Source organism: Schistocerca gregaria, chromosome 4 (genome assembly GCF_023897955.1).
Source record: "Schistocerca gregaria isolate iqSchGreg1 chromosome 4, iqSchGreg1.2, whole genome shotgun sequence".
NCBI lineage: Eukaryota > Metazoa > Arthropoda > Insecta > Orthoptera > Acrididae > Schistocerca > Schistocerca gregaria.
Window position 1 is genome coordinate 757,047 of NC_064923.1, and position 72,089 is coordinate 829,135.

Here is a 72,089-nt window from a genome sequence, read left to right on the forward strand (position 1 = left end):
TGATTACAACAGTCATCATGCGCACTTTCCTCCATTTGAGTAATGTCTCAAACGGTCTATGCTTTGATCGTTCCCTGGAAGACCAGTAGTAGTTTCCGATGCACATCTGGTGGCATTCTGTAATCTGTGGACTATCAGAGTGTTGATGAAACACAGAAATTGTGTCGGGATTGAATACAACAGTCACCATGCGCACTCTCCTCCATGGGAGTAATGTCTCTAACCGTCTACGGTTTGATCATTACCTGGAAGACCAGTAGTAGTTACCGATGCACATCTGGAGGCATTCTGTAATCTGTGGACTATCAGAGTGTTGATGAAACACAGAAATTGCATCGGGATTGAATACAACAATCACCATGCGCACATTCCTCCATAAAAGTAATGTCTCAAACAGTCTACGCTTTGATCGTTTCCTGGAAGAGCAGTAGTAGTTTCCGATGAACATCTGGAGGCATTCTCTTATCTGTGGACTATCAGAGTGTTGATCAAACACAGAAATTGCATCGGGATTGAATACAACAATCACCATGCGCACATTCCTCCATAAAAGTAATGTCTCAAACAGTCTACGCTTTGATCGTTCCCTGGAAGACCAGTAGTAGGTTCCGATGCACATCTGGTGGTATTCTGTAATCTGTGGACTATCAAAGTGTTGATGAAACACAGAAATTGCCTCGGGATTGAATACAACAGTCACCATGCGCACTTTCCTCCTTGGGAATAATGTCTTAAACAGTCTACGCTATGATCGTTCCCAGGAAGACCAGCAGTAGGTTCCGATGCACATCTGGAAGCATTCTGTAACCTGTGGACTATCAGAGTGTTGATGAAAGACAGAAAATGCATCGGGATTGAATACAACAGTCACGATGCGCAATTTCCTCCATGGGAGTAATGTCTCAAACTGTCTACCCTTTGATCGTTCCCTAGAAGACCAGTAGTAAAACCCGATGCACATCTGGAGGCATTCTGTAATCTGTGGACTATCAGAGTGTTGATGTAACACAGAAACTTGCTTCGGGATTGAATACAACAGTCACCATGCGCACTTTCCTCCATGGGAGTAATGTCTCAAACAGTCTACGCTTTATCCGTTCATTGGAAGACCAGTAGTAGATTCCGATGCACATCTGGAGGCATTCTGTAATCTGTGGACTATTAGAATGTTGATGAAACACAGAAATTGCATCGGGATTGAATACAACAGTCACCATGCGCACTTTCCTCCATGGGAATAATGTCTCAAAGAGTTTACGTTTTGATCGTTCCCTGGAAGACCAGTAGTAGTTTCTGATGCACATCTGGAGGCATTCTGTTATTTGTGGACTATCAGAGTGTTGATGAAACACAGATATTGCATCGGGATTGAATACAACAGTCACCATGCGCACTTTCCTCCACGTGAGTAATGTCTCAAACCATCTACGCTGTGATCGTTCCCTGGAAGACCAGTAGTAGTTTCCGATGCACATCTGGTCGCATTCTGTAATGTGTAGACTATCAGAGTGTTGATGAAACACAGAAATTGCATCGGGATTGAATACAACAGTCACCATGAGCACTTTCCTTCACGGTAGTTATGTCTGAAACAATCTACGATTGGTCGTTCGCTGGAAGACCAGTAGTAGTTTCCGATGCACATCTGGTGGCATTTTGTAATGTGTAGACTATCAAAGTGTTGATGAAACACAGTAATTGCATCGGGATTGAATACAACAGTCACCATGCGCACTTTACTCCATGGGTGTAATGTCTGTAACAGTCTACGCTTTGATCGTTCCCTGAAAGACCAGTAGTAGTTTCCGATGCACATCTGGAGGCATTCTGTAATCTGTGGAGTATCGGAGTGTTCATGAAACACAGAAATTGCATATGGATTGAATACAACAGTCACCATGCGCACTTTCCTCCATGGGAGTAATGTCTCAAACAGTCTATGCTTTGATCATAACCTGGAAGACCAGCAGTAGTTACCGATCCACATCTGGAGGCATTCTGTAATCTGTGGACAATCAGAGTGTTGATGAAACACAGAAATTGCATCGGGATTGAATACAACAGTCACCATGCTCACTTTCCTCCATGGGAGCAATGTCTCAAACAGTCTAAGCTTTGATCGTTCTTTAGAAGACCAGTAGTAGTTTCCGATGCACGTCTGGTGGTATTCTGATATCTGTGGACTATCAAAGTGTTGATGAAACACAGAAATTGCATCGGGATTGAATGCAACAGTCACCATGGGCACTTTCCTCGATGGGAATAATGTCTCAAACAGTCTACGCTTTGATCGTTCCCTGGAAGACAAGTAGTACTTTCCGATGCACATCTGGAGGCATTCTGTAATCTGTGGAGTATCAGAGTGTTGATTAAACACTGAAATTACATTGGGATTGAATACAACAGTCACCATGCGCACTTTCCTCCATGGGAGTAATTCTCAAACAGTCTACTCCGCGATCGTTCCCTGGAAGACCAGTAGTAGTTTCCGATGCACATTTGGAGGCATTCTGTAATCTGTGGAGTATCAGAGTGTTGATGAAACACAGAAATTGCATCGGGATTGATTACAACAGTCACCATGCGCACTTTCCTCCATGGGAGTAATGTCTCAAACAGTCTATGCTTTGATCATAACCTGGAAGACCAGTAGTGGTTACCGATCCACATCTGGAGGCATTCTGTAATCTGTGGACAATCAGAGTGTTGATGAAACACAGAAATTGCATCGGGATTGAATACAACAGTCACCATTCGCACTTTCCTCCATGGGTGTAATTTCTCAAACAGTGTACGCTTTGATCGTTCCCTGGAAGACCAGTAGTAATTTCCGATGCACATCTGGAGGCATTCTGTAATCTGTGTACTATCAGAATGTTGACGAAAGACAGAAATTGCATCGGGATTGAATACAACAGTCACCATGCGCACTTTCCTCCATGGGAGTAATGTCTCAAAGAGTTTACGTTTTGATCTTTCCCTGGATGACAAGTAGTAGTTTCCGATGCACATCTCGAGGCATTCTGTTATCTGTGGACTATCAGAGTGTTGATGAAACACAGAAATTGCATCGGGATTGAATACAACAATCACCATGCGCACATTCCTCCATAAAAGTAATGTCTCAAACAGTCTACGCTTTGATCGTTCCCTGGAAGAAAAGTAGTAGTTTCCGATGCACTTCTGGAGGCATTCTGTAATCTGTGGACTATCAAAATGTTGATGAAACACAGAAATTGCATCGGGATTGAATACAACAGTCACCATAGCACTTTCCTCCATGGGAGTAATGTCTCAATGAGTTTACGCTTTGATAGTTCCCTGGAAGACCAGTAGTAGTTTCCGATGCACATCTGGAGGCATTCTGTTATCTGTGGACTATCAGAGTGTTGATGAAACACAGAAATTGCATCGGGATTGAATACAACAGTCACCATGCTCACTCGCCTTCATTAAAGTAATGTCTCAAACACTCTACGCTTTGATCGTTCCCTGGAAGACCAGTAGTAGTTTCCGATGCACATCTGGAGGAATTCTGTAATCTGTGGACTATCGGAGTGTTGATGAAACCCGGAAATTGCATCCGGATTGAATACAACAGTCACCATGCGCACTTTCTTCCATGGGAGTAATGTCTCAAAGAGTCTACGATTTGATCGTTCCAGGAAGACCAGTAGTAGTTTCCGATGCACATCTGGAGGCATTCTGTTATCTGTGGACTATCAGAGTGTTGATGAAACACAGAAATAGCATCGGGATTGAATACAACAGTCACCATGCGCACTTTCCTCCACGGGAGTAATGTCTCAAACCATCTATGCTTTGATCGTTCCCTGGAAGACCAGTAGTAGTTTCTGATAAACACCTCGTGGCATTCTGTAATCTGTGGACTGTCAGAGTGTTGATGAAACACAGAAAATACATCGGGATTGAATACAACAGTCACCATGCGCACTTTAATCCATGGGAGTAATGTCTCAAAGAGTTTACGCTCTGATCGTCCCTTGGAAGACTAGTTGTAGTTTTCGATGCACATCTGGAGGCATTCTGTAATCTGTGGACCATCAGAGTGTTGATGAAACACAGAAAATGCATCGGGAATAAATACAACAGTCACCATGCGCACTTTCCTCCATGGGAGTAATGTCTCAAACAGTCTACGCTTTATCCGTTCCCTGGAAATCCAGTAGTAGTTTCCGATGCACATCTGGAGGCATTCTGTAATCTGTGGACTATCAGAATGTTGATGAAACACAGAAATTGCATCGGGATTGAATACAACAGTCACCATGCGCACTTCCTTCCATGGGAGTAATGTCTCAAAGAGTTTACGCTTTGATCGTTCCCTGGAAGACTAGTAGTAGTTTCCGATGCACATCTGGAGGCATTCTGTAATCTGTGGACTATCAGAATGTTGATGAAACACAGAAATTGCATCGGGATTGAATACAACAGTCACCATGCTCACTTTCCTTCATGAAAGTAATGTCTCAAACACTCTACGGTTTGATCGTTCCCTGGAAGACCAGTAGTAGTTTCCGATGCACATCTGGAGGCATTCTGTAATCTGTGGACTATCAGAGTGTTAATGAAACACTGAAATTGCATACGGATTGAATACAAAAGTCACCATGCGCACTTTCTTCCATGGGAGTAATGTCTCAAACAGTCTACGATTTGATCGTTCCCAGGAAGACCAGTAGTAGTTTCCGATGCACATTTGGAGGCATTCTGTAATCTGTGGAGTATCAGAGTGTTGATGAAACACAGAAAATGCATCGGGATTGATTACAACAGTCACCATGCGCACTTTCCTCCATTTGAGTAATGTCTCAAACGGTCTATGCTTTGATCGTTCTCTGGAAGACCAGTAGTAGTTTCCGATGCACATCTGGTGGCATTCTGTAATCTGTGGACTATCAGAGTGTTGATGAAACACAGAAATTGTGTCGGGATTGAATACAACAGTCACCATGCGCACTCTCCTCCATGGGAGTAATGTCTCTAACCGTCTACGGTTTGATCATTACCTGGAAGACCAGTAGTAGTTACCGGTGCACATCTGGAGGCATTCTGTAATCTGTGGACTATCAGAGTGTTGATGAAACACAGAAATTGCATCGGGATTGAATACAACAATCACCATGCGCACATTCCTCCATAAAAGTAATGTCTCAAACAGTCTACGCTTTGATCGTTTCCTGGAAGAGCAGTAGTAGTTTCCGATGAACATCTGGAGGCATTCTCTTATCTGTGGACTATCAGAGTGTTGATCAAACACAGAAATTGCATCGGGATTGAATACAACAATCACCATGCGCACATTCCTCCATAAAAGTAATGTCTCAAACAGTCTACGCTTTGATCGTTCATTGGAAGACCAGTAGTAGGTTCCGATGCACATCTGGTGGTATTCTGTAATCTGTGGACTATCAAAGTGTTGATGAAACACAGAAATTGCCTCGGGATTGAATACAACAGTCACCATGCGCACTTTCCTCCTTGCTAATAATGTCTTAAACAGTCTACGCTATGATCGTTCCCAGGAAGACCAGCAGTAGGTTCCGATGCACATCTGGAAGCATTCTGTAACCTGTGGACTATCAGAGTGTTGATGAAAGACAGAAAATGCATCGGGATTGAATACAACAGTCACGATGCGCAATTTCCTCCATGGGAGTAATGTCTCAAACTGTCTACCCTTTGATCGTTCCCTAGAAGACCAGTAGTAAAACCCGATGCACATCTGGAGGCATTCTGTAATCTGTGGACTATCAGAGTGTTGATGTAACACAGAAACTTGCTTCGGGATTGAATACAACAGTCACCATGCGCACTTTCCTCCATGGGAGTAATGTCTCAAACAGTCTGCGCTTTATCCGTTCATTGGAAGACCAGTAGTAGATTCCGATGCACATCTGGAGGCATTCTGTAATCTGTGGACTATTAGAATGTTGATGAAACACAGAAATTGCATCGGGATTGAATACAACAGTCACCATGCGCACTTTCCTCCATGGGAATAATGTCTCAAAGAGTTTACGTTTTGATCGTTCCCTGGAAGACCAGTAGTAGTTTCTGATGCACATCTGGAGGCATTCTGTTATTTGTGGACTATCAGAGTGTTGATGAAACACAGATATTGCATCGGGATTGAATACAACAGTCACCATGCGCACTTTCCTCCACGTGAGTAATGTCTCAAACCATCTACGCTGTGATCGTTCCCTGGAAGACCAGTAGTAGTTTCCGATGCACATCTGGTCGCATTCTGTAATGTGTAGACTATCAGAGTGTTGATGAAACACAGAAATTGCATCGGGATTGAATACAACAGTCACCATGAGCACTTTCCTTCACGGTAGTTATGTCTGAAACAATCTACGATTGGTCGTTCGCTGGAAGACCAGTAGTAGTTTCCGATGCACATCTGGTGGCATTTTGTAATGTGTAGACTATCAAAGTGTTGATGAAACACAGTAATTGCATCGGGATTGAATACAACAGTCACCATGCGCACTTTACTCCATGGGTGTAATGTCTGTAACAGTCTACGCTTTGATCGTTCCCTGAAAGACCAGTAGTAGTTTCCGATGCACATCTGGAGGCATTCTGTAATCTGTGGAGTATCGGAGTGTTCATGAAACACAGAAATTGCATATGGATTGAATACAACAGTCACCATGCGCACTTTCCTCCATGGGAGTAATGTCTCAAACAGTCTATGCTTTGATCATAACCTGGAAGACCAGCAGTAGTTACCGATCCACATCTGGAGGCATTCTGTAATCTGTGGACAATCAGAGTGTTGATGAAACACAGAAATTGCATCGGGATTGAATACAACAGTCACCATGCTCACTTTCCTCCATGGGAGTAATGTCTCAAACAGTCTAAGCTTTGATCGTTCTTTAGAAGACCAGTAGTAGTTTCCGATGCACGTCTGGTGGTATTCTGATATCTGTGGACTATCAAAGTGTTGATGAAACACAGAAATTGCATCGGGATTGAATGCAACAGTCACCATGCGCACTTTCCTCGATGGGAATAATGTCTCAAACAGTCTACGCTTTGATCGTTCCCACGAAGACCAGTAGTAGGTTCCGACGCTCATCTGGAGTCATTCTGTAACTTGTGGACTATCAGAGTGTTGATGAAAGACAGAAAATGCATCGGGATTGAATACAACAGTCACGATGCGCAATTTCCTCCATGGGAGTAATGTCTCAAAGAGTTTACGTTTTGATCGTTCCCTGGAAGACCAGTAGTAGTTTCCGATGCACATCTGGAGGCATTCTGTAATCTGTGGAATATCAGAGTGTTGATGACACACAGAAATTGCATCAGGATTGAATACAACGATCACCATGCGCACTTTCCTCCATAGGAGTAGGGTCCCAAACAGTCTACGCTTTGATCGTTCCCTGGAAGACCAGTAGTAGTTTCCGATGCACATCTGGAGGCATTCTGTAATCTGTGGACTATCAGAGTGTTGATGAAACACAGAAATTGCATCGGGATTGAATACAACAATCACCATGCGCACTTTTCTCCATGGGAGTAATGTCTCAAACAGTCTACGCTTTGATCGTTCCCTGGAAGACAAGTAGTACTTTCCGATGCAGATCTGGAGGCATTCTGTAATCTGTGGAGTATCAGAGTGTTGATTAAACACTGAAATTACATCGGGATTGAATACAACAGTCACCATGCGCACTTTCCTCCATGGGAGTAATTCTCAAACAGTCTACGCCGCGATCGTTCATTGGAAGACCAGTAGTAGTTTCCGATGCACATCTGATGGCATTCTGTAAACTGTGGACTATCAGAGTGTTGATGAAACACAGAAATTGCATCCGGATTGAATACAACAGTCACCATGCGCACTTTCTTCCACGGGAGGTTTGTCTCAGTCTACGCTTAGATCGTTCCCTGGAAGACCAGTAGTAGTTTCCGATGCACATCTGATGGCATTCTGTAATCTGTGGACTATCAGAGTGTGGATGAAACATAGAAATTGCATCGGGATTGAATACAACAGTCACCACGCGCACTTTCCTCCATGGGGGTAATGTCTCAAAGAGTCTACGCTTCATCCGTTCACTGGAAGACCAGTAGTAGTTTCCGATGCACATTTGGAGGCATTCTGTAATCTGTGGAGTATCAGAGTGTTGATGAAACACAGAAATTGCATCGGGATTGATTACAACAGTCACCATGCGCACTTTCCTCCATGGGAGTAATGTCTCAAACAGTCTATGCTTTGATCATAACCTGGAAGACCAGTAGTGGTTACCGATCCACATCTGGAGGCATTCTGTAATCTGTGGACAATCAGAGTGTTGATGAAACACAGAAATTGCATCGGGATTGAATACAACAGTCACCATTCGCACTTTCCTCCATGGGTGTAATTTCTCAAACAGTGTACGCTTTGATCGTTCCCTAGAAGACCAGTAGTAATTTCCGATGCACATCTGGAGGCATTCTGTAATCTGTGTACTATCAGAATGTTGACGAAAGACAGAAATTGCATCGGGATTGAATACAACAGTCACCATGCGCACTTTCCTCCATGGGAGTAATGTCTCAAAGAGTTTACGTTTTGATCTTTCCCTGGATGACAAGTAGTAGTTTCCGATGCACATCTCGAGGCATTCTGTTATCTGTGGACTATCAGAGTGTTGATGAAACACAGAAATTGCATCGGGATTGAATACAACAATCACCATGCGCACATTCCTCCATAAAAGTAATGTCTCAAACAGTCTACGCTTTGATCGTTCCCTGGAAGAAAAGTAGTAGTTTCCGATGCACTTCTGGAGGCATTCTGTAATCTGTGGACTATCAAAATGTTGATGAAACACAGAAATTGCATCGGGATTGAATACAACAGTCACCATAGCACTTTCCTCCATGGGAGTAATGTCTCAATGAGTTTACGCTTTGATAGTTCCCTGGAAGACCAGTAGTAGTTTCCGATGCACATCTGGAGGCATTCTGTTATCTGTGGACTATCAGAGTGTTGATGAAACACAGAAATTGCATCGGGATTGAATACAACAGTCACCATGCTCACTCGCCTTCATTAAAGTAATGTCTCAAACACTCTACGCTTTGATCGTTCCCTGGAAGACCAGTAGTAGTTTCCGATGCACATCTGGAGGAATTCTGTAATCTGTGGACTATCGGAGTGTTGATGAAACACGGAAATTGCATCCGGATTGAATACAACAGTCACCATGCGCACTTTCTTCCATGGGAGTAATGTCTCAAAGAGTCTACGATTTGATCGTTCCCAGGAAGACCAGTAGTAGTTTCCGATGCACATCTGGAGGCATTCTGTTATCTGTGGACTATCAGAGTGTTGATGAAACACAGAAATAGCATCGGGATTGAATACAACAGTCACCATGCGCACTTTCCTCCACGGGAGTAATGTCTCAAACCATCTATGCTTTGATCGTTCCCTGGAAGACCAGTAGTAGTTTCTGATAAACACCTCGTGGCATTCTGTAATCTGTGGACTGTCAGAGTGTTGATGAAACACAGAAAATACATCGGGATTGAATACAACAGTCACCATGCGCACTTTAATCCATGGGAGTAATGTCTCAAAGAGTTTACGCTCTGATCGTCCCTTGGAAGACCAGTTGTAGTTTTCGATGCACATCTGGAGGCATTCTGTAATCTGTGGACCATCAGAGTGTTGATGAAACACAGAAAATGCATCGGGAATAAATACAACAGTCACCATGCGCACTTTCCTCCATGGGAGTAATGTCTCAAACAGTCTACGCTTTATCCGTTCCCTGGAAATCCAGTAGTAGTTTCCGATGCACATCTGGAGGCATTCTGTAATCTGTGGACTATCAGAATGTTGATGAAACACAGAAATTGCATCGGGATTGAATACAACAGTCACCATGCGCACTTCCTTCCATGGGAGTAATGTCTCAAAGAGTTTACGCTTTGATCGTTCCCTGGAAGACTAGTAGTAGTTTCCGATGCACATCTGGAGGCATTCTGTAATCTGTGGACTATCAGAATGTTGATGAAACACAGAAATTGCATCGGGATTGAATACAACAGTCACCATGCTCACTTTCCTTCATGAAAGTAATGTCTCAAACACTCTACGGTTTGATCGTTCCCTGGAAGACCAGTAGTAGTTTCCGATGCACATCTGGAGGCATTCTGTAATCTGTGGACTATCAGAGTGTTAATGAAACACTGAAATTGCATACGGATTGAATACAAAAGTCACCATGCGCACTTTCTTCCATGGGAGTAATGTCTCAAACAGTCTACGATTTGATCGTTCCCAGGAAGACCAGTAGTAGTTTCCGATGCACATTTGGAGGCATTCTGTAATCTGTGGAGTATCAGAGTGTTGATGAATCACAGAAAATGCATCGGGATTGATTATAACAGTCACCATGCGCACTTTCCTCCATTTGAGTAATGTCTCAAACGGTCTATGCTTTGATCGTTCCCTGGAAGACCAGTAGTAGTTTCCGATGCACATCTGGTGGCATTCTGTAATCTGTGGACTATCAGAGTGTTGATGAAACACAGAAATTGTGTCGGGATTGAATACAACAGTCACCATGCGCACTCTCCTCCATGGGAGTAATGTCTCTAACCGTCTACGGTTTGATCATTACCTGGAAGACCAGTAGTAGTTACCGATGCACATCTGGAGGCATTCTGTAATCTGTGGACTATCAGAGTGTTGATGAAACACAGAAATTGCATCGGGATTGAATACAACAATCACCATGCGCACATTCCTCCATAAAAGTAATGTCTCAAACAGTCTACGCTTTGATCGTTTCCTGGAAGAGCAGTAGTAGTTTCCGATGAACATCTGGAGGCATTCTCTTATCTGTGGACTATCAGAGTGTTGATCAAACACAGAAATTGCATCGGGATTGAATACAACAATCACCATGCGCACATTCCTCCATAAAAGTAATGTCTCAAACAGTCTACGCTTTGATCGTTCCCTGGAAGACCAGTAGTAGGTTCCGATGCACATCTGGTGGTATTCTGTAATCTGTGGACTATCAAAGTGTTGATGAAACACAGAAATTGCCTCGGGATTGAATACAACAGTCACCATGCGCACTTTCCTCCTTGGGAATAATGTCTTAAACAGTCTACGCTATGATCGTTCCCAGGAAGACCAGTAGTAGGTTCCGATGCACATCTGGAGGCATTCTGTAATCTGTGGACTATCAGAGTGTTGATGTAACACAGAAACTTGCTTCGGGATTGAATACAACAGTCACCATGCGCACTTTCCTCCATGGGAGTAATGTCTCAAACAGTCTACGCTTTATCCGTTCATTGGAAGACCAGTAGTAGATTCCGATGCACATCTGGAGGCATTCTGTAATCTGTGGACTATTAGAATGTTGATGAAACACAGAAATTGCATCGGGATTGAATACAACAGTCACCATGCGCACTTTCCTCCATGGGAATAATGTCTCAAAGAGTTTACGTTTTGATCGTTCCCTGGAAGACCAGTAGTAGTTTCTGATGCACATCTGGAGGCATTCTGTTATTTGTGGACTATCAGAGTGTTGATGAAACACAGATATTGCATCGGGATTGAATACAACAGTCACCATGCGCACTTTCCTCCACGTGAGTAATGTCTCAAACCATCTACGCTGTGATCGTTCCCTGGAAGACCAGTAGTAGTTTCCGATGCACATCTGGTCGCATTCTGTAATGTGTAGACTATCAGAGTGTTGATGAAACACAGAAATTGCATCGGGATTGAATACAACAGTCACCATGAGCACTTTCCTTCACGGTAGTTATGTCTGAAACAATCTACGATTGGTCGTTCGCTGGAAGACCAGTAGTAGTTTCCGATGCACATCTGGTGGCATTTTGTTATGTGTAGACTATCAAAGTGTTGATGAAACACAGTAATTGCATCGGGATTGAATACAACAGTCACCATGCGCACTTTACTCCATGGGTGTAATGTCTGTAACAGTCTACGCTTTGATCGTTCCCTGAAAGACCAGTAGTAGTTTCCGATGCACATCTGGAGGCATTCTGTAATCTGTGGAGTATCGGAGTGTTCATGAAACACAGAAATTGCATATGGATTGAATACAACAGTCACCATGCGCACTTTCCTCCATGGGAGTAATGTCTCAAACAGTCTATGCTTTGATCATAACCTGGAAGACCAGCAGTAGTTACCGATCCACATCTGGAGGCATTCTGTAATCTGTGGACAATCAGAGTGTTGATGAAACACAGAAATTGCATCGGGATTGAATACAACAGTCACCATGCTCACTTTCCTCCATGGGAGCAATGTCTCAAACAGTCTAAGCTTTGATCGTTCTTTAGAAGACCAGTAGTAGTTTCCGATGCACGTCTGGTGGTATTCTGATATCTGTGGACTATCAAAGTGTTGATGAAACACAGAAATTGCATCGGGATTGAATGCAACAGTCACCATGCGCACTTTCCTCGATGGGAATAATGTCTCAAACAGTCTACGCTTTGATCGTTCCCACGAAGACCAGTAGTAGGTTCCGACGCTCATCTGGAGTCATTCTGTAACTTGTGGACTATCAGAGTGTTGATGAAAGACAGAAAATGCATCGGGATTGAATACAACAGTCACGATGCGCAATTTCCTCCATGGGAGTAATGTCTCAAAGAGTTTACGTTTTGATCGTTCCCTGGAAGACCAGTAGTAGTTTCCGATGCACATCTGGAGGCATTCTGTAATCTGTGGAATATCAGAGTGTTGATGACACACAGAAATTGCATCAGGATTGAATACAACGATCACCATGCGCACTTTCCTCCATAGGAGTAGTGTCCCAAACAGTCTACGCTTTGATCATTCCCTGGAAGACCAGTAGTAGTTTCCGATGCACATCTGGAGGCATTCTGTAATCTGTGGACTATCAGAGTGTTGATGAAACACAGAAATTGCATCGGGATTGAATACAACAATCACCATGCGCACTTTTCTCCATGGGAGTAATGTCTCAAACAGTCTACGCTTTGATCGTTCCCTGGAAGACAAGTAGTACTTTCCGATGCAGATCTGGAGGCATTCTGTAATCTGTGGAGTATCAGAGTGTTGATTAAACACTGAAATTACATCGGGATTGAATACAACAGTCACCATGCGCACTTTCCTCCATGGGAGTAATTCTCAAACAGTCTACGCCGCGATCGTTCATTGGAAGACCAGTAGTAGTTTCCGATGCACATCTGGAGGCATTCTGTAATCTGTGGAGTATCTGAGTGTTGATGAAACACAGAAATTGCATCTGGATTGATTACAACAGTCACCATGCGCACTTTCCTCCATGGGAGTAATGTCTCAAACAGTCTACGCTTTGATCGTTCCCTGGTTGACCAGTAGTAGTTTCCGATGCACATCTGAATGCATTCTGTTATCTGTGGACTATCAGAGTGTTGATGAAACACAGAAATTGCATCGGGATTGAATACAACAATCACCATGTGCACTTTCCTCCATGGGAATAATGTCTCAAACAGTCTACGCTTTGATCGTTCCCAGGAAGACCAGTAGTAGGTTCCGATGCACATCTGGAGGCATTCTGTAACCTGTGGACTATGAAAGTGTTGATGAAAGACAGAAAATGCACCGGGATTGAATACAAAAGTCACGATGCGCAATTTCCTCCATGGGAGTAATGTCTCAAACAGTCTATGCTTTGATCATAACCTGGAAGACCAGTAGTAGTTACCGATCCACATCTGGAGGCATTCTGTAATCTGTGGACAATCAGAGTGTTGATGAAACACAGAAATTGCATCGGGATTGAATACAACAGTCACCATGCTCACTTTCCTCCATGGGAGTAATGTCTCAAACAGTCTAAGCTTTGATCGTTCTTTAGAAGACCAGTAGTAGTTTCCGATGCACGTCTGGTGGTATTCTGATATCTGTGGACTATCGAAGTGTTGATGAAACACAGAAATTGCATCGGGATTGAATACAACAGTCACCATGCGCACTTTCCTCGATGGGAATAATGTCTCAAACAGTCTACGCTTTGATCGTTCCCACGAAGACCAGTAGTAGGTTCCGATGCTCATCTGGAGTCATTCTGTAACTTGTGGACTATCAGAGTGTTGATGAAAGACAGAAAATGCATCGGGATTGAATACAACAGTCACGATGCGCAATTTCCTCCATGGGAGTAATGTCTCAAAGAGTTTACGTTTTGATCGTTCCCTGGAAGACCAGTAGTAGTTTCCGATGCACATCTGGAGGCATTCTGTAATCTGTGGAATATCAGAGTGTTGATGACACACAGAAATTGCATCAGGATTGAATACAACGATCACTATGCGCACTTTCCTCCATAGGAGTAGTGTCCCAAACAGTCTACGCTTTGATCGTTCCCTGGAAGACCAGTAGTAGTTTCCGATGCACATCTGGAGGCATTCTGTAATCTGTGGACTATCAGAGTGTTGATGAAACACAGAAATTGCATCGGGATTGAATACAACAATCACCATGCGCACTTTTCTCCATGGGTGTAATGTCTCAAACAGTCTACGCTTTGATCGTTCCCTGGAAGACAAGTAGTACTTTCCGATGCACATCTGGAGGCATTCTGTAATCTGTGGAGTATCTGAGTGTTGATGAAACACAGAAATTGCATCTGGATTGAATACAACAGTCACCATGCGCACTTTCCTCCATGGGAGTAATGTCTCAAACGGTCTACGCTTTGATCGTTCCCTGGTTGACCAGTAGTAGTTTCCGATGCACATCTGAATGCATTCTGTTATCTGTGGACTATCAGAGTGTTGATGAAACACAGAAATTGCATCTGGATTGAATACAACAGTCACCATGCGCACTTTCCTCCATGGGAGTAATGTTTAAAACAGTCTACGCTTTGATCGTTCCCTGGAAGACCAGTAGTAGATTTCGATGCACATCTGGAGGCATTCTGTTATCTGTGGACTATCAGAATGTTGATGAAAGACAGAAATTGCATCGGGATTGAATACAACAGTCACCATGCGCACTTTCCTCCATGGGAGTAATTCTCAAACAGTCTACGGTTTGATCGTTCCCTGGAAGACCAGTAGTAGTTTCCGATGCACATCTCGAGGCATTTTGTAATCTGTGGATTATCAGAGTGTTGATGAAAAACAGAAATTGCATCGGGATTGAATACAACAATCACCATGCGCAGTTTCCTCCATGGGAGTAATGTCTCAAGCAGTCTAAACGTTGATCGTTCTTTGGAAGACCAGTAGTAGTTTCCGATGCACGTCTGGTGGTATTCTGTAATCTGTGGACTATCAAAGTGTTGATGAAACACAGAAATTGCATCGGGATTGAATACAACAGTCACCATGCGCACTTCCCCCATGGGAATAATGTCTCAAACAGTCTACGTTTTGATCGTTCCCAGGGAGACCAGTAGTAGGTTCCGATGCACATCTGGAGGCCATCTGTAACCTGTGGACTATCAGAGTGTTGATGAAAGACAGAAAATGCATCGGGATTGAATACAACAGTCACCATGCGCAATTTCCTCCGTGGGAGTAATGTCTCAAGGAGTTTACGTTTTGATTGTTCCCTGGAAGACCAGTAGTAGTTTCCGATGCATATCTGGAGACATTCTGTAATCTGTGGACTATCAGAGTGTTGATGACACACAGAAATTGCATCAGGATTGAATACAACAATCACCATGCGCACTTTCCTCCATAGGAGTAATGTCCCAAACAGTCTACGCGTTGATCATTCCCTGGAAGACCAGTAGTAGTTTCCGATGCACATCTGGAGGCATCCTGCAATCTGTGGAGTATCATAGTGTTGATGAAACATAGAAATTGCATCGGGATTGAATACAACAGTCACCATGCGCACTTTCCTCCTAGGGAGTAATGTCTCAAACAGTCTAAGCTTTGATCGTTCTTTGGAAGACCAGTAGTAGTTTCCGATGCACGTCTGGTGGTATTCTGATATCTGTGGACTATCAAAGTGTTGATGAAACACATAAATTGCATCGGGATTGAATACAACAGTTACCATGCGCACTTTCCTCGATGGGAATAATGTCTCAAACAGTCTACGCTTTGATCGTTCCCACGAAGACCAGTAGTAGGTTCCGATGCACATCTGGAGTCATTCTGTAACTTGTGGACTATCAGAGTGTTGATGAAAGACAGAAAATGCATCGGGATAGAATACAACAGTCACGATGCGCAATTTCCTCCATGGGAGTAATGTCTCAAAGAGTTTATGTTTTGATCGTTCCCTGGAAGACCCGTAGTAGTTTCCGATGAACATCTGGTGGCATTCTGTAATCTGTGGAATACCAGAGTGTTGATGACACACAGAAATTGCATCAGGATTGAATACAACAATCACCATGCGCACTTTCCTCCATAGGAGTAGTGTCCCAAACAGTCTACGCTTTGATCGTTCCCTGGAAGACCAGTAGTAGTTTCCGATGCACATCTGGAGGCATTCTGTAATCTGTGGACTATCAGAGTGTTGATGAACACAGAAATTGCATCGGGATTGAATACAACAATCACCATGCGCACTTTCCTACATGGGAGTAATGTCTCAAACAGTCTACGCTTTGATCGTTCCCTGGAAGACAAGTAGTACTTTCCGATGCACATCTGGAGGCATTCTGTAATCTGCGGAGTATCAGAGTGTTGATTAAACACTGAAATTACATCGGGATTGAATACAACAGTCACAATGCGCACTTTCCTCCATGGGAGTAATTCTCAAACAGTCTACGCCGCGATCGTTCCCTGGAAGACCAGTAGTAGTTTCCGATGCACATCTGATGGCATTCTGTAAACTGTGGACTATCAGAGTGTTGATGAAACACAGAAATTGCATCGGGATTGAATACAACAGTCACCATGCGCACTTTCTTCCACAGGAGGTATGTCTCAAACAGTCTACGCTTTGATCGTTCCCTGGAAGACCAGTAGTAGTTTCCGATGCACATCTGGTGGCATTCTGTAATCTGTGGACTATCAGAGTGTTGATGAAACACAGAAATTGCATCGGTATTGAATACAACAGTCACCTTCCGCACTTTCCTCCATGGAGGTAATGTCTGAAAGAGTCTACGCTTTGATCGTTCCCTGGAAGACCAGTAGTAGTTTCCGATACACATCTCGTGGCATTCTGTAATCTGTGGACTTTCAGAGTGTTGATGAAAGACAGAAATTGCATCGGGATTGAATACAACAGTCACCATGCGCACTTTCCTCCATGGGAGTAATGTCTCAAAGAGTCTACGATTCATCCGTTCACTGGAAGACCAGTAGTAGTTTCCGATGCACATCTGGAGGCATTCTGTAACCTGTGGACTATGAAAGTGTTGATGACAGACAGAAAATGCATCGGGATTGATTACAACAGTCACGATGCGCAATTTCCTCCATGGGAGTAATGTCTCAAAGAGTTTACGTTTTGATCGTTCCCTGGAAGACCAGTAGTAGTTTCCGATGCCCATCTGGAGGCATTCTGTAATCTGTGGTCTATCAGAGTGTTGATGAAACACAGAAATTGCATCGGGACTGAATACAACAATCACCATGCGCACTTTCCTCCATGGGAGTAATGTCTCAAACTGTCTACGCTTTGATCTTTCCCTGGAAGACAAGTAGTAGTTTCCGATGCACATCTGGAGGCATTCTGTAATCTGTGGAGTATCAGAGTGTTGATGAAACACTGAAATTACATCGGGATTGAATACAACAGTCACCATGCGCACTTTCCTCCATGGGAGTAATTCTTAAACAGTCTACGCTTTAATCGTTCCCTGGAAGACCAGTAGTAGTTTCCGATGCACATCTGATTTCATTCTGAAATCTGTGGACTGTCAGAGTGTTGATGAAACACAGAAATTGCATCGGGATTGAATACAACAGTCACCATGCGCACTTTCCACCATGTGAGTAATGTCTCAAAGAGTTTACGATTTGATCGTACCCTGGAAGACCAGTAGTAGTTTCCGATGCACATCTGGAGGCATTCTGTTATCTGTGGACTATCAGAGTGTTGATGAAATACAGAAATTGCATCGGGAATGAATACAACAATCACCATGCGCACATTCCTCCATAAGTAATGTCTCAAACAGTCTACGGTTTGATCGTTCCCTGGAAGACCACCAGTAGTTTCCGATGCACATCTCGAGGCATTTTGTAATCTGTGGATTATCAGAGTGTTGATGAAAAACAGAAATTGCATCGGGATTGAATACAACAATCACCATGCGCAGTTTCCTCCATGGGAGTAATGTCTCAAGCAGTCTAAACGTTGATCGTTCTTTGGAAGACCAGTAGTAGTTTCCGATGCACGTCTGGTGGAATTCTGTAATCTGTGGACTATCAAAGTGTTGATGAAACACAGAAATTGCATCGGGATTGAATACAACAGTCACCATGCGCACTTCCTCCATGGGAATAATGTCTCAAACAGTCTACGTTTTGATCGTTCCCAGGGAGACCAGTAGTAGGTTCCGATGCACATCTGGAGGCCATCTGTAACCTGTGGACTATCAGAGTGTTGATGAAAGACAGAAAATGCATCGGGATTGAATACAACAGTCACCATGCGCAATTTCCTCCGTGGGAGTAATGTCTCAAAGAGTTTACGTTTTGATTGTTCCCTGGAAGACCAGTAGTAGTTTCCGATGCATATCTGGAGACATTCTGTAATCTGTGGACTATCAGAGTGTTGATGACACACAGAAATTCAATCAGGATTGAATACAACAATCACCATGCGCACTTTCCTCCATGGGAGTAATGTCCCAAACATTCTACGCTTTGATCGTTCCCTGGAAGACCAGTATTAGTTTACGATGCACATCTGGAGGCATTCTGTAATCTGTTGACTATCAGAGTGTTGATGAAACACAGAAATTGCATCGGGATTGAATACAACAATCACGATGCGCACTTTCCTCCATGGGAGTAATGTCTCAAAGTGTTTACGTTTTGATCGTTCCCTGGAAGACCAGTAGTAGTTTCCGATGCACATCTGGAGGCATTCTGTAATCTGTGGAATATCAGAGTGTTGATGACACACAGAAATTGCATCAGGATTGAATACAACAATCACCATGCGCACTTTCCTCCATAGGAGTAATGTCCCAAACAGTCTACGCTTTGATCATTCCCTGGAAGACCAGTAGTAGTTTCCGATGCACATCTGGAGGCATTCTGTAATCTGTGGACTATCAGAGTGTTGATGAAACACAGAAATTGCATCGGGATTGATTACAACAATCACCATGCGCACTTTCCTCCATGGGAGTAATGTCTCAAACAGTCTACGCTTTGATCGTTCCCTGGAAGACAAGTAGTAGTTTCCGATGCACATCTGGAGGCATTCTGTAATCTGCGGAGTATCAGAGTGTTGATTAAACACTGAAATTACATCGGGATTGAATACAACAGTCACCATGCGCACTTTCCTCCATGGGAGTAATTCTCAAACAGTCTACGCCGCGATCGTTCCCTGGAAGACCAGTAGTAGTTTCCGATGCACATCCGATGGCATTCTGTAAACTGTGGACTATCAGAGTGTTGATGAAACACAGAAATTGCATCGGGATTGAATACAACAGTCACCATGCGCACTTTCCTCCATGGGGGTAATGTCTCAAACAGTCTACGCTTCATCCGTTCACTTGAAGACCAGTAGTAGTTTCCGATGCACATCTCGAGGCATTCTGTAATCTGTGGACTATCAGAGTGTCGATGAAACACAGAAATTGCATCGGGAATGAATACAACAGACACCATCCGCAGTTTCCTCCATGGGAGTGATGTCTCAAACAGTGTACGCTTTGATCGTTCCCTGGAAGACCAGTAGTAGTTTCCGATGCACATATGGAGACTTTCTGTTCTCTGTGGACTATCAGAGTGTTGATGAAACACAGAAATTGCATCGGGATTGAATACAACAGTCTCCATGCGCAGTTTCCGCCATGGGAGTAATGTCTCCAACAGTCAACGCTTTGATCGTTCCCTGGAAGTCCAGTAGTAGTTTCCGATGCACATCTGGAGGCATTCTGTAATCTGTGGACTATTAGAATGTTGATGAAACACAGAAATTGCCTCGGGATTGAATACAACAGTCACCATGCGCACTTTCCTCCATGGGAGTAATGTCTCAAAGAGTTTACGCTTTGATCGTTCCCTGGAAGACCAGTAGCAGTTTCCGATGAACATCTGGAGGCATTCTGTAATGTGTGGAGTATCAGAGTGTTGATGAAACACAGAAATTGCATGTGGATTGAATACAACAGTCACCATGCGTACTTTCCTCCATGGGAGTAATGTCTCAAACAGTCTACGCTTTGATCGTTCCCTGGATGACCAGTAGTAGTTTCCGATGCACATCTGGATGCATTCTGTTATCTGTGGACTATCAGAGTGTTGATGAAACACAGATATTGCATCGGGATTGAATACAACAATCACCATGCGCACTTTCCTCCATGGGAATAATGTCTCAAACAGTCTACGCTTTGAACGTTCCCAGGAAGACCAGTAGTAGGTTCCGATGCACATCTGGAGGCATTCTGTAACCTGTGGACTATGAGAGTGTTGATGAAAGACAGAAAATGCATCGGTATTGAATACAACAGTCACGATGCGCAATTTCCTCCATGGGAGTAATGTCTCAAAGAGTTTACGATTTGATCGTTCATTGGAAGACCAGTAGTAGTATCCGATGCACATCTGGAGGCATTCTGTTATCTGTGGACTATCAGAGTGTTGATGAAACACAGAAATTGCATCGGGATTGAATACAACTGTCACCATGCGCACTCTCCTCCATGGGAGTAATGTCTCAAACCATCTATGCTTTGATCGTTCCCTGGAAGACCAGTAGTAGTTTCCGATGCACATCTGGTCACATTTTGTAATGTGTAGACTATCAGTGTGTTGATGAAACACAGTAATTGCATCGGGATTGAATACAACAGTCTCTATGCGCACATTCCTCCATAAAAGAAATTTCTCAAACAGTCTACGCCTTGATCGTTTCCTGGAAGACCAGTAGTAGTTTCCGATGAACATCTGGAGGCATTCTGTAATTTGTGGACTATCAGTGTGTTGATGAAACACAGGAATTGCATCGGGATTGAATACAACACTCACCATGCGCACTTTCCTTCACGGGAGTTATGTCTCAAACAATGTACGATTTGATCGTTCCCTGGAAGACCAGTAGTAGTTTCCGATGCACATCTGGTGGCATTCTGTAATGTGTAGACTATCAAAGTGTTGATGAAACACAGTAATTGAATCAGGATTGAATACAACAGTCACCATGCGCACTTTCATCCATGGGTGTAATGTCTCTAACAGTCTACGCTTTGATCGTTCTATGGAAGACCAGTAGTAGTTTCCGATGCACATCTGGAGGCATTCTGTAATCTGTGGAGTATCAGAGTGTTTATGAAACACAGAAATTGCATCTGGATTGAATACAACAGTCACCATGCGCACTTTCCTCCATGGGAGTAATGTCTCAAACAGTCTACGCTTTGATCGTTCCCTGGAAGACCAGTAGTAGTTTCCGATGCACATCTGGAGGCATTCTGTAATCTGTGGACTATCAGAATGTTGATGAAAGACAGAAATTGCATCGGGATTGAATACAACAGTCACCATGCGCACTTTCCTCCAAGGGAGTAATGTCTCAAAAAGTTTACGATTTGATCGTTCCCTGGATGAGCAGTAGTAGTTTCCGATGCACATCTGGAGGCATTCTATTATCTGTGGACTATCAGAGTGTTGATGAAACATAGAAATTGCATCGGGATTGAATACAACAATCACCATGCGCACATTCCTCCACAAAAGTAATGTCTCAAACAGTCTACGCTTTGATCGTTCCCTGGAAGACCAGTAGTAGTTTCCGATGCACATCTCGAGGCATTCTGTAATCTGTGCACTATCAGAGTGTTGATGAAAAACTGAAATTGCATGGGGATTGAATACAACAGTCATCATGCGCAGTTTCCTCCATGGGAGTAATGTCTCAAGCAGTCTAAACTTTGATCGTTCTTTGGAAGACCAGTAGTAGTTTCCGATGCACGTCTGATGGTATTCTGTAATCTGTGGACTATCAAAGTGTTGATGAAACACAGAAATTGCATCGGGATTGAGTACAACAGTCACCATGCGCACTTTCCTCCATGGGAGTAATGTCTCACACAGTCTACGCTTTGATCGTTCCCTGGAAGACAAGTAGTAGTTTCCGATGCACATCTGGAGGCATTCTGTAATCTGTGGAGAATCAGAGTGATGATGAAACACAGAAATTGCATCCGGATTGAATATAACAGTCACCATGCGCACTTTCCTACACGGGAGGTATGTCTCAAACAGTCTACGTTTTGATCGTTCACTGGAAGACCAGTAGTGGTTTCCGATGCACATCTGGAGGCATTCTGTAATCTGTGGACTATCAGAGTGTTGATGAAACACAGAAATTGCATCGGGATTGAATATAACAGTCACCATGCGCACTTTCCTACACGGGAGGTATATCTCAAACAGTCTAAGTTTTGATCGTTCACTGGAAGACCAGTAGTGGTTTCCGATGCACATCTGGAGGCATTCTGTAATCTGAGGACTATCAGAGTGTTGATGAAACACAGAAATTCCATCGGGATCGAATACAACAGTCACGATGCGCACATTGCTCCATAAAAGTAATGTCTCAAACAGTCTACGCTTTGATCGTTCCCTGGAAGACCATTAGTAGTTTCCGATGAACATCTGGCTGCATTCTGTAATCTGTGGACTATCTGGGTGTTGATGAAACACAGAAATTTCATCGGGATTGAATATAACAGTCACCATGCGCACTTTCCTACACGGGAGGTATATCTCAAACAGCCTACGTTTTGATCGTTCACTGGAAGACCAGTAGTGGTTTCCGATGCACATCTGGAGGCATTCTGTAATCTGAGGACTATCAGAGTGTTGATGAAAGACAGAAAATGCATCGTGATTGAATACAACATTCACGATGCGCAATTTCCTCCATGGGAGTAATGTCTCAAAGAGTTTACGTTTTGATCGTTCCCTGGAAGACCAGTAGTAGTTTCCGATGCACATCTGGAGGCATTCTGTAATCTGTGGACTATCAGAGTGTTGATGACACACAGACATTGCATCAGGATTGAATACAACAATCACCATGCGCACTTTCCTCCATGGGAGTAATGTCCCGAACATTCTACGCTTTCATCGTTCCCTGGAAGACCAGTATTAGTTTCCGATGCACATCTGAAGGCATTCTGTAATCTGTGGACTATCAGAGTGTTGATGAAACACAGAAATTGCATCGGTATTGAATACAACTGTCACCATCCGCACTTTCCTCCATGGGAGTAATGTCTGAATGAGTCTACGCTTTGATCGTTCCCTGTAAGACCAGTAGTAGTTTCCGATGCACATCTCGTGGCATTCTGTAATCTGTGGAGTATCAGAGTGTTGATGAGACACAGAAATTGCATCGGGATTGAATGCAACAGTCACAATCCGCACTTTCCTCCACGGCAGTAATGTCTCAAACAGTCTACGACTTGATCGTTCCCTGGAAGACCATTAGTAGTTTCCGATGAACATCTGGCGGCATTCTGTAATTTGTGGACTATCAGAGTGTTGATGAAACACAGAAATTGCATCGGGACTGAATATAACAGTCACCATGCGCACTTTCCTACACGGGAGGTATGTCTCAAACAGTCTACGCTTTGATCGTTCCCAGGAAGACCAGTAGTGGTTTCCGATGCACATCTGGTGGCATTCTGTATTGTGTAGACCATCAAAGTGTTGATGAAACACAGTAATTGCATCGGGATTGAATACAAATGTCACCATGCGCACTTTCTTCCATGGGTGTATTGTCTCTAACAGTCTACGCTTTGATCGTTCCCTGGAAGACCAGTTGCAATTTCCGATGCACATCTGGAGGCTTTCTGTACTCTGTGGACTGTCAGAGTGTTTATGAAACACAGCAATTGCATCGGGATTGAATACAACCGTCACCATTCGCACTTTCCTCCATGGGAGTAATTCTCAAACAGTCTACGTTTTGATCGTTCCCTGGAAGACCAGTAGCAGTTTCCGATGCACATCTGGTGGCATTGTGTAATCTGTGGACTATCAGAGTGTTGATGACACACATTAATTGCATCGGGATTGAAAACAACAGTCACCATGTGCACTATCCTCCACGGGAGGTATGTCTCAAACAGTCTACGCTTTGATCGTTCCCTGGAAGACCAGTAGTAGTTTCCGATGCACATCTCGATTCATTCTGTAATCTGTGGACTATCAGAGTGTTGATGAAACACAGAAATTGTATCGTAATTGAATACAACAGTCACCATGCGCAGTTTCCTCCATGGGAGTAATGTCTCAAACAGTTTAAACTTTGATCGTTCTTTGGAAGACCAGTAGTAGTTTCCGATGCACGTCTGGTGGTATTCTGTAATCTGTGGACTATCAAAGTGTTGATGAAAAACAGAAATTGCATCGGGATTGAATACAACAGTCACCATGCGCAGTTTCCTCCATGGGAATAATGTCTCAAACTGTCTACGCTTTGATCGTTCCCAGGGAGACCAGTAGTAGGTTCCGATGCACATCTGGAGGCATTCTGTAACCTGTGGACTATCAGAGTGTTGATGAAAGACAGAAAATGCATCGTGATTGAATACAACATTCACGATGCGCAATTTCCTCCATGGGAGTAATGTCTCAAAGAGTTTACGTTTTGATCGTTCCCTGGAAGACCAGTAGTAGTTTCCGATGCACATCTGGAGGCATTCTGTTATCTGTGGACTATCAGAGTGTTGATGACACACAGACATTGCATCAGGATTGAATACAACAATCACCATGCGCACTTTCCTCCATGGGAGTAATGTCCCGAACATTCTACGCTTTCATCGTTCCCTGGAAGACCAGTATTAGTTTCCGATGCACATCTGAATGCATTCTGTAATCTGTGGACTATCAGAGTGTTGATGAAACACAGAAATTGCATCGGGATTGAATACAACAATCACGATGCGCACTTTCCTCCATGGGAGTAATGTCTCAAAGAGTCTACGCTCTGATCGTTCCCTGGAAGACAAGAAGTAGTTTCCGATGCACATCTGGAGGCATTCTGTAATCTGTGGAGTATCAGAGTGTTGATGAAACACTGAAATTACATCGGGATTGAATACAACAGTCTCCATGCGCACTTTCCTCCATGGGAGTAATTCTCAAAGAGTCTACGCTTTGATCGTTCCCTGGAAGACCAGTAGTAGTTTCCGATGCACATCTGGAGGCATTCTGTAATCTGTGGACTATCAGAGTGTTGATGACACACAGACATTGCATCAGGATTGAATACAACAATCACCATGCGCACTTTCCTCCATGGGAGTAATGTCCCGAACATTCTACGCTTTCATCGTTCCCTGGAAGACCAGTATTAGTTTCCGATGCACATCTGAAGGCATTCTGTAATCTGTGGACTATCAGAGTGTTGATGAAACACAGAAATTGCATCGGGATTGAATATAACAGTCACCATGCACACTTTCCTACACGGGAGGTATGTCTCAAACAGTCTACGCTTTGATCGTTCCCAGGAAGACCAGTAGTGGTTTCCGATGCACATCTGGAGGCATTCTGTAATCTGAGGACTATCAGAGTGTTGATGAAACACAGAGATCGCGTCGGGATCGAATACAACAGTCACCATGCGCACATTCCCCAATAAAAGTAATGTCTCAAACAATCTACGCTTTGATCGTTCCCTGGAAGACCAGTAGTAGTTTCCGATGCACATCTGGTGGCATTCTGTGATGTGTAGGCCATCAAAGTGTTGATGAAACACAGTAATTGCATCGGGATTGAATACAAATGTCACCATGCGCACTTTCCTCCATGGGTGTAATGTCTCTAACAGTCTACGCTTTGATCGTTCCCTGGAAGACCAGTAGAAGTTTCCGATGCACATCTGGAGGCATTCTGTAATCTGTGGAGTATCAGAGTGTTGATGAAACACAGAAATTGCATCGGGATTGAATACAACAGTCACCATGCGCATTTTCCTCCATTGGAGTAATGTCTCAACAGTCTACGCTTTGATCGTTCCCTGGAAGACCAGTAGTAGTTTCCGATGCACATCTGGAGTCATTCTGTAATCTGTGGAGTATTAGAGTGTTGATGACACACAGAAATTGCATCGGGATTGAATACAACAGTCACCATGCGCACTATCCTCCACAGGAGGTATGTCTCAAACAGTCTACGCTTTGATCGTTCCCTAGAAGACCAGTAGTAGTTTCCGATGCACATCTAGAGGCATTCTGTAATCTGTGGACTATCAGAGTGTTGATGAAACACAGAAATTGCATCGGGATTGAATACAACAGTCACAATGGGCACTTTCCTCCACGGTAGTAATGTCTCAAAAAGTCTATGCTTTGATCGTTCCCTGGAAGACCAGTAGTCGATTCCGATGATCATCTGGTGGCATTCTGTAATCTGAGGCCTATCAGTGTGTTGATGAAACACAGAAACTTCATCGGGATTGAATACAACAGTCACCATGCGCACTTTCCTCCATGAGAGTAATTCTCAAACGGTCTATGCTTTGATCGTTCCCTGTAAGACCAGTAGTAGTTTCCGATGCACATCTCGAGGCATTCTGTAATCTGTGGACTATTAGAGTGTTGATGAAACACAGAAATAGCATCGGGATTGAATACAACAGTCACCATGCGCACATTCCTCCATAAAAGTAATGTCTCAAACAGTCTACGCTTTGATCGTTCCCTGGAAGACCAGTAGTAGTTTCCGATGCACATCTGGAGGCATTCTGTAATCTGTGGAGTATCAGAGTGTTGATGAAACACAGAAATTGCATCGGGATTGAATACAACACTCACCATTCGCACTTTCCTCCATGGGAGTAATTCTCAAACAGTCTACGTTTTGATCGTTCCCTGGAAGACCAGTAGCAGTTTCCGATGCACATCTGGTGGCATTGTGTAATCTGTGGACTATCAGAGTGTTGATGACACACAGAAATGGCATCGGCATTGAATACAACAGTCACCATGCGCACTTTCCTCCATGGGAGTAACTCTCAAACAGTCTATGCTTTGATATTTCCGTGTAAGACCAGTAGTAGTTTTCGATGCACATCTCGAGGCATTCTGTAATCTGTGGACTATTAGAGTGTAGATGAAACAGAGAATTTGCATCGGGATTGAATACAACAGTCACCATGCGCACATTCCTCCATAAAAGTAATGTCTAAAACAGTCTACGCTTTGATCGTTCCCTGGAAGACCAGTAGTAGTTTCCGATGCACATCTGGAGGCATTCTGTAATCTGTGGACTATCAGAGTGTTGATGACACACAGAAATTGCATCAGGATTGAATACAACAATCACCATGCGCACTTTCCTCCATGGGAGTAATGTCCCAAACATTCTACGATTTGGTCGTTCACTGGAAGACCAGTAGTAGTTTCCGATGCACATCTGGAGGCATTCTGTAATCTGTGGACTATCAGAGTGTTGACGAAACACAGAAATAGCATCGGGATTGAATACAACAATCACCATGTGCACTTTCCTCCATGGGAGTAATGTCTCTAACAGTCTACGCTTTGATCGTTCCCTGGAAGACAAGTAGTAGTTTCCGATGCACATCTGGAGAAATACTGTAAACTGTGGAGTATCAGAGTGTTGATGAAACACAGAAATTGCATCTGGATTGAATACAACAGTCACCATGCGCACTTTAGTTCACGGGAGTTATGTCTCAAACAATCTACGATTTGATCGTTCCCTGGAAGACCAGTAGTAGTTTCCGATGCTCATCTGGTGTCATTCTGTAATGTGTAAACTATCAAAGTGTTGATAAAACACTGTAATTGCATCAGGATTGAATACAACAGTCACCATGCGCACTTTCCTCCATGGGAGTAATGTCTCAAAGAGTTTACGCTTTGATCGTTCCCTGGAAGACCAGTAGTAGTTTCCGATGCACATCTGGAGGCATTCTGTTATCTGTGGACTATTAGAGTATTGATGAAACACAGAAATTGCATCGGGATTGAATACAACACTCATCATGCGCACATTCCTCCACGGCAGTATTTTCTCAAACCATCTACGCTTTGATCGTTCCCTGGAAGACCAGTAGTAGTTTCCGATGCACATCTGGTCGCATTCTGTAATGTGTAGACTATCAGAGTGCTGATGAAACACAGTAATTGCATCGGGATTGAATACAACAGTCACCATGCGCACTTTACTTCACGGGAGTTATGTCTCAAACAATCTACGATTTGATCGTTCCCTGGAAAAACAGTAGTTTCCGATGCACATCAGGTGGCATTCTGTAATGTGTAGACTATCAAAGTGTTAATAAAAAACAGTAATTGCATCAGGATTGAATACAACAGTCACCATGCGCACTTTTCTCCATGGGAGTAATGTCTCAAGCAGTCTACGCTTTGATCGTTCCCTGGAAGACCAGTAGTAGTTTCCGATGCACATCTGGAGGCATTCTGTAATTTGTGGACTATCAGAGTGTTGATGAAACACAGAAATTGCATCGTGATTTAATACAACAGTCACCATGCGCACTTTCCTTCACAGGAGTTATGTCTCAAACAATCTACGATTTGATCGTTCCCTGGAAAAACAGTCGTAGTTTCCGATGCTCATCTGGTGGCATTCTGTAATGTGTAAACTATCAAAGTGTTGATAAAACACAGTAATTGCATCAGGATTGAATACAACAGTCACCATGCGCACTTTCCTCCATGCAAGTAATGTCTCAAAGAGTTTACGCTTTGATCGTTCCCTGGAAGACCAGTAGTAGTTTCCGATGCACATCTGGAGGTATTCTGTTATCTGTGGACTATTAGAGTATTCATGAAACACAGAAATTGCATCGGGATTGAATACAACACTCATCATGCGCACATTCCTCCACGGCAGTATTTTCTCAAACCATCTACGCTTTGATCGTTCCCTGGAAGACCAGTAGTAGTTTCCGATGCACATCTGGTCGCATTCTGTAATGTGTAGACTATCAGAGTGTTGATGAAACACAGTAATTGCATCGGGATTGAATACAACAGTCACCATGCACACATTCCTCCATAAAAGTAATGTCTCAAACAGTCTACGCTTTGATCGTTTCCTGGAAGACCAGTAGTAGTTTCCGATGCACATCTGGAGGCATTCTGTTATCTGTGGACTATCAGAGTGTTGATGAAACACAGAAATTGCATCGGGATTGAATACAACAATCACCATACGCACATTCCTCCATAAAAGTAATGTCTCAAACAGTCTACGCTTTGATCGTTACCTGGAAGACCAGTAGTAGTTTCCGATGCACATCGGGAGGCATTCTGTAATCTGTTAACTATAAGAGTGTTGATGAAACACAGAAATTGCATCGGGATTGAATACAACAGTCAACATGCAAACATTCCTCCATAAAAGTAATGTCTGAAACAGTCTACGCTTTGATCGTATCCTGGAAGACCAGTAGTAGTGTCCGATGAACATCTGGAGGCATTCTGTAATTAGTGGACTATCAGAGTGTTGATGAAACACAGAAATTGCATCGGGATTGAATACAACAGTCACCATGCGCACTTTCCTTCACGGGAGTTATGTGTCAAACAATCTACGATTTGATCGTTCCCTGGAAGACCAGTAGTAGTTTCCGATGCACATCTGGTGGCATACTGTAATGTGTAGACTATAAGAGTGTTGATGAAACACAGAAATTGCATCGGGATTGGATACAACAGTCTCCATGCGCAGTTTCCTCCATGGCAGTAATGTCTGAAACAGTCTACGCTTTGTTCGTTTCCTGGAAGACCAGTAGTGGTTTCCGATGCACATCTGGAGACATTCTGTAATCTGTGGAGTATCAGAGTGCTGATGAAACACAGGAATTGCATCGGGATTGAATAAAACAGTCAACATGCGCACTTTCCTCCATGGGAGTAATGTCTTAAACAGTCTAAACTTTGATCGTTCTTTGGAAGACCAGTAGTAGTTTCCGATGCACGTCTGGTCGTATTCTGTAATCTGTGGACTATCAAAGTGTTGATGAAACACAGTAATAGCATCGGGATTGAATACAACAACCACCATGTGCACTTTCCTCCATGGGAGTAATGTCTCTAACAGTCTACGCTTTGATCGTTCCCTGGAAGACCAGTAGTAGTTTCCGATGCACATCTGGAGGCATTCCGTAATCTGTGGAGTATCAGAGTGTTGATGAAACACAGAAATTGCATCTGGATTGAATACAACAGTCACCATGCGCACTCTCCTTCACGGGAGTTATGTCTCAAACAATCTACGATTTGATCGTTCCCTGGAAGACCAGTAGTAGTTTCCGATGCACATCTGGTGGCATTCTGTAATGTGTAGACTATTAAAGTGTTGATGAAACACACTAATTGCATCAGGATTGAATACAACAGTCACCATGCGCACTTTCCTCCATGGGAGTAATGTCTCAAAGGGTTTACGCTTTGATCGTTCCCTGGAAGTCCAGTAGTAGTTTCCGATGCACATCTGGAGTCATTCTGTTATCTGTGGACTATTAGAGTATTGATTAAACACAGAAATTGCATCAGGATTGAATACAACACTCACCATGCGCACATTCCTCCACGGCAGTATTTTCCCAAACCATCTACGCTTTGATCGTTCCCTGGAAGACCAGTAGTAGTTTCCGATGCACATCTGGTCGCATTCTGTAATGTGTAGACTATCAGAGTGTTGATGAAACACAGTAATTGCATCGGGATGAATACAACAGTCACCATGCAAACATTCCTCCATAAAAGTAATGTCTCAAACAGTCTACGCTTTGATCGTTTCCTGGAAGACCAGTAGTAGTGTCCGATGAACATCTGGAGGCATTCTGTAATTTGTGGACTATCAGAGTGTTGATGAAACACAGAAATTGCATCGGGATTGAATACAATAGTCACCATGCGCACTTCCCTTCACGGGAGTTATGTCTCAAACAATCTACGATTTGATCGTTCCCTGGAAGAACAGTAGTAGTTTCCGATGCACATCTGGTGGCATTCTGTAATGTGTAGACTATCAAAGTGTTGATAAAACACAGTAATTGCATCAGGATTGAATACAACAGTCACCATGCGCACTTTCCTCCATGGGAGTAATGTCTCAAGCAGTCTACGCTTTGATCGTTCCCTGGAAGACCAGTAGTAGTTTCCGATGCACATCTGGAGTCATTCTGTAATCTGTGGACTATCAGAATGTTGATGAAAGACAGAAATTGCATCGGGATTGAATACAACAGTCACCATGCACACTTTCCTCCATGCGAGTAATGTCTCAAACAGTCTACGCTTTGATCGTTCCCTGGAAGACCAGTAGTAGTTTCCGATGCACATCTGGAGGCATTCTGTAATCTGTGGACTATCAGAATGTTGATGAAAGACAGAAATTGCATCGGGATTGAATACAACAGTCACCATGCGCACTTTCCTCCATGGGAGTAATGTCTCAGTAAGTTTACGCTCTGATCGTTCCCTGGATGACCAGTAGTAGTTTCCGATGCACATCTGGAGGCATTCTATTATCTGTGGACTATCAAAGTGTTGATGAAACACAGAAATTTCATCGGGATTGAATACAACAATCACCATACGCACATTCCTCCATAAAAGTAATATCTCAAACAGTCTACGCTTTGATCGTTACCTGGAAGACCAGTAGTAGTTTCCGGTGCACATCGGGAGGCATTCTGTAATCTGTTAACTATACGAGTGTTGATGAAACACAGTAATTGCATCAGGATTGAATACAACAGTCACCATGCGCACTTTCCTCCATGGGAGTAATGTCTCAAGCAGTCTACGCTTTGATCGTTCCCTGGAAGACCAGTAGTAGTTTCCGATGCACATCTGGAGGCATTCTGTAATCTGTGGACTATCAGAATGTTGATGAAAGGCAGAAATTGCATCGGGATTGAATACAACAATCACCATGCACACTTTCCTCCATGGGAGTAATGTCTCAAACAGTCTACGCTTTGATCGTTCCCTGGAAGACCAGTAGTAGTTTCCGATGCACATCTGGAGGCATTCTGTTATCTGTGGACTATCAGAGTGTTGATGAAACACAGAAATTGCATCGGGATTGAATACAACAATCACCATACGCACATTCCTCCATAAAAGTAATGTCTCAAACAGTCTACGCTTTGATCGTTACCTGGAAGACCAGTAGTAGTTTCCGATGCACATCGGGAGGCATTCTGTAATCTGTTAACTATAAGAGTGTTGATGAAACACAGAAATTGCATCGGGATTGAATACAACAGTCAACATGCAAACATTCCTCCATAAAAGTAATGTCTCAAACAGTCTACGCTTTGATCGTTTCCTGGAAGACCAGTAGTAGTGTCCGATGAACATCTGGAGGCATTCTGTAATTAGTGGACTATCAGAGTGTTGATGAAACACAGAAATTGCATCGGGATTGAATACAACAGTCACCATGCGCACTTTCCTTCACGGGAGTTATGTGTCAAACAATCTACGATTTGATCGTTCCCTGGAAGACCAGTAGTAGTTTCCGATGCACATCTGGTTTCATTCTGTAATGTGTAGACTATAAGAGTGTTGATGAAACACAGAAATTGCATCGGGATTGGATACAACAGTCTCCATGCGCAGTTTCCTCCATGGCAGTAATGTCTGAAACAGTCTACGCTTTGTTCGTTTCCTGGAAGACCAGTAGTGGTTTCCGATGCACATCTGGAGGCATTCTGTAATCTGTGGAGTATCAGAGTGCTGATGAAACACAGGAATTGCATCGGGATTGAATAAAACAGTCAACATGCGCACTTTCCTCCATGGGAGTAATGTCTTAAACAGTCTAAACTTTGATCGTTCTTTGGAAGACCAGTAGTAGTTTCCGATGCACGTCTGGTCGTATTCTGTAATCTGTGGACTATCAGAGTGTTGATGAAACACAGTAATAGCATCGGGATTGAATACAACAATCACCATGTGCACTTTCCTCCATGGGAGTAATGTCTCTAACAGTCTACGCTTTGATCGTTCCCTGGAAGACCAGTAGTAGTTTCCGATGCACATCTGGAGGCATTCCGTAATCTGTGGAGTATCAGAGAGTTGATGAAACACAGAAATTGCATCTGGATTGAATACAACAGTCACCATGCGCACTCTCCTTCACGGGAGTTATGTCTCAAACAATCTACGATTTGATCGTTCCCTGGAAGACCAGTAGTAGTTTCCGATGCACATCTGGTGGCATTCTGTAATGTGTAGACTATTAAAGTGTTGATGAAACACACTAATTGCATCAGGATTGAATACAACAGTCGCCATGCGCACTTTCCTCCATGGGAGTAATGTCTCAAAGTGTTTACGCTTTGATCGTTCCCTGGAAGTCCAGTAGTAGTTTCCGATGCACATCTGGAGTCATTCTGTTATCTGTGGACTATTAGACTATTGATTAAACACAGAAATTGCATCAGGATTGAATACAACACTCACCATGCGCACATTCCTCCACGGCAGTATTTTCCCAAACCATCTACGCTTTGATCGTTCCCTGGAAGACCAGTAGTAGTTTCCGATGCACATCTGGTCGCATTCTGTAATGTGTAGACTATCAGAGTGTTGATGAAACACAGTAATTGCATCGGGATGAATACAACAGTCACCATGCACACATTCCTCCATAAAAGTAATGTCTCAAACAGTCTACGCTTTGATCGTTTCCTGGAAGACCAGTAGTAGTGTCCGATGAACATCTGGAGGCATTCTGTAATTTGTGGACTATCAGAGTGTTGATGAAACACAGAAATTGCATCGGGATTGAATACAATAGTCACCATGCGCACTTCCCTTCACGGGAGTTATGTCTCAAACAATCTACGATTTGATCGTTCCCTGGAAGAACAGTAGTAGTTTCCGATGCACATCTGGTGGCATTCTGTAATGTGTAGACTATCAAAGTGTTGATAAAACACAGTAATTGCATCAGGATTGAATACAACAGTCACCATGCGCACTTTCCTCCATGGGAGTAATGTCTCAAGCAGTCTACGCTTTGATCGTTCCCTGGAAGACCAGTAGTAGTTTCCGATGCACATCTGGAGGCATTCTGTAATCTGTGGACTATCAGAATGTTGATGAAAGACAGAAATTGCATCGGGATTGAATACAACAGTCACCATGCACACTTTCCTCCATGCGAGTAATGTCTCAAACAGTCTACGCTTTGATCGTTCCCTGGAAGACCAGTAGTAGTTTCCGATGCACATCTGGAGGCATTCTGTAATCTGTGGACTATCAGAATGTTGATGAAAGACAGAAATTGCATCGGGATTGAATACAACAGTCACCATGCGCACTTTCCTCCATGGGAGTAATGTCTCAGTAAGTTTACGCTCTGATCGTTCCCTGGATGACCAGTAGTAGTTTCCGATGCACATCTGGAGGCATTCTATTATCTGTGGACTATCAAAGTGTTGATGAAACACAGAAATTTCATCGGGATTGAATACAACAATCACCATACGCACATTCCTCCATAAAAGTAATGTCTCAAACAGTCTACGCTTTGATCGTTACCTGGAAGACCAGTAGTAGTTTCCGGTGCACATCGGGAGGCATTCTGTAATCTGTTAACTATACGAGTGTTGATGAAACACAGAAATTGCATCGGGATTGAATACAACAGTCTCCATGCGCAGTTTCCTCCATGGCAGTAATGTCTGAAACAGTCTACGCTTTGTTCGTTCCCTGGAAGACCAGTATTAGTTTCCGATGCACATCTGGAGGCTTTCTGTAATCTGTGGAGTATCAGAGTGCTGATGAAACACAGGAATTGCATCGGGATTGAATAAAACTGTCACCATGCGCACTTTCCTCCATCGGAGTAATGTCTCAAACAGTCTAAACATTGATCGTTCTTTGGAAGACCAGTAGTAGTTTCCGATGCACGTCTGGTGGTATTCTGTAATCTGTGGACTATCAAAGTGTTGATGAAACACAGAAATTGCATCGCTATTTAATACAACAGTCACCATACGCACTTTCCTCCATGGGAAAAATGTCTCAAACAGTCTACGCTTTGATCGTTTTCAGGGAGACCAGTAGTAGGTTCCGATGCACATCTGGAGGCATTCTGTAACCTGTGGACTATCAGAGTGTTGATGAAAGACAGAAAATGCATCGGGATTGAATACAACAGTCACGATGCGCAATTACCTCCATGGGAGTAATGTCTCAAAGAGTTTACGTTTTGATCGTTCCCTGGAAGTCCAGTAGTAGTTTCCGATGCACATCTGGATGCATTCTGTAATCTGTGGACTATCAGAGTGTTGATGACACACATAAATTGCATTAGGATTGAATACAACAATCACCATGCGCACTTTCCTCCATGGGAGTAATGTCCCAAACATTCTACGCTTTGATCGTTCCCTGGAAAACCAGTAGTAGTTTCCGATGCACATCTGGAGGCATTCTGTAATCTGTGGACTATCAGAGTGTTGATGAAACACAGTAATTGCATCGGGATTGAATACAACAGTCACCATGCACACTTTCCTCCATGGGAGTAATGTCTCTAACAGTCTACGCTTTGATCGTTCCCTGGAAGAACAGTAGTAGTTTCCGATGCACATCTGGTGGCATTCTGTAATGTGTAGACTATCAAAGTGTTGATAAAACACAGTAATTGCATCAGGATTGAATACAACAGTCACCATGCGCACTTTCCTCCATGGGAGTAATGTCTCAAGCAGTCTACGCTTTGATCGTTCCCTGGAAGACCAGTAGTAGTTTCCGATGCACATCTGGAGGCATTCTGTAATCTGTGGACTATCAGAATGTTGATGAAAGACAGAAATTGCATCGGGATTGAATACAACAGTCACCATGCACACTTTCCTCCATGCGAGTAATGTCTCAAACAGTCTACGCTTTGATCGTTCCCTGGAAGACCAGTAGTAGTTTCCGATGCACATCTGGAGGCATTCTGTAATCTGTGGACTATCAGAATGTTGATGAAAGACAGAAATTGCATCGGGATTGAATACAACAGTCACCATGCGCACTTTCCTCCATGGGAGTAATGTCTCAGTAAGTTTACGCTCTGATCGTTCCCTGGATGACCAGTAGTAGTTTCCGATGCACATCTGGAGGCACTCTATTATCTGTGGACTATCAAAGTGTTGATGAAACACAGAAATTTCATCGGGATTGAATACAACAATCACCATACGCACATTCCTCCATAAAAGTAATGTCTCAAACAGTCTACGCTTTGATCGTTACCTGGAAGACCAGTAGTAGTTTCCGGTGCACATCGGGAGGCATTCTGTAATCTGTTAACTATACGAGTGTTGATGAAACACAGAAATTGCATCGGGATTGAATACAACAGTCTCCATGCGCAGTTTCCTCCATGGCAGTAATGTCTGAAACAGTCTACGCTTTGTTCGTTCCCTGGAAGACCAGTATTAGTTTCCGATGCACATCTGGAGGCTTTCTGTAATCTGTGGAGTATCAGAGTGCTGATGAAACACAGGAATTGCATCGGGATTGAATAAAACTGTCACCATGCGCACTTTCCTCCATCGGAGTAATGTCTCAAACAGTCTAAACATTGATCGTTCTTTGGAAGACCAGTAGTAGTTTCCGATGCACGTCTGGTGGTATTCTGTAATCTGTGGACTATCAAAGTGTTGATGAAACACAGAAATTGCATCGCTATTTAATACAACAGTCACCATACGCACTTTCCTCCATGGGAAAAATGTCTCAAACAGTCTACGCTTTGATCGTTTTCAGGGAGACCAGTAGTAGGTTCCGATGCACATCTGGAGGCATTCTGTAACCTGTGGACTATCAGAGTGTTGATGAAAGACAGAAAATGCATCGGGATTGAATACAACAGTCACGATGCGCAATTACCTCCATGGGAGTAATGTCTCAAAGAGTTTACGTTTTGATCGTTCCCTGGAAGTCCAGTAGTAGTTTCCGATGCACATCTGGATGCATTCTGTAATCTGTGGACTATCAGAGTGTTGATGACACACATAAATTGCATTAGGATTGAATACAACAATCACCATGCGCACTTTCCTCCATGGGAGTAATGTCCCAAACATTCTACGCTTTGATCGTTCCCTGGAAAACCAGTAGTAGTTTCCGATGCACATCTGGAGGCATTCTGTAATCTGTGGACTATCAGAGTGTTGATGAAACACAGAAATTGCATCGGGATTGAATACAACAATCACCATGCACACTTTCCTCCATGGGAGTAATGTCTCAAACAGTCTACGCTTTGATCGTTCCCTGGAAGACAAGTAGTAGTTTCCAATGCACATCTGGAGGCATTCTGTAATCTGTGGCCTATCTGAGTGTTGATGAAACACAGAAATTTCTTCGGGATTGAATACAACAGTCACCATGCGCACTTTCCTCCATGAGAGTAATTCTCAAACAGTCTATGCTTTGATCGTTCCCTGTAAGACCAGTAGTAGTTTCCCATGCACATCTCGAGGCATTCTGTAATCTGTGGACTATTAGAGTGTTGATGAAACACAGAAATTGCACCGGGATTGAATACAACATTCACCATGCGCGCATTCCTCCATAAAAGTAATGTCCCAAACAGTCTACGCTTTGATCGTTCCCTGGAAGACCAGTAGTAGTTACCGACGCACATCTGGTGGAATTCTGTAATGTGTAGACTATCAGAGTGTTGATGAAACACAGTAATTGCATCGGGATTGAATACAACAGTCACCATGCGCACTTTCCTCCATGGGAGTAATGTCTCAAACAGTCTACGCTTTGATCGTTCCCTGGAAGACCAGTAGTAGTTTCCGATGCACATATGGAGGCATTCTGTAATTTGTGGACTATTATAGTGTTGATGAAACACAGATATTGCATCGGATTGGAATACAACAGTCACCATGCGCACATTCCTCCATAAAAGTAATGTCTCAAACAGTCTACGCTTTGATCGTTCCCTGGAAGACCAGTAGTAGTTTCAGATGAACATCTGGAGGCATTCTGTAATTTGTGGACTATCAGAGAGTTGATGAAACACAGAAATTACATCGGGATTTAATACAACAGTCACCATGCGCTCTTTCCTCCATGGTAGTAATGTCTCAAACTGTCTACGCTTTGATCGTTCCCTGGAAGACCAGTAACAGTTTCCGATGCACATCTGGAGGCATTCTGTTATTTGTGGACTATCAGAGAGCTGATAAAACACAGAAAATGCATGGATTGAATACAACAGTCACCATGAACACTTTCCTAAATGGGAGTAATGTCTCAACGAGTTTACGCTTTGATCGTTACCTGGAAGAGCAGTAGTAGTTTCCGATGCACATCTGGAGGCATTCTGTAATTTGTGGACTATTATAGTGTTGATGAAACACAGATATTGCATCGGATTGGAATACAACAGTCACCATGCGCACATTCCTCCATAAAAGTAATGTCTCAAACAGTCTACGCTTTGATAATTCCCTGTAAGACCAGTAGTAGTTTCCGATGCACATCTCGAGGCATTCTGTAATCTGTGGACTATTACAGTGTTGATGAAACACAGAAATTGCATCGGGATTGAATACAACTGTCAGCATGCGCACTTTCCTCCATGGGAGTAATGTCTCTAACAGTCTACGCTTTGATCGTTCCCTGGAAGACCAGTAGTAGTTTGCGATGCACATCTGGAGGTTTTCTGTACTCTGTGGACTATCAGTGTGTTGTTGAAACACAGAAATTGCATCGGGATTGAATAGAACAGTCACCATGCGCACTTTCCGCAATGGGAGTAAAGTCTCAAATACTCCTCTCTTTGATCGTTCCCTGGAAGACCAGTAGTAGTTTCCGATGAACATCTGGAGGCATTCCGTAATTTGTGGACTATCAGAGTGTTGATGAAACACAGAAATTGCATCGGGATTGAATACAACAGTCACCATGCGCACTTTCCTCCACGGGGGACGAGTTGTAGTTTCCGATGCACATCTGGTTGCATTCTGTAATGTGTAGACTATCAGAGTGTTGATGAAACACAGAAATTGCATCGGGACAGAATACAACAGTCACCATGCGCACTTTCCTCCATGGGAGTAATGTTCTAACAGTCTACGCTTTGATCGTTCCCTGGAAGACCAGTAGTGGTTTCCGATGCACATCTGGAGGCATTCTGTACTCTGTGGACTATCAGAGTGTTGATGAAACACAGAAATTGTATCGGGATTGAATACAACAGTCACCATGCGCACTTTACTCCACGGGAGGTATGTCTCAAACAGTCTACGCTTTGATCGTTCCCTGGAAGACAAGTAGTAGTTTCCGATGCACATCTGGAGGCATTCTGTAATCTGTGGCCTATCAGAGTGTTGATGAAACACAGAAATTTCTTCTGGATTGAATACAACAGTCACCATGCGCACTTTCCTCCATGAGAGTAATTCTCAAACAGTCTATACTTTGATCGTTCCCTGTAAGACCAGTAGTAGTTTCCCATGCACATCTCGAGGCATTCTGTAATCCGTGGACTATTAGAGTGTTGATGAAACACAGAAATTGCATCGGGATTGAATACAACATTCACCATGCGCACATTCCTCCATAAAAGTAATGTCCCAAACAGTCTACGCTTTGATCGTTCCCTGGAAGACCAGTAGTAGTTACCGATGCACATCGGGTGGAATTCTGTAATGTGTAGACTATCAGAGTGTTGATGAAACACAGTAATTGCATCGGGATTGAATACAACAGTCACCATGCGCACTTTCCTCCATGGGAGTAATGTCTCTAACATTCTACGCTTTGATCGTTCCCTGGAAGACCAGTAGTAGTTTCCGATGCACATCTGGTGGCATTCTGTAATGTGTAGACTATCAAAGTGTTGATAAAACACAGTAATTGCATCAGGATTGAATACAACAGTCACCATGCGCACTTTCCTCCATGGGAGTAATGTCTCAAACAGTCTACGCTTTGATCGTTCCCTGGAAGACCAGAAGTAGTTTCCGATGCACATCTGGAGGCATTCTGTTGTCTGTGGACTATCAGAGTGCTGATGAAACAGAGAGATTGCATCGGGATAGAATACAACATTCACCATGCGCACTTTCCTCCATGGAGGTGTGTCTCAAACTGTCTACGCTTTGATCGTTCCCTGGAAGACCAGTAGTAGTTTCCGATGCACATCTGGAGGCAATCTGTAATCTAAGGACTATTAGATTGTTGATGAAACACAGAAATTGCATCAGGATGGAATACAACAGTCACCATGCGCACATTCCTCCATGGGAGTAATTCACAAACAGTCTATGCTTTGATAATTCCCTGTAAGACCAGTAGTAGTTTCCGATGCACAACTCGAGGCTTTCTGTAATCTGTGGACAATTACAGTGTTGATGAAACACAGAAATTGCATCGGTATTGAATACAACAGTCACCATGCGCACATTCCTCCATAAAAGTAATGTCTCAAACAGTCTACGCTTTGATCGTTCCCTGGAAGACCAGTAGTAGTTTCCGATGAACATCTGGAGGCATTCTGTAATTTGTGGACTATCAGAGTGTTGATGAAACACAGAAATTGCATCGGGATTGAATACAACAGTCACCATGCGCACCTTCCTCCATGGGAGTAATTCTCAAACAGTCAATGCTGTGATCGTTCGATGGAACACCAGTAGTAGTTTCCGATGAACATCTTGAGGCATTCTGTAATTTGTGTATTATCAGAGTGTTGATGAAACACAGAAATTGCATCGGGATTGAATACAACAGTCACCATGCGCACTTTCCTCCATGGGAGTAATGTCTCTAACAGTCTACGCTTTGATCGTTCCCTGGAAGACCAGTAGAAGTTTCCGATGCACATCTGGAGGTTTTCTGTACTCTGTGGACTATCAGTGTGTTGTTGAAACACAGAAATTGCATCGGGATTGAATAGAACAGTCACCATGCGCACTTACCTCAATGGGAGTAAAGTCTCAAATACTCCACGCTTTGATCGTTCCCTGGAAGACCAGTAGTAGTTTCCGATGAACATCTGGAGGCATTCCGTAATTTGTGGACTATCAGAGTGTTGATGAAACACAGAAATTGCATCGGGATTGATTACAACAGTCTCCATGCGCACTTTCCTCCACGGGAGGACCAGTTGTAGTTTCCGATGCACATCTGGTTGCATTCTGTAATGTGTAGACTATCAGAGTGTTGATGAAACACAGTAATTGCATCGGGATTGAATACAACAATCACCATGCGCACTTTCCTCCATGGGAGTAATGTCTCTAACAGTCTACGCTTTGATCGTTCCCTGGAAGACCAGTAGTAGTTTCCGATGCACATCTGGAGGCTTTCTGTACTCTGTGGACTATCAGAGTGTTGATGAAACACAGAAATTGCATCGGGATTGAATACAACAGTCACCATGCGCACTTTACTCCACGGGAGGTATGTCTCGAACAGTCTACGCTTTGATCGTTCCCTGGAAGACCAATAATAGTTTCCGATGCACATCTGGAGGTATTCTGTAATCTGAGGACTATCAGAGTGTTGATGAAACACAGAAATTGCATCTTGATTGAATACAACAGTCACCATAGGCACTTTCCTCCATGGGAGTAATTCTCAAACAGTCTATGCTTTGATCGTACCCTGGAAAACAAGTAGTAGTTTCCGATGAAACCTCCACGGGAGGTATGTCTCAAACAGTCTACGCTTTGATCGTTCCCTGGAAGACCAATAGTAGTTTCCGATGAAAATCTGGAGGCATTCTGTAATCTGAGAACTATCAGAGTGTTGATGAAACACAGAAATTGCATCAGGAATGAATACAACAGTCACCATGCGCACATTCCTCCATGGGAGTAATTCTCAAACAGTCTATGCTTTGATCGTTCCCTGTAAGACCAGTAGTAGTTTCTGATGCACATCTCGAGGCATTCTGTAATCTGTGGACTATTAGAGTGTTGATGAAACACAGAAATTGCATCGGGAATGAATACAACAGTCACCATTCGCACATTCCTCCATAAAAGTAATGTCTCAAATAGTCTACGCTTTGATCGTTCCCTGGAAGACCAGTAGTAGTTTCCGATGAACATCTGGAGGCATTCTGTAATTTGTGGACTATCAGAGTGTTGATGAAACACAGAAATTGCATCGGGATTGGATACGACAGCCACCATGCGCACTTTCCTCCATGGGAGTAATTCTCAAACAGTCTATGCTTTGATCGTTACCTGGAAGACCAGTAGTAGTTTCCGATGCACATCTCGAGGCATTCTTTAATCTGTGGACTATTAGAGTGTTGATGAAACACAGAAATTGCATTGGGATTGAATACAAAAGTCACCATGCGCACATTCCTGCATGGGAGTAATGTCTCAAACAGTCTACGCTTTGATCGTTTCCAGGAAGACCAGTAGTAGTTTCCGATGAACATCTGGAGGCATTCTGTAATTTGTGGACTACCAGAGTGTTGATGAAACACAGATATTTCATCGCGATTGAATACAACAGTCACCATGCGCACTTTCCTCCATGGGAGTAATGTCTTTAACAGTCTACGCTTTGATCGTTCCCTGGAAGACCAGTAGTAGTTTCCGATGCACATCTGGTGGCATTCTGTAATCTGTGGACTATCAGAGCGTTGATGAAACACAGAAATTGCATCGGGATTGAATACGACAGTCACCATCCGCACTTTCCTCCATGGGAGTAATGTCTGAAAGAGTGTACGCTTTGATCGTTCCCTGGAAGACCAGTAGTAGTCTCCGATGAACATCTGGAGGCATTCTGTAATTTGTGGACTATCAGAGTGTTGATGAAACACAGAAATTGCATCAGGATAGCATACAACAGTCACCATGCGCACATTCGTCCATGGGAGTAATTCACAAACAGTCTATGCTTTGATAATTCCCTGTAAGACCAGTAGTAGTTTCCGATGCACAACTCGAGGCATTCTGTAATCTGTGGACAATTACAGTGTTGATGAAACACAGAAATTGCATCGGTATTGAATACAACAGTCACCATGCGCACATTCCTCCATAAAAGTAATGTCTCAAACAGTCTACGCTTTGATCGTTCCCTGGAAGGCCAGTAGTAGTTTCCGATGAACTTCTGGAGGCATTCTGTAATTTGTGGACTATCAGAGTGTTGATGAAACACAGAAATTGCATCGGGATTGAATACAACAGTCACCATGCGCACCTTCCTCCATGGGAGTAATTCTCAAACAGTCAATGCTGTGATCGTTCGATGGAACACCCGTAGTAGTTTCCGATGAACATCTTGAGGCATTCTGTAATTTGTGTACTATCAGAGTGTTGATGAAACACAGAAATTGCATCGGGATTGAATACAACAGTCACCATGCGCATTTTCCTCCATGGGAGTAATGTCTCTAACAGTCTACGCTTTGATCGTTCCCTGGAAGACCAGTAGAAGTTTCCGATGCACATCTGGAGGTTTTCTGTACTCTGTGGACTATCAGTGTGTTGTTGAAACACAGAAATTGCATCGGGATTGAATAGAACAGTCACCATGCGCACTTTCCTCAATGGGAGTAAAGTCTCAAATACTCCACGCTTTGATCGTTCCCTGGAAGACCAGTAGTAGTTTCCGATGAACATCTGGAGGCATTCCGTAATTTGTGGACTATCAGAGTGTTGATGAAACACAGAAATTGCATCGGGATTGAATACAACAGTCACCATGCGCACTTTCCTCCACGGGAGGACCAGTTGTAGTTTCCGATGCACATCTGGTTGCATTCTGTAATGTGTAGACTATCAGAGTGTTGATGAAACACAGTAATTGCATCGGGATTGAATACAACAATCACCATGCGCACTTTCCTCCATGGGAGTAATGTCTCTAACAGTCTACGCTTTGATCGTTCCCTGGAAGACCAGTAGTAGTTTCCGATGCACATCTGGAGGCTTTCTGTACTCTGTGGACTATCAGAGTGTTGATGAAACACAGAAATTGCATCGGGATTGAATACAACAGTCACCATGCGCACTTTACTCCACGGGAGGTATGTCTCGAACAGTCTACGCTTTGATCGTTCCCTGGAAGACCAATAATAGTTTCCGATGCACATCTGGAGGTATTCTGTAATCTGAGGACTATCAGAGTGTTGATGAAACACAGAAATTGCATCTTGATTGAATACAACAGTCACCATAGGCACTTTCCTCCATGGGAGTAATTCTCAAACAGTCTATGCTTTGATCGTACCCTGGAAAACCAGTAGTAGTTTCCGATGAAACCTCTACGGGAGGTATGTCTCAAACAGTCTACGCTTTGATCGTTCCCTGGAAGACCAATAGTAGTTTCCGATGAAAATCTGGAGGCATTCTGTAATCTGAGGACTATCAGAGTGTTGATGAAACACAGAAATTGCATCGGGAATGAATACAACAGTCACCATGCGCACATTCCTCCATGGGAGTAATTCTCAAACAGTCTATGCTTTGATCGTTCCCTGTAAGACCAGTAGTAGTTGCTGATGCACATCTCGAGGCATTCTGTAATCTGTAAACTAATAGAGTGTTGAAGAAACACAGAAATTGCATCGGGATTGAATACAACAGTCACCATGCGCACATTCCTCCATAAAAGTAATGTCTCAAACAGTCTACGCTTTGATCGTTCCCTGGAAGACCAGTAGTAGTTTCCGATGAACATCTGGAGGCATTCTGTAATTTGTGGACTATCAGAGTGTTGATGAAACACAGAAATTGCATCGGGATTGGATACAACAGCCACCATGCGCACTTTCCTCCATGGGAGTAATTCTCAAACAGTCTATGCTTTGATCGTTACCTGGAAGACCAGTAGTAGTTTCCGATGAGCATCTGGAGGCATTCTGTAATTTGTGGACCATCAGAGTGTTGATGAAACACAGAAATTGCATCGGGATTGAATACAACAGTCACCATGCGCACTTTCCTCCACGGTAGAAATGTCTCAAACAGTCTACGCTTTGATCGTTCCCTGGAAGACCAGTAGTAGTTTCCGATGAACATCTGGCGGCATTCTGTAATCTGTGGACTTTCAGAGTGTTGATGAAACACAGAAATTGCGTCGGGATTGAATACAACTGTCACCATGCGCACTTTCCTCCACGGTAGGTTTGTCCCAAACAGTCTACGCTTTGATCATTCCCTGGAAGACCAGTAGTAGTTTCCGATGCACATCTGGAGGCATTCTGTAATCTGATGACTATCAGAGTGTTGATGAAACACAGAAATTGCATCGGGATTGAATACAACAGTCACCAAGCGCACATTCCTCCATGGGAGTAATTCTCAAACAGTGTATGCTTTGATCGTTCCCTGTAAGACCAGTAGTAGTTTCCGATGCACATCTCGAGGCATTCTTTAATCTGTGGACTATTAGAGTGTTGATGAAACACAGAAATTGCATTGGGATTGAATACAAAAGTCACCATGCGCACATCCCTGCATGGGAGTAATGTCTCAAACAGTCTACGCTTTGATCGTTCCCAGGAAGACCAGTAGTAGTTTCCGATGAACATCTGGAGGCATTCTGTAATTTGTGGACTATCAGAGTGTTGATGAAACACAGAAATTTCATCGCGATTGAATACAACAGTCACCATGCGCACTTTCCTCCATGGGAGTAATGTCTTTAACAGTCTACGCTTTGATCGTTCCCTATAAGACCAGTAGTAGTTTCCGATGCACATCTGGTGGCATTCTGTAATCTGTGGACTATCAGAGTGTTGATGAAACACAGAAATTGCATCGGGATTGAATACGTCAGTCACCATCCGCACTTTCCTCCATGGGAGTAATGTCTGAAAGGGTGTACGCTTTGATCGTTCCCTGGAAGACCAGTAGTAGTCTCCGATGAACATCTGGAGGCATTCTGTAATTTGTGGACTATCAGAGTGTTGATGAAACACAGAAATTGCATCGGGTTTCAATAAAACAGTCACCATGCGCACTTTCCTCCACGGTAGTAATGTCTCAAACAGTCTACGATTTGATCGTTCATTGGAAGACCAGTAGTAGTTTCCGATTAACATCTGGCGGCATTCTGTAAACTGTGGACTATCAGAGTGTTGATGAAACACAGAAATTGCATCGGGATTGAATACAACAGTCACCATGCTCACTTTCCTCAATGGGTGGTATGTCTCAAACAGTCTACGCTTTGATCGTTCCCTGGAAGACCAGTAGTAGTTTCCGATGCACATCTGGAGGCATTCTGTAATCTAAGGACTATCAGAGTGTTGATGAAACACAGATATTGCATCGGGATGGAATACAACAGTCACCATGCGCACATTCCTCCATAAAAGTAATGTCTCAAACAGTCTACGCTTTGATCGTTCCCTGGAAGACCAGTAGTAGTTTCAGATGAACATCTGGAGGCATTCTGTATTTTGTGGACTATCAGAGTGTTGATGAAACGCAGAAATTGCATCGGGATTTAATACAACAGTCACCATGCGCACTTTCCTCCATGGTAGTAATGTCTCAAACAGTCTACGCTTTGATCGTTCCCTGGAAGACCAGTAGTAGTTTCCGATGCACATCTGGAGGATTTCTGTAATCTAAGGACTATTAGAGTGTTGATGAAACACAGAAATTGAATCGGGATGGAATACAACAGTCACCATGCGCACATTCCTCCATAAAAGTAATGTCTCAAACAGTCTACGCTTTGATCGTTCTCTGGAAGACCAGTAGTAGTTTCCGATGAACATCTGGAGGCATTCCGTAATTTGTGGACTATCGGGGTGTTGATGAAACACAGTAATTGCATCGGGATTGAATACAACAGTCACCATGCGCACTTTCCTCCATGGGAGTAATGTCTCTAACATTCTACGCTTTGATCGTTCCCTGGAAGACCAGTAGTAGTTTCCGATGCACATCTGGTGGCATTCTGTAATGTGTAGACTATCAAAGTGTTGATAAAACACAGTAATTGCATCAGGATTGAATACAACAGTCACCATGCGCACTTTCCTCCATGGGAGTAATGTCTCAAACAGTCTACGCTTTGATCGTTCCCTGGAAGACCAGAAGTAGTTTCCGATGCACATCTGGAGGCATTCTGTAATTTGTGGACCATCAGAGTGTTGATGAAACACAGATATTGCATCGGGATGGAATACAACAGTCAAAATGCGCACATACCTCCATAAAAGTAATGTCTCAAACAGTCTACGCTTTGATCGTTCCCTGGAAGACCAGTAGTAGTTTCAGATGAACATCTGGAGGCATTCTGTAATTTGTGGACTATCAGAGTGTTGATGAAACACAGAAATTGCATCGGGATTTAATACAACAGTCAAGATGCGCACTTTCCTCCATGGTAGTAATGTCTCAAACAGTCTACGCTTTGATCGTTCCCTGGAGGACCAGTAATAGTTTCCGATGCACATCTGGAGGCATTGTGTTATTTGTGGACTATCAGAGAGCTGATGAAACACAGAATATGCATGGATTGAATACAACAGTCACCATGAACACTTTCCTCCATGGGATTAATGTCTCATCGAGTTTACGCTTTGATCGTTACCTGGAAGAGCAGTAGTAGTTTCCGATGCACATCTGGAGGCATTCTGTTGTCTGTGGACTATCAGAGTGCTGATGAAACAGAGAGATTGCATCGGGATAGAATACAACAGTCACCATGCGCACTTTCCTCCATGGAGGTGTGTCTCAAACAGTCTACGATTTGATCGTTCCCTGGAAGACCAGTAGTAGTTTCCGATGCACATCTGGAGGCAATCTGTAATCTAAGGACTATTAGATTGTTGATGAAACACAGAAATTGCATCAGGATGGAATACAACAGTCACCATGCGCACATTCCTCCATGGGAGTAATTCACAAACTGTGTATGCTTTGATAATTCCCTGTAAGACCAGTAGTAGTTTCCGATGCACATCTCGAGGCATTCTGTAATCTGTGGACAATTACAGTGTTGATGAAACACAGAAATTGCATCGGTATTGAATACAACAGTCACCATGCGCACATTCCTCCATAAAAGTAATTTCTCAAACAGTCTACGCTTTGATCGTTCCCTGGAAGACCAGTAGTAGTTTCCGATGAACATCTGGAGGCATTCTGTAATTTGTGGACTATCAGAGTGTTGATGAAACACAGAAATTGCATCGGGATTGAATAGAACAGTCACCATGCGCACTTTCCTCAATGGGAGTAAAGTCTCAAATACTCCACGCTTTGATCGTTCCCTGGAAGACCAGTAGTAGTTTCCGATGAACATCTGGAGGCATTCCGTAATTTGTGGACTATCAGAGTGTTGATGAAACACAGAAATTGCATCGGGATTGAATACTACAGTCACCATGCGCACCTTCCTCCATGGGAGTAATTCTCAAACAGTCAATGCGTTGATCGTTCGATGGAACACCAGTAGTAGTTTCCGATGAACATCTGGATGCATTCTGTAATTTGTGGACTATCAGAGTGTTGATGAAACACAGAAATTGCATCGGGATTGAATACAACAGTCACCATGCGCACTTTACTCCACGGGAGGTATGTCTCAAACAGTCTACGCTTTGATCGTTCCCTGGAAGACCAATAGTAGTTTCCGATGCACATCTGAAGGCATTCTGTAATCTGAGGACTATCAGAGTGTTGATGAAACACAGAAATTGCATCGGGATTGAATACAACAGTCACCATAGGCACTTTCCTCCATGGGAGTAATTCTCAAATAGTCTATGCTTTGATCGTACCATGGAAAACCAGTAGTAGTTTCCGATGAAACCTCCACGGGAGGTATTTCTCAAACAGTCTACGCTTTGATCGTTCCCTGGAAGACCAATAGTAGTTTCCGATGAAAATCTGGAGGCATTCTGTAATCTGAGGACTATCAGAGTGTTGAAGAAACACAGAAATAGCATCGGGATTGAATACAACATTCACCATGCGCACATTCCTCCATAGGAGTAATTCTCAAACAGTCTATGCTTTGATCGTTCCCTGTAAGACCAGTAGTAGTTTCCGATGCACATCTCGAGGCATTCTGTAATCTGTGGACTATTAGAGTGTTGATGAAACACAGAAATTGCATCGGGATTGAATACAACAGTCACCATGCGCACATTCCTCCATAAAAGTAATGTCTCAAACAGTCTACGCTTTGATCGTTCCCTGGAAGAGCAGTAGTAGTTTCCGATGAACATCGGGAGGCATTTTGTAATTTGTGGACTATCAGAGTGTTGATGAAACACAGAAGTTGCATCGGGATTGGATACAACAGTCACCATGCGTACTTTCCTCCATGGGAGTAATTCTCAAACAGTCTATGCTTTGATCGTTCCCTGGAAGACCAGTAGTAGTTTCCGATGAACATCTGGAGGCATTCTGTAATTTGTTGACTTTCAGAGTGTTGATGAAACACAGAAATTTCATCGGGATTGAATACAACTGTCACCATGCGCACTTTCCTCCACGGTAGGTTTGTCTCAAACAGTCTACGCTTTGATCGTTCCCTGGAAGACCAGTAGTAGTTTCCGATGCACATCTGGAGACATTCTGTAATCTGATGACTATCAGAATGTTGATGAAACACAGAAATTGCATCGGGATTGAATACAACAGTCACCAAGCGCACATTCCTCCATTGGAGTAATTCTCAAACAGTCTATGCTTTGATCGTTCCCTGTAAGACCAGTAGTAGTTTCCGATGCACATCTCGAGGCATTCTTTAATCTGTGGACTATTAGAGTGTTGATGAAACACAGAAATTGCATTGGGATTGAATACAACAGTCACCATGCGCACATTCCTCCATGGGAGTAATGTCTCAAACAGTCTACGCTTTGATCCTTACCTGGAAGACCAGTAGTAGTTTCCGATGAACATCTGGAGGCATTCTGTAATTTGTGGACTATCAGAGTGTTGATGAAACACAGAAATTGCATTGGGATTGAATACAACAGTCACCATGCGGACATTCCTCAATGGGAGTAATGTCTCAAACAGTCTACGTTTTGATCGTTCCCTGGAAGACCAGTAGTAGTTTCCGATGAACATCTGGAGGCATTCTGTGATTTGTGGACTATCAGAGTGTTGATGAAACACAGAAATTGCATCGGGATTGAATACAACAGTCACCATGCGCACTTTCCTCCATGGGAGTAATGTCGCTAACAGTCTACGCTTTCATCGTTCCCTAGAAGACCAGTAGTAGTTTCCGATGCACATCTGGAGGTTTTCTGTACTCTGTGGACGATCAGAGTGTTGATGAAACACAGATATTGCATCGGGATTGAATAGAACAGTCACCATGTGCACTTTCCTCCATGGGAGTAACGTCTCAAATACTCAACGTTTTGATCGTTCCCTGGAAGACCAGTAGTAGTTTCCGATGAACATCTGGAGGCATTCTGTAATTTGTGGACTATCAGAGTGTTGATGAAACACAGAAATTGCATCGGGATTGAATACAACAGTCACCATGCGCACTTTCCTCCATGGGAGTAATGTCGCTAACAGTCTACGCTTTCATCGTTCCCTGGAAGACCAGTAGTAGTTTCCGATGCACATCTGGAGGTTTTCTGTACTCTGTGGACGATCAGAGTGTTGATGAAACACAGATATTGCATCGGGATTGAATAGAACAGTCACCATGTGCACTTTCCTCCATGGGAGTAACGTCTCAAATACTCTACGTTTTGATCGTTCCCTGGATGACCAGTAGTAGTTTCCGATGAACATCTGGAGGCATTCTGTAATTTGTGGACTATCAGAGTGTTGATGAAACACAGAAATTGCATCGGGATTGAATACAACAGTCACCATGCGCACTTTCCTCCATGGGAGTAATGTCGCTAACAGTCTACGCTTTGATCGTTCCCTGGAAGACCAGTAGTAGTTTCCGATGCACATCTGAAGGCTTTCTGTAATCTGAGGACTATCAGAGTGTTGATGACACACAGAAATTGCATCGGGATTGAATACAACAGTCACCAAGCGCACATTCCTCCATGGGAGTAATTCTCAAACAGTCTATGATTTGATCGTTCCCTGTAAGACCAGTAGTAGTTTCCGATGCACATCTGGAGGCTTTCTGTAATTTGTGGACTATCAGAGTATTGACGAAACACAGAAATTGCATCGGGATTGAATACAACTGTCACCATGTGCACTTTCCTCCATGGGAGTAATGCCTCAAATACTCTACGCTTTGATCGGTTCCTGGAAGACCAGTGATAGTTTCCGATGAACATCTGGAGGCATTCTGTAATTTGTGGACTATCAGAGTGTTGATGAAACACAGTAACTGCATCGGGATTGAATACAAGAGTCACCATGCGCACTTTCCTCCATGGGAGTAATGTCTTAAACAGTCTACGTTTTGATCGTTCCCTGGAAGACCAGTAGTAGTTTCCGATGCACATCTCGAGGCATTCTGTAATCTGTGGACTTTTAGAGTGTTGATGAAACACAGAAATTGCATCGGGATTGAATACATCAGTCACCATGCGCACATTCCTCCATAAAAGTAATGTCTCAAACAGTCTACGCTTTGATCGTTCCCTGGAAGAGCAGTAGTAGTTTCCGATGAACATCGGGAGGCATTCTGTAATTTGTGGACTATCAGAGTGTTGATGAAACACAGAAGTTGCATCGGGATTGGATACAACAGTCACCATGCGTACTTTCCTCCATGGGAGTAATTCTCAAACAGTCTATGCTTTGATCGTTCCCTGGAAGACCAGTAGTAGTTTCCGATGAACATCTGGAGGCATTCTGTAATTTGTGGACCATCAGAGTGTTGATGAAACACAGAAATTGCATCGGGATTGAATACAACAGTCACCATGCGCACTTTCCTCCACGGTAGAAATGTCTCAAACAGTGTACGCTTTGATAGTTCCCAGGAAGACCAGTAGTAGTTTCCGATGAACATCTGGCGGCATTCTGTAATCTGTGGACTTTCAGAGTGTTAATGAAACACAGAAATTTCATCGGGATTGAATACAACTGTCACCATGCGCACTTTCCTCCACGGTAGGTTTGTCTCAAACAGTCTACGCTTTGATCGTTCCCTGGAAGACCAGTAGTAGTTTCCGATGCACATCTGGAGACATTCTGTAATCTGATGACTATCAGAATGTTGATGAAACACAGAAATTGCATCGGGATTGAATACAACAGTCACCAAGCGCACATTCCTCCATTGGAGTAATTCTCAAACAGTCTATGCTTTGATCGTTCCCTGTAAGACCAGTAGTAGTTTCCGATGCACATCTCGAGGCATTCTTTAATCTGTGGACTATTAGAGTGTTGATGAAACACAGAAATTGCATTGGGATTGAATACAACAGTCACCATGCGCACATTCCTCCATGGGAGTAATGTCTCAAACAGTCTACGCTTTGATCGTTACCTGGAAGACCAGTAGTAGTTTCCGATGAACATCTGGAGGCATTCTGTAATTTGTGGACTATCAGAGTGTTGATGAAACACAGAAATTGCATTGGGATTGAATACAACAGTCACCATGCGGACATTCCTCAATGGGAGTAATGTCTCAAACAGTCTACGTTTTGATCGTTCCCTGGAAGACCAGTAGTAGTTTCCGATGAACATCTGGAGGCATTCTGTGATTTGTGGACTATCAGAGTGTTGATGAAACACAGAAATTGCATCGGGATTGAATACAACAGTCACCATGCGCACTTTCCTCCATGGGAGTAATGTCGCTAACAGTCTACGCTTTCATCGTTCCCTGGACGACCAGTAGTAGTTTCCGATGCACATCTGGAGGTTTTCTGTACTCTGTGGACGATCAGAGTGTTGATGAAACACAGATATTGCATCGGGATTGAATAAAACAGTCACCATGTGCACTTTCCTCCATGGGAGTAACGTCTCAAATACTCAACGTTTTGATCGTTCCCTGGAAGACCAGTAGTAGTTTCCGATGAACATCTGGAGGCATTCTGTAATTTGTGGACTATCAGAGTGTTGATGAAACACAGAAATTGCATCGGGATTGAATACAACAGTCACCATGCGCACTTTCCTCCATGGGAGTAATGTCGCTAACAGTCTACGCTTTCATCGTTCCCTGGAAGACCAGTAGTAGTTTCCGATGCACATCTGGAGGTTTTCTGTACTCTGTGGACGATCAGAGTGTTGATGAAACACAGATATTGCATCGGGATTGAATAGAACAGTCACCATGTGCACTTTCCTCCATGGGAGTAACGTCTCAAATACTCTACGTTTTGATCGTTCCCTGGATGACCAGTAGTAGTTTCCGATGAACATCTGGAGGCATTCTGTAATTTGTGGACCATCAGAGTGTTGATGAAACACAGAAATTGCATCGGGATTGAATACAACAGTCACCATGCGCACTTTCCTCCATGGGAGTAATGTCGCTAACAGTCTATGATTTGATCGTTCCCTGTAAGACCAGTAGTAGTTTCCGATGCACATCTGGAGGCTTTCTGTAATTTGTGGACTATCAGAGTGTTGACGAAACACAGAAATTGCATCGGGATTGAATACAACTGTCACCATGTGCACTTTCCTCCATGGGAGTAATGTCTCAAATACTCTACGCTTTGATCGGTTCCTGGAAGACCAGTGATAGTTTCCGATGAACATCTGGAGGAATTCTGTAATTTGTGGACTATCAGAGTGTTGATGAAACACAGTAACTGCATCGGGATTGAATACAAGAGTCACCATGCGCACTTTCCTCCATGGGAGTAATGTCTTAAACAGTCTACGTTTTGATCGTTCCCTGGAAGACCAGTAGTAGTTTCCGATGCACATCTCGAGGCATTCTGTAATCTGTGGACTATTAGAGTGTTGATGAAACACAGAAATTGCATTGGGATTGAATACAACAGTCACCATGCGCACATTCCTCCATGGGAGTAATGTCTCAAACAGTCTACGTTTTGATCGTTCCCTGGAAGACCAGTAGTAGTTTCCTATGAACAACTGGAGGCATTCTGTAATTTGTGGACTATCAGAGTGTTGATAAAACACAGAAATTGCATCGGGATTGAATACAATAGTCACCATCCGCAGTTTCCTCCATCGAAGTAATGTCTGAAACAGTCTACGCCTGGATCGTTCCCTGGAAGACCAGTAGTAGTTTCCGATGCACGAGGCTTTCTGTACTCAGTGGACTGTCAGAGTGTTGATGAAACACAGAAATTGCATCGGGATGGAATACAACAGTCTCCATGCGCAGTTTCCTCCATGGGAGTTATGTCTCAAAGAGTCTACACTTTGATCTTTCCCTGGAAGACCAGTAGTAGGTTCCGATGCATATCTGGAGGCATTTTGTAGTCTGTGGACTATCAGAGTGTTGATGAAACACAGAAATTGCATCGAGATTGAATACAACAGTCACCATGGGCACGTTCCTCCATGGGAGTAAAGTCTGAAAGAGTCTACGCTTTGATCGTTCCCTAGAAGACCAGTAGTAGTTTCCGATGCACATCTGGAGGCATTGTGTAATCTGTGGACTATCAGAGTGTTGATGAAACAGAGAAATTGCATCGGGATTGAATAAGACAGTCACCATCCGCACTTTCCTCCATGGGAGTAATGTCTGAAAGAGTCTACGTTTTGGTCGTTCCCTGGAAGACCAGTAGTAGATTCCGATGCACATCTCGTGGCATTCTGTAATCTGTGGACTATCAGAGTGTTGATGAAACACAGAAAATGCATGGATTGAATACAACAGTCACCATGCGCACTTTCCTCCATGGGAGTAATGGCTCAAGGAGTTTACGCTTTGATCGTTCCCTGGAAGAACAGTAGTAGTTTCCGATGCACTTCTATAGGCATTCTGTAATATGTGGACTATCAGAGTGTTGATGAAACACAGAAATTGCATCGGGATTGAATACAACAGTCATCATGCGCACTTTCCTCCATGGGAGTAATTCTCAAACAGTCTACGCTTTGATCGTTCCCTGGAAGACCAGTAGTAGTTTCCGATGCACATCTGGTGGCATTCTGTAATCTGTGGACTATCAGAGTGTTGATGAAACACAGAAATTGCATCGGGATTGAATACGACAGTCACCATCTGCACTTTCCTACATGGGAGTAATGTCTGAAAGAGTCTACGCTTTGATCGTTCCCTGGAAGACCAGTAGTAGTTTCCGATGCACATCTCGTGGCATTCTGTAATCTGTGGACTATCAGAGTGTTAATGAAACACAGAAAATGCATGGATTTGATACAACAGTCACCATGCGCACTTTCCTCCATGGGAGTAATGTCTCAAGGTGTTTACGCTTTGATCGTTAACTGGAAGAACAGTAGTAGTTTCCGATGCACATCTGGAGGCTTTCTGTAATTTGTGGACTATCAGAGTGTTGACGAAACACAGAAATTGCATCGGGATTGAATACAACTGTCACCATGTGCACTTTCCTCCATGGGAGTAATGTCTCAAATACTCCACGCTTTGATCGGTTCCTGCAAGACCAGTGATAGTTTCCGATGAACATCTGGAGGCATTCTGTAATTTGTGGACTATCAGAGTGTTGATGAAACACAGTAACTGCATCGGGATTGAATACAAGAGTCACCATGCGCACTTTCCTCCATGGGAGTAATGTCTTAAACAGTCAACGTTTTGATCGTTCCCTGGAAGACCAGTAGTAGTTTCCGATGCACATCTTGAGGCATTCTGTAATCTGTGGACTATTAGAGTGTTGATGAAACACAGAAATTGCATTGGGATTGAATACAACAGTCACCATGCGCACATTCCTCCATGGGAGTAATGTCTCAAACAGTCTACGTTTTGATCGTTCCCTGGAAGACCAGTAGTAGTTTCCTACGAACAACTGGAGGCATTCTGTAATTTGTGAACTATCAGAGTGTTGATAAAACACAGAAATTGCATCGGGATTGAATACAATAGTCACCATGCGCACTTTCCTCCATGTGAGTAATGTCGTTAACAGTCTACGCTTTCATCGTTCCCTGGAAGACCAGTAGTAGTTTCCGATGCACATCTGGAGGCTTTCTGTAATCTGTGGACGATCAGAGTGTTGATGAAACACAGAAATTGCATCGGGATTGAATAGAACAGTCACCATGTGCACTTTCCTCCATGGGAGTAATGTCTCAAATACTCTACGTTTTGATCGTTCCCTGGAAGACCAGTAGTAGTTTCCGATGAACATCTGGAGGCATTCTGTAATTTGTGGACTATCAGAGTGTTGATGAAACACAGTAACTGCATCGGGATTGAATACAACAGTCACCATGCGCACTTTCCTCCATGGGAGTAATGTCTCAAACAGTCTACGCTTTGATCGTTCCCTGGAAGACCAGTAGTAGATTCCGATGCACATCTGGAGGCTTTCTGTACTCTGTGGACTGTCAGAATGTTGATGAAACACAGAAATTGCATCGGGATTGAATACAACAGTCTCCATGCGCAGTTTCCTCCATGGGAGTTATGTCTCAAAGAGTCTACGCTTTGATCTTTCCCTGGAAGACCAGTAGTAGCTTCCGATGCACATCTGGAGGCATTCTGTAGCCTGTGGACTATCAGAGTGTTGATGAAACACAGAAATTGCATCGGGATTGAATACAACATTCACAATGCGCACTTTCCTCCATGGGACTAATGTCTCAAAGAGTTTACGTTTTGATTGTTCCCTGGAAGACCAGTAGTACTTTCCGGTGCACATCTGGAGGCATTAGGTAATCTGCGGACTCTCAGAGTGTTGATGAAACACAGAAATTGCATCGGGATTGAATACAACAGTCACCATCCGCAGTTTCCTCCATCGAAGTAATGTCTGAAACAGTCTACGCCTGGATCGTTCCCAGGAAGACCAGTAGTAGTTTCCGATGCACGAGGCTTTCTGTACTCAGTGGACTGTCAGAGTGTTGATGAAACACAGAAATTGCATCGGGATTGAATACAACAGTCTCCATGCGCAGTTTCCTCCATGGGAGTTATGTCTCAAAGAGTCTACGCTTTGATCTTTCCCTGGAAGACCAGTAGTAGGTTCCGATGCACATCTGGAGGCATTTTGTAGTCTGTGGACTATCAGAGTGCTGATGAAACACAGAAATTGCATCGAGATTGAATACAACAGTCACCATGGGCACGTTCCTACATGGGAGTAAAGTCTGAAAGAGTCTACGCTTTGATCGTTCCCTAGAAGACCAGAAGTAGTTTCCGATGCACATCTGGAGGCATTGTGTAATCTGTGGACTATCAGAGTGTTGATGAAACACAGAAATTGCATCGGGATTGAATACGACAGTCACCATCCGCACTTTCCTCCATGGGAGTAATGTCTGAAAGAGTCTACGTTTTGATCGTTCCCTGGAAGACCAGTAGTAGTTTCCGATGCACATCTCGTGGCATTCTGTAATCTGTGGACTATCAGAGTTTCAATGAAACACAGAAAATGCATGGATTGAATACAACAGTCACCATGCGCACTTTCCTCCATGGGAGTAATGTCTCAAGTAGTTTACGCTTTGATCGTTCCCTGGAAGAACAGTAGTAGTTTCCGATGCACTTCTGGAGGCATTCTGTAATATGTGGACTATCAGAGTGTTGATGAAACACAGAAATTCCATCGGGATTGAATACAACAGTCACCATGCGCACTTTCCTCCATGAGAGAAATGTCCCTAACAGTCTACGCTTTGATCGTTCCCTGGAAGACCAGTAGTAGTTTCCGATGCACATCTGGAGGCTTTCTGTAATCTGAGGACTATCAGAGTGTTGATGACACACAGAAATTGCATCGGGATTGAATAAAACTGTCACCATGCGCACTTTCCTCCACGGGAGGTATGTCTCAAATACTCTACGCTTTCATCGTTCCGTGGAAGACCAGTAGTAGTTTCCGATGCACATCTGGAGGTATTCTGTAATCTGATGACTATCAGAGTGTTGATGAAACACTGAAATTGCATCGGGATTGAATACAACAGTCACCAAGCGCACATTAGTCCATGGGACTAATTCTCAAACAGTCTATGCTTTGATCGTTCCCTGTAAGACCAATAGTAATTTCCGAAGCACATCTGGAGGCTTTCTGTAATTTGTGGACTATCAGAGTGTTGATGAAACACAGAAATTGCATCGGGATTGAATAGAACAGTCACCATGTGCACTTTCCTCCATGGGAGTAATGTCTCAAATACTCTACGTTTTGATCGTTCCCTGGAAGACCAGTAGTAGTTTCCGATGAACATCTGGAGGCATTCTGTATTTTGTTTACTATCAGAGTGTTGATGAAACACAGTAACTGCATCAGGATTGAATACAACAGTCACCATGTGCACTTTCCTCCATGGGAGTAATGTCTCAAATACTCTACGTTTTGATCGTTCCCTGGAAGACCAGTAGTAGTTTCCGATGAACATCTGGAGGCATTGTGTAATTTGTGGACTATCAGAGTGTTGATGAAACACAGAAATTGCATCCGGAGTGAATACAACAGTCACCATGCGCACTTTCCTCCATGGGAGTAATGTCTCAAACAGTCTACGCTTTGATCGTTCTGTGGAAGACCAGTAGTAGTTTCCGATGCACATTTGGAGGCTTTCTGTACTCTGTGGACTGTCAGAGTGTTGATGAAACACAGAAATTGCATCGGGATTGAATACAACATTCTCCATGCACAGTTTCCTCCATGGGAGTTATGTCTCAAAGAGTCTACGCTCTGATCTTTCAATGGAAGACCAGGAGTAGTTTGCGATGCACATCTGGAGGCATTCTGAAGTCTGTGGACTATCAGAGTGTTGATGAAACACAGAAATTGCGACGGGATTGAATACAACATTCACGATGCGCACTTTGCTTCGTGGGAGTAATGTCTCAAAGAGTTTACGTTTTGATCGTTCCCTGGAAGACCAGTAGTAGTTTCCGATGCACATCTCGTGGCATTGTGTAATCTGTGGACTATCAGAGTGTTAATGAAACACAGATAATGCATGGATTGAATACAACAGTCACCATGCGCACTTTCCTCCAAGGGAGTAATGTCTCAAGGAGTTTACGCTTTGATCGTTCCGTGGAAGAACAGTAGTAGTTTCCGATGCACTTCTGGAGGCATTCTGTAATATGTGGACTATCAGAGTGTTGATGAAACACAGAAATTGCATCGGGATTGAATACAACAGTCACCATGCGCACTTTCCTCCATGAGGGTAATGTCTCTAACAGTCTACGCTTTGATCGTTCCCTGGAAGACCAGTAGTAGTTTCCGATGCACATCTGGAGGCTTTCTGTAATCTGAGGACTATCAGAGTGTTGATGACACACAGAAATTGCATCGGGATTGAATAAAACTGTCACCATGCGCACTTTCCTCCACGGGAGGTATGTCTCAAACAGTCTACGCTTTGATCGTTCCCTGGAAGACCAGTAGTAGTTTCCGACGCACATCTGGAGGCATTCTGTAATCTGATGACTATCAGAGTGTTGATGAAACACTGAAATTGCATCGGAATTGAATACAATAGTCACCAAGCGCACATTCCTCCATGGGAGTAATTCTCAAACAGTCTATGCTTTGATCGTTCCCTGTAAGACCGGTAGTAGTTTCCGATGCACATCTGGAGGCTTTCCGTAACTTGTGGACTATCAGAGTGTTGATAAAACACAGAAATTGCATCGGGATTGAATAGAACAGTCACCATGTGCACTTTCCTCCATGGGAGTAATGTCTCAAATACTCTACGTTTTGATCGGTTCCTGGAAGACCAGTAGTAGTTTCCGATGAACATCTGGAGGCACTCTGTAATTTGTTTACTATCAGAGTGTTGATGAAACACAGTAACTGCTTCGGGATTGAATACAACAGTCACCATGCGCACTTTACTCCATGGGAGTAATGTCTCAAACAGTCTACGTTTTGATCGTTCCCTGGAAGACCAGTAGTAGTTTACGATGCACATCTCGAGGCATTCTGCAATCTGTGGACTATTAGAGTGTTGATGAAACACAGAAATTGCATTGGGATTGAATACAACAGTCACCATGCGCACATTCCTCCATGGGAGTAATGTCTCAAACAGTCTACGATTTGATCGTTCCCTGGAAGACCCTTAGTAGTTTCCGATGAACATCTGGAGGCATTCTGTAATTTGTGGACTATCAGAGTGTTGATGAAACACAGAAATTGCATCGGGATTCAATACAACAGTCACCATGCGCACTTTTATCCATGGGAGTAATGTCGCTAACAGTCTACGCTTTCATCGTTCCCTGGAAGACCAGTAGTAGTTTCCGATGCATATCTGGAGGCTTTCTGTACTCTGTTGACGATCAGAGTGTTGATGAAACACAGAAATTACATCGGGATTGAATAGAACAGTCACCATGTGCACTTTCCTCCATGGGAGTAATGTCTCAAATACTCTACGTTTTGATCGTTCCCTGGAAGACCAGTAGTAGTTTCCGATGAACATCTGGAGGCTTCTGTAATTTGTGGACTATCAGAGTGTTGATGAAACACAGTAACTGCATCGGGATTGAATACAACAGTCACCATGCTCACTTTCCTCCATGGGAGTAATGTCTCAAACAGTCTACGCTTTGATCGTTCCGTGGAAGACCAGTAGTAGTTTCCGATGCACATCTGGAGGCTTTCTGTACTCTGTGGACTGTCAGAGTGTTGATGAAACACAGAAATTGCATCGGGATTGAATACAACAGTCACCAACCGCACTTTCCTCCATGGGAGTAATGTCTGTAAGAGTCTACGTTTTGATCGTTCCCTGGAAAACCAGTAGTAGTTTCCGATGCACATCTGGAGGCATTCTGTAATCTGAGGACTATCAGAGTGTTGATGAAACATAGAAATTGCATCGTGATTGAATACGACAGTCACCATGCGCACTTTCCTCCATGGGAGTTATGTCTCAAATACTCTACGTTTCGATCGTTCCCTGGAAAACCAGTAGTAGTTTCCGATGCACTTCTGGAGGCATTCTGTAATCTGTGGACTATCAGAGTGTTGATGAAACACAGAAATTGCATCGGGATTGAATACAACAATCACCATGCGCACTTTCCTCCACGGGAGGTATGTCTCAAACAGTCTACGCTTTGACGTTCCCTGGAAGACCAGTAGTAGTTTCCGATGCACATCTGGAGGCATTCTGTAATCTGATGACTATCACAGTGTTGATGAAACACAGAAATTGCATCGGGATTGAATACAACAGTCACCAAGCGCACATTCCTCCATGGGAGTAATTCTCAAACAGTCTATGCTTTGATCGTTCCCTGTAAGACCAGTAGTAGTTTCCGATGCAGATCTGGAGGCTTTCTGTAATTTGTGGACTATCAGAGTGTTGCTGAAACACAGAAATTGCATCGGGATTGAATAGAACAGTCACCATGTGCTCTTTCCTCCATGGGAGCAATGTCTCAAATTATCTACGTTTTGATCGTTCCCTGGAAGACCAGTAGTAGTTTCCGATGAACATCCGGAGGCATTCTGTAATCTGTGGACTATCAGAGTGTTGATGAAACACAGAAATTGCATCGGGATTGAATACAACAATCACCATGCGCACTTTCCTCCACGGGAGGTATGTCTCAAACAGTCTACGCTTTGACGTTCCCTGGAAGACCAGTAGTAGTTTCCGATGCACATCTGGAGGCATTCTGTCATCTGAGGACTATCAGAGTGTTGATGAAACATAGAAATTGCATCGGGATGGAATAAAACAGTCACCATGCGCACTTTCCTCCATGAGAGTAATGTATCTAACAGTCTACGCTTTGATCGTTCCCTGGAAGACCAGTAGTAGTTTCCGATGCATATCTAGAGGCTTTCTGTACTCTGTGGACTGTCAGAGTGTTGATGAAACACAGAAATAGCATCGGGATTGAATACAACAGTCTCCATGTGCAGTTTCCTCCATGGGAGTTATGTCTCAAAGAGTCTACGCTTTGATCTTTCCCTGGAAGACCAGTAGTAGGTTCCGATGCACATCTGGAGGCATTTTGTAGTCTGTTGACTATCAGAGTGTTGATGAAACACAAAAATTTCATCTTGATTGACTACAACAGTCACCAACCGCACTTTCCTCCATGGGAGTAATGTCTGTAAGAGTCTACGTTTTGATCGTTCCCTGGAAAACCAGTAGTAGTTTCCGATGCACTTCTGGAGGCATTCTGTAATCTAAGGACTATCAGAGTGTTGATGAAACATAGAAATTGCATCGTGATTGAATACGACAGTCAAAATGCGCACTTTCCTCCATGGGAGTAATGTCTCAAGGAGTTTACGCTTTGATTGTTCCCTGGAAGAACAGTAGTAGTTTCCGATGCACTTCTGGATGCATTCTGTAATCTGTGGACTATCAGAGTGTTGATGAAACACAGAAATTGCATCGGGATTGAATACAACAGTCACCATGCGCACTTTCCTCCACAGGAGGTATGTCTCAAACAGTCTACGCTTTGATCGTTCCCTGGAAGACCAGTAGTAGTTTCCGATGCACATCTGGAGGCATTCTGTAATCTGATGACTATCACAGTGTTGATGAAACACAGAAATTGCATCGGGATTGAATACAACAGTCACCAAGCGCACATTCCTCCATGGGAGTAATTCTCAAACAGTCTATGCTTTGATCGTTCCCTGTAAGACCAGTAGTCGTTTCCGATGCAGATCTGGAGGCTTTCTGTAATTTGTGGACTATCAGAGTGTTGCTGGAACACAGAAATTGCATCGGGATTGATTAGAACAGTCACCATGTGCTCTTTCCTCCATGGGAGTAATGTCTCAAATAATCTACGTTTTGATCGTTCCCTGGAAGACCAGTAGTAGTTTCCGATGAACACCTGGAGGCATTCTGTAATTTGTGGACTAACAGAGTGTTGATGAAACACAGTAACTGCATCGGGATTGAATACAACAGTCACCATGCGCACTTTCCTCCATGGGAGTAATTTCTCAAACAGTCTACGTTTTGATCGTTCCCTGGAAGACCAGTAGTAGTTTCCGATGCACATCTCGAGGCATTCTGTAATCTGTGGACTATTAGAGTGTTGATGAAATACAGAAATTGCATTGGGATTTAATACAACAGTCACCATGCGCACATTCCTCCATGGGAGTAATGTCTCAAACAGTCTACGCTTTGATCGTTCCCTGGAAGGCCAGTAGTAGTTTCCGATGAACATCTGGAGGCATTCTGTAATTTGTGGACTATCAGAGTGTTGATGAAACACAAAAATTGCATCGGGATTGAATACAACAGTCACCATGCGCACTTTCATCCATGCGAGTAATGTCGCTAACAATCTTCGCTTTCAATGTTCCCTGGAAGACCAGTAGTAGTTTCCGATGCACATCTGGAGGCTTTCTGTACTCTGTGGACGATCAGAGTGTTGATGAAACACAGTAACTGCGTCGGGATTGAATACAAGAGTTACCATGCGCACTTTCCTCCATGGGAGTACTGTCTTAAACAGTCTACGTTTTGATCGTTCCCTGGAGAACCAGTAGTAGTTTCCGATGCACATTTCGAGCATTCTGTTATCTGTGGACTATTAGAATGTTGATGAAACACAGAAATTGCATTGGGATTGAATACAACAGTCACCATGCGCACATTCCTCCATGGGAGTAATGTCTCAAACAGTCTACGTTTTGATCGTTCCCTAGAAGACCAGAAGTAGTTTCCTATGAACAACTGGAGGCATTCTGTAATTTGTGGACTATCAGAGTTTTGATAAAACACAGAAATTTCATCGGGATTGAATACAATAGTCACCATGCGCACTTTCCTCCATGTGAGAAATGTCGTTAACAGTCTACGCTTTCATCGTTCCCTGGAAGACCAGTAGTAGTTCCCGATGCACATCTGGAGGCTTTCTGTACTCTGTGGACGATCAGAGTGTTGATGAAACACAGAAATTGCATCAGGGTTGAATAGAACAGTCACCATGTGCACTTTCCTCCATGGGAGTAATGTCTCAAAAACTCTACGATTTGATCGTTCCCTGGAAGACCAGTAATAGTTTCCGATGAACATCTGGAGGCATTCTGCAATTTGTGGACTATCAGAGTGTTGATGAAACACAGTAACTGCATCGGGATTGAATACAACAGTCACCATGCGCACTTTCCTCCATGGGAGTAATGTCTCAAACAGTCTACGCTTTGATCGTTCCCTGGAAGACCTGTAGTGGTTTCCGATGCACATCTGGAGGCTTTCTGTACTCTGTGGACTGTCAGAGTGTTGATGAGAAACAGAAATTGCATCGGGATTGAATACAACAGTCTCCATGCGCAGTTTCCTCCATGGGAGATATGTCTCAAAGAGTCTACGTTTTGATCGTTCCCTGGAAGACCAGTAGTAATTTCCGATGAACATCTGGAGGCATTCTGTAATTTGTGGACTATCAGAGTGTTGATGAAACACAGTAATTGCATCGTGATTGAATACAAGAGTAACCATGCGCACTTTCATCCATGGGAGTAATGTCGCTTACAGTTTACGCTTTCATCGTTCCCTGGAAGACCAGTAGTAGTTTCCGATACACATCTGGAGGCTTTCTGTACTCTGTGGACGATCAGAGTGTTGATGAAACACAGAAATTGCATCGGGATTGAATAGAACAGTCACCATGTGCACTTTCCTCCATGGGAGTAATGTCTCAAATACTCTACGTTTTGATCGTTCCCTGGAAGACCAGTAGTAGTTTCCGATGAACATCTGGAGGCTTTTTGTAATTTGTGGACTATCAGAGTGTTGATGAAACACAGTAACTGCATCGGGATTGAATACAACAGTCACCATGCGCACTTTCCTCCATGGGAGTAATGTCTCAAACAGTCTACGCTTTGATCGTTCCGTGGAAGACTAGTAGTAGTTTCCGATGCACATCTGGAGGCTTTCTGTACTCTGTGGACTGTCAGAGTGTTGATGAAACACAGAAATTGCATCGGGATTGAATACAACAGTCTCCATGCGCAGTTTCCTCCATGGGAGTTATGTCTCAAATAGTCTACGCTTTGATCTTTCAATGGAAGACCAGTGGTAGATTCCGATGCACATCTGGAGGCATTCTGTAATTTGTGGACTATCAGAGTGTTGATGAAACACAGTAACTGCATCGGGATTGAATACAACATTCACGATGCGCACATTCCTCCATGGGAGTAATGTCTCAAAAAGTTTACGTTTTGATCGTTCCCTGGAAGACCAGTAGTAGTTTCCGAAGCACATCTGGAGGCATTTGGTAATCTGCGGACTATCAGAGTGTTGATGAAACACAGAAATTGAATCGGGATTGAATTCAACGATCACCATGTGCAGTTTCCTCCATGGGAGTAATGTCCCAAACTGTCTTCGCTTTGATCGTTCCCTGGAAGACCAGTAGTAGTTTCCGATGCACATCTGGAGGCTTTCTGTAATTTGTGGACTATCAGAGTTTTGATGAAACACAGAAATTGCATCGGGATTGAATAGAACAGTCACCATGTGCTCTTTCCTCCATGGGAGTAATGTCTCAAATACTCTACGTTTTGATCGTTCCCTGGAAGACCAGTAGTAGTTTCCGATGAACATCTGGAGGCATTCTGTAATTTGTGGACTATCAGAGTGTTGATGAAACACAGTAACTGCATCGGGATTGAATACAACAGTCACCATGCGCACTTTTCTCCATGGGAGTAATGTCTCAAACAGTCTACGTTTTGATCGTTCCCTGGAAGACCAGTAGTAGTTTCCGATGCACATCTCGAGGCATTCTGTAATCTGTGGACTATTAGAGTGTTGATGAAACACAGAAATTGCATTGGGATTGAATACAACAGTCACCATGCGCACATACCTCCATGTGAGTAATGTCTCAAACAGTCTACGCTTTGATCGTTCCCTGGAAGACCAGTTGTAGTTTCCGATGAACATCTGGAGGCATTCTGTAATTTGTGGACTATCAGAGTGTTGATGAAACACAAAAATTGCATCGGGACTGAATACAACAGTCACCATGCGCACTTTCATCCATGGGAGTAATGTCGCTAACAGTCTTTGCTTTCAATGTTCCCTGGAAGACCAGTAGTAGTTTCCGATGCACATCTGTAGGCTTTCTGTAATCTGATGACGATCAGAGTGTTGATGCAACACAGAAATTGCATCGGGATTGAATAGAACAGTCACCATGTGCACTTTCCTCCATGGGAGTAATGTCTCAAATACTCTACGTTTTGATCGTTCCCTGGAAGACCAGTAGTAGTTTCCGATGAACATCTGGAGGCATTCTGTAATTTGTGGACTATGAGAGTGTTGATGAAACACAGTAACTGCATCGGGATTGAATACAACAATCACCATGCGCACTTTCCTCCATGGGAGTAATGTCTCAAACAGTCTACGCTTTGATCGTTCCCTGGAAGACCAGTAGTAGTTTCCGATGCACATCTGGAGGCTTTCTGTACTCTGTGGACTGTCAGAGTGTTGCTGAAACACAGAAATTGCATCGGGATTGAATACAACAGTCTCCATGCGCAGTTTCCTCCATGGGAGTTATGTCTGAAAGAGTCTACGATTTGATCTTTCCCTGGAAGACCAGTAGTAGCTTCCGATGCACATCTGGAGGCATTCTGTAGTCTGTGGACTATCAGAGTGTTGATGAAACACAGAAATTGCACCGGGATTGAATACAACAGTCACCATGCGCATTTTCCTCCATGGGAGTAATATCTCAAACAGTCTACGCTTTGATCGTTTCCTCTAAGACCAGTAGTAGTTTCCGATGCACATCTGGAGGCATTCTGTAATCTGTGGAGTATCAGAGTGTTGATGAAACACAGAAATTGCATCGGGATTGAATACAACAGTCACCATTGCGCACTTTCCTTCATGGGAGTAATTCTCAAACCGTCTACGCTTTGATCGTTCCCTGGAAGACCAGTAGTAGTTTCCGATGCACATCTGGAGGCATTCTGTAATTTGTGGACTATCAGAGTGTTGATGAAACACAGTAACTGCATCGGGATTGAATACAACAGTCACCATGCGCACTTTCCTCCATGGGAGTAATGTCTCAAATACTCTACGTTTTGATCGTTCCCTGGAAGACCAGTAATAGTTTCCGATGAACATCTGGAGGCATTCTGCAATTTGTGGACTATCAGAGTGTTGATGAAACACAGTAACTGCATCGGGATTGAATACAACAGTCACCATGCGCACTTTCCTCCATGGGAGTAATGTCTCAAACAGTCTACGCTTTGATCGTTCCCTGGAAGACCTGTAGTGGTTTCCGATGCACATCTGGAGGCTTTCTGTACTCTGTGGACTGTCAGAGTGTTGATGAAAAACAGAAATTGCATCGGGATTGAATACAACAGTCTCCATGCGCAGTTTCCTCCATGGGAGTTATGTCTCAAAGAGGCTACGCTTTGATCGTTCCCTGGAAGACCAGTAGTAGTTTCCGATGAACATCTGGAGGCATTCTGTAATTTGTGGACTATCAGAGTGTTGATGAAACACAGTAATTGCATCGTGATTGAATACAAGAGTAACCATGCGCACTTTCATCCATGGGAGTAATGTCGCTTACAGTTTACGCTTTCATCGTTCCCTGGAAGACCAGTAGTAGTTTCCGATACACATCTGGAGGCTTTCTGTACTCTGTGGACGATCAGAGTGTTGATGAAACACAGAAATTGCATCGGGATTGAATAGAACAGTCACCATGTGCACTTTCCTCCATGGGAGTAATGTCTCAAATACTCTACGTTTTGATCGTTCCCTGGAAGACCAGTAGTAGTTTCCGATGAACATCTGGAGGCATTTTGTAATTTGTGGACTATCAGAGTGTTGACGAAACACAGTAACTGCATCGGGATTGAATAATACAGTCACCATGCGCACTTTCCTCCATGGGAGTAATGTCTCAAACAGTCTACGCTTTGATCGTTCCGTGGAAGACTAGTAGTAGTTTCCGATGCACATCTGGAGGCTTTCTGTACTCTGTGGACGATCAGAGTGTTGATGAAACACAGAAATCGCATCGGGATTGAATAGAACAGTCACCATGTGCACTTTCCTCCATGGGAGTAATGTCTCAAATACTCTACGCTTTGATCGGTTCCTGGAAGACCAGTGATAGTTTCCGATGAACATCTGGAGGCATTCTGTAATTTGTGGACTATCAGAGTGTTGATGAAACACAGTAACTGCGTCGGGATTGAATACAAGTGTTACCATGCGCACTTTCCTCCATGGGAGTACTGTCTTAAACAGTCTACGTTTTGATCGTTCCCTGGAGAACCAGTAGTAGTTTCCGATGCACATTTCGAGCATTCTGTTATCTGTGGACTATTAGAATGTTGATGAAACACAGAAATTGCATTGGGATAGAATACAACAGTCACCATGCGCACATTCCTCCATGGGAGTAATGTCTCAAACAGTCTACGTTTTGATCGTTCCCTAGAAGACCAGAAGTAGTTTCCTATGAACAACTGGAGGCATTCTGTAATTTGTGGACTATCAGAGTTTTGATAAAACACAGAAATTGCATCGGGATTGAATACAATAGTCACCATGCGCACTTTCCTCCATGTGAGAAATGTCGTTAACAGTCTACGCTTTCATCGTTCCCTGGAAGACCAGTAGTAGTTCCCGATGCACATCTGGAGGCTTTCTGTACTCTGTGGACGATCAGAGTGTTGATGAAACACAGAAATTGCATCGGGATTGAATAGAACAGTCACCATGTGCACTTTCCTCCATGGGAGTAATGTCTCAAATACTCTACGTTTTGATCGTTCCCTGGAAGACCAGTAATAGTTTCCGATGAACATCTGGAGGCATTCTGCAATTTGTGGACTATCAGAGTGTTGATGAAACACAGTAACTGCATCGGGATTGAATACAACAGTCACCATGCGCACTTTCCTCCATGGGAGTAATGTCTCAAACAGTCTACGCTTTGATCGTTCCCTGGAAGACCTGTAGTGGTTTCCGATGCACATCTGGAGGCTTTCTGTACTCTGTGGACTGTCAGAGTGTTGATGAGAAACAGAAATTGCATCGGGATTGAATACAACAGTCTCCATGCGCAGTTTCCTCCATGGGAGTTATGTCTCAAAGAGTCTACGTTTTGATCGTTCCCTGGAAGACCAGTAGTAATTTCCGATGAACATCTGGAGACATTCTGTAATTTGTGGACTATCAGAGTGTTGATGAAACACAGTAATTGCATCGTGATTGAATACAAGAGTAACCATGCGCACTTTCATCCATGGGAGTAATGTCGCTTACAGTTTACGCTTTCATCGTTCCCTGGAAGACCAGTAGTAGTTTCCGATACACATCTGGAGGCTTTCTGTACTCTGTGGACGATCAGAGTGTTGATGAAACATAGAAATTGCATCGGGATTGAATAGAACAGTCACCATGTGCACTTTCCTCCATGGGAGTAATGTCTCAAATACTCTACGTTTTGATCGTTCCCTGGAAGACCAGTAGTAGTTTCCGATGAACATCTGGAGGCTTTTTGTAATTTGTGGACTATCAGAGTGTTGATGAAACACAGTAACTGCATCGGGATTGAATACAACAGTCACCATGCGCACTTTCCTCCATGGGAGTAATGTCTCAAACAGTCTACGCTTTGATCGTTCCGTGGAAGACTAGTAGTAGTTTCCGATGCACATCTGGAGGCTTTCTGTACTCTGTGGACTGTCAGAGTGTTGATGAAACACAGAAATTGCATCGGGATTGAATACAACAGTCTCCATGCGCAGTTTCCTCCATGGGAGTTATGTCTCAAATAGTCTACGCTTTGATCTTTCAATGGAAGACCAGTGGTAGATTCCGATGCACATCTGGAGGCATTCTGTAATTTGTGGACTATCAGAGTGTTGATGAAACACAGTAACTGCATCGGGATTGAATACAACAGTCACCATGCGCACTTTTCTCCATGGGAGTAATGTCTCAAACAGTCTACGTTTTGATCGTTCCCTGGAAGACCAGTAGTAGTTTCCGATGCACATCTCGAGGCATTCTGTAATCTGTGGACTATTAGAGTGTTGATGAAACACAGAAATTGCATTGGGATTGAATACAACAGTCACCATGCGCACATACCTCCATGGGAGTAATGTCTCAAACAGTCTACGCTTTGATCGTTCCCTGGAAGACCAGTTGTAGTTTCCGATGAACATCTGGAGGCATTCTGTAATTTGTGGACTATCAGAGTGTTGATGAAACACAAAAATTGCATCGGGACTGAATACAACAGTCACCATGCGCACTTTCATCCATGGGAGTAATGTCGCTAACAGTCTTTGCTTTCAATGTTCCCTGGAAGACCAGTAGTAGTTTCCGATGCACATCTGTAGGCTTTCTGTAATCTGATGACGATCAGAGTGTTGATGAAACACAGAAATTGCATCGGGATTGAATAGAACAGTCACCATGTGCACTTTCCTCCATGGGAGTAATGTCTCAAATACTCTACGTTTTGATCGTTCCCTGGAAGACCAGTAGTAGTTTCCGATGAACATCTGGAGGCATTCTGTAATTTGTGGACTATGAGAGTGTTGATGAAACACAGTAACTGCATCGGGATTGAATACAACAATCACCATGCGCACTTTCCCCCATGGGAGTAATGTCTCAAACAGTCTACGCTTTGATCGTTCCCTGGAAGACCAGTAGTAGTTTCCGATGCACATCTGGAGGCTTTCTGTACTCTGTGGACTGTCAGAGTGTTGCTGAAACACAGAAATTGCATCGGGATTGAATACAACAGTCTCCATGCGCAGTTTCCTCCATGGGAGTTATGTCTGAAAGAGTCTACGATTTGATCTTTCCCTGGAAGACCAGTAGTAGCTTCCGATGCACATCTGGAGGCATTCTGTAGTCTGTGGACTATCAGAGTGCTGATGAAACACAGAAATTGCACCGGGATTGAATACAACAGTCACCATGCGCACTTTCCTCCATGGGAGTAATATCTCAAACAGTCTACGCTTTGATCGTTTCCTCTAAGACCAGTAGTAGTTTCCGATGCACATCTGGAGGCATTCTGTAATCTGTGGAGTATCAGAGTGTTGATGAAACACAGAAATTGCATCGGGATTGAATACAACAGTCACCATTGCGCACTTTCCTTCATGGGAGTAATTCTCAAACCGGCTACGCTTTGATCGTTCCCTGGAAGACCAGTAGTAGTTTCCGATGCACATCTGGAGGCATTCTGTAATTTGTGGACTATCAGAGTGTTGATGAAACACAGTAACTGCATCGGGATTGAATACAACAGTCACCATGCGCACTTTCCTCCATGGGAGTAATGTCTCAAATACTCTACGTTTTGATCGTTCCCTGGAAGACCAGTAATAGTTTCCGATGAACATCTGGAGGCATTCTGCAATTTGTGGACTATCAGAGTGTTGATGAAACACAGTAACTGCATCGGGATTGAATACAACAGTCACCATGCGGACTTTCCTCCATGGGAGTAATGTCTCAAACAGTCTACGCTTTGAGCGTTCCCTGGAAGACCTGTAGTGGTTTCCGATGCACATCTGGAGGCTTTCTGTACTCTGTGGACTGTCAGAGTGTTGATGAAAAACAGAAATTGCATCGGGATTGAATACAACAGTCTCCATGCGCAGTTTCCTCCATGGGAGTTATGTCTCAAAGAGTCTACGTTTTGATCGTTCCCTGGAAGACCAGTAGTAGTTTCCGATGAACATCTGGAGGCATTCTGTAATTTGTGGACTATCAGAGTGTTGATGAAACACAGTAATTGCATCGTGATTGAATACAAGAGTAACCATGCGCACTTTCATCCATGGGAGTAATGTCGCTTACAGTTTACGCTTTCATCGTTCCCTGG